Source organism: Sinohyriopsis cumingii, unplaced genomic scaffold, assembly GCF_028554795.1.
Source record: "Sinohyriopsis cumingii isolate HCF-2022 unplaced genomic scaffold, ASM2855479v2 utg001511l, whole genome shotgun sequence".
Classification (NCBI taxonomy): domain Eukaryota; kingdom Metazoa; phylum Mollusca; class Bivalvia; order Unionida; family Unionidae; genus Sinohyriopsis; species Sinohyriopsis cumingii.
Genome location: NW_028316008.1, coordinates 9,376 through 81,464, shown reverse-complemented (window position 1 = coordinate 81,464; position 72,089 = coordinate 9,376). Strand labels below are relative to the sequence as shown.

At 36.5% G+C, this 72,089-nt stretch overlaps 10 non-coding genes and 9 pseudogenes across 10 annotated transcripts; all 19 read left to right on the top strand.

Annotated features, from left to right (window-relative positions):
• Positions 1 to 428: 428 nt before the first annotated feature.
• LOC149772381 (U2 spliceosomal RNA) lies at positions 429 to 576 on the top strand (annotated as a pseudogene).
• Positions 577 to 5,646: 5,070 nt separating this feature from the next.
• Positions 5,647 to 5,832, top strand: LOC149772380 (U2 spliceosomal RNA). Its single transcript, XR_016417725.1, has one exon. It is a non-coding gene; the product is annotated as a U2 spliceosomal RNA (small nuclear RNA).
• A 1,300-nt stretch (positions 5,833 to 7,132) lies between these two features.
• Positions 7,133 to 7,240, top strand: LOC149772379 (U2 spliceosomal RNA; annotated as a pseudogene).
• A 5,255-nt stretch (positions 7,241 to 12,495) lies between these two features.
• On the top strand, positions 12,496 to 12,692 carry LOC149772378 (U2 spliceosomal RNA). The gene has a single exon (XR_016417716.1). It is a non-coding gene; the product is annotated as a U2 spliceosomal RNA (small nuclear RNA).
• A 1,301-nt stretch (positions 12,693 to 13,993) lies between these two features.
• Positions 13,994 to 14,101, top strand: LOC149772377 (U2 spliceosomal RNA; annotated as a pseudogene).
• A 5,255-nt stretch (positions 14,102 to 19,356) lies between these two features.
• Positions 19,357 to 19,553, top strand: LOC149772376 (U2 spliceosomal RNA). The gene has a single exon (XR_016417729.1). It is a non-coding gene; the product is annotated as a U2 spliceosomal RNA (small nuclear RNA).
• Positions 19,554 to 20,854: 1,301 nt separating this feature from the next.
• Positions 20,855 to 21,047, top strand: LOC149772375 (U2 spliceosomal RNA). Its single transcript, XR_016417715.1, has one exon. It is a non-coding gene; the product is annotated as a U2 spliceosomal RNA (small nuclear RNA).
• Positions 21,048 to 22,347: 1,300 nt separating this feature from the next.
• Positions 22,348 to 22,495, top strand: LOC149772374 (U2 spliceosomal RNA; annotated as a pseudogene).
• A 5,070-nt stretch (positions 22,496 to 27,565) lies between these two features.
• Positions 27,566 to 27,751, top strand: LOC149772373 (U2 spliceosomal RNA). The gene has a single exon (XR_016417724.1). It is a non-coding gene; the product is annotated as a U2 spliceosomal RNA (small nuclear RNA).
• Positions 27,752 to 29,048: 1,297 nt separating this feature from the next.
• LOC149772372 (U2 spliceosomal RNA) lies at positions 29,049 to 29,196 on the top strand (annotated as a pseudogene).
• Positions 29,197 to 34,266: 5,070 nt separating this feature from the next.
• Positions 34,267 to 34,452, top strand: LOC149772371 (U2 spliceosomal RNA). Its single transcript, XR_016417723.1, has one exon. It is a non-coding gene; the product is annotated as a U2 spliceosomal RNA (small nuclear RNA).
• A 1,299-nt stretch (positions 34,453 to 35,751) lies between these two features.
• On the top strand, positions 35,752 to 35,899 carry LOC149772370 (U2 spliceosomal RNA; annotated as a pseudogene).
• A 5,082-nt stretch (positions 35,900 to 40,981) lies between these two features.
• LOC149772369 (U2 spliceosomal RNA) lies at positions 40,982 to 41,165 on the top strand. The gene has a single exon (XR_016417728.1). It is a non-coding gene; the product is annotated as a U2 spliceosomal RNA (small nuclear RNA).
• A 1,307-nt stretch (positions 41,166 to 42,472) lies between these two features.
• LOC149772368 (U2 spliceosomal RNA) lies at positions 42,473 to 42,620 on the top strand (annotated as a pseudogene).
• Positions 42,621 to 47,692: 5,072 nt separating this feature from the next.
• Positions 47,693 to 47,878, top strand: LOC149772367 (U2 spliceosomal RNA). The gene has a single exon (XR_016417722.1). It is a non-coding gene; the product is annotated as a U2 spliceosomal RNA (small nuclear RNA).
• A 1,300-nt stretch (positions 47,879 to 49,178) lies between these two features.
• Positions 49,179 to 49,326, top strand: LOC149772366 (U2 spliceosomal RNA; annotated as a pseudogene).
• Positions 49,327 to 54,408: 5,082 nt separating this feature from the next.
• LOC149772365 (U2 spliceosomal RNA) lies at positions 54,409 to 54,592 on the top strand. Its single transcript, XR_016417727.1, has one exon. It is a non-coding gene; the product is annotated as a U2 spliceosomal RNA (small nuclear RNA).
• Positions 54,593 to 55,903: 1,311 nt separating this feature from the next.
• On the top strand, positions 55,904 to 56,096 carry LOC149772364 (U2 spliceosomal RNA). Its single transcript, XR_016417726.1, has one exon. It is a non-coding gene; the product is annotated as a U2 spliceosomal RNA (small nuclear RNA).
• Positions 56,097 to 57,397: 1,301 nt separating this feature from the next.
• LOC149772363 (U2 spliceosomal RNA) lies at positions 57,398 to 57,545 on the top strand (annotated as a pseudogene).
• The last annotated feature ends 14,544 nt before the right edge of the window (positions 57,546 to 72,089 follow it).

Below are 72,089 nucleotides of genomic sequence, written 5' to 3'. Positions count from 1 at the left end.
GTGCGTAGAAGGTCTACCTTACTTGATAGCACTGTCAAGTTACGTCTTTCTTCTTCTCTCTAACAACACCCGCTTGGGTCCATCGATCGTGAACTGTGATGACGTCATGACGCTAAACTACGTCTCAATGAATTAAGCTGAACAGTTGGAAGAGGGCCAATTTCCGAAGCCGACGTTGCACTACAGTACTCACGTTTTACATTAGAGTAACATCAAAATGTCCTAGAAATGACATCCTCCGTAGGAGTACCATACCATGATGAGGGGAGCACTATTGGAACGATGATAGCAGTGTCATTGTTGAGAATATGGCCAGGACGATAGGAACTGGTGGGCCTGAATAATTATATCGGTTGGATGATCAGAAGATAATTTAGGACTTGTTCAAAAAATGTTATATATAAAACTTTGAAAATGATCGATACTTTATCGCTTCTCGGCCTTTTGGCTAAGATCAAAGTGTAGTATCCAAAAAAGCAACGTGCAATATAGTATTTTTCTCAGTGTTTGAGTATATTTTGTTTAAATTTCATAGTTAAGATGTTTCGTCGTTTTGACATTGATCTGTCACCCTTTGTGGACGCAGATATATACAAGCGAACCTTACGAATAGAAGGAAGACTGTCCAGGGACGATGCTTTAAAGCGGCTCTCAAATGCGGGGGTAATTATAGCAGACATTGTTGGAATGTATAGGGAGGGCGAAAACTCTCCTTGGAATGCCGTCTTGCGGACTCGTGAGCTGGCTGAAAGTGTAAAGGCTGACGGGATCAAGTATCTAGCCAAACTAATTGTAGATTTGAGGGTACACTGGCTTCCTTTGTACATGAAGGATGACATTATCAGGGAGGTTCTAGCCCCTTACGGCAAAGTCATAGATGTCACAAGGGACAAGACAATACTGGACAAAGATACAGTGACGTTGAACGGTACCCGTCTGGTGAAACTTCAGACCACGGAATTTGATTCCAGACACATTCCGCACATAGTATCGTTAGGTTCATGTGGAATGCTGATTACCATGAAGGGCCGTCCGCCCATTTGTTTGAAATGTCGGCAATCTGGCCATTTACGAAAGGATTGCCCCGAAAAGTTGGCTTCTTACGCCTCTGTAGCCAGTTCACGAAGGGCACCGCCACCTCAAGAAAGAAATATTGTTCCAGAAACAGTGATTGCTCCCCCTGTGCCAGAGACACCCCAAACGGATCAGCCACCAACCCCCATTGATACACCTGTTTTAACGGCAGAAGAAGTGGAAATACTTACACAAGACGAGAATTCGACTAATGAAACTACACCTAAAGAATTGTTCGATGTCGATTCTCTAACTTGGCAAGTGGTCAACAGGAGTAAAAGGGCTCGGTCCATCCCTACGGAGGAGGATGATAACTTTATGGAGACTTCCACCCTTTAAACATATATTTAAATACAAAACATGGACTGCCCAAGGACAATGGAGGAGGTAAACGGAACAGAATTGACGACCCGGACCGAACAATGGATAATGATTATGAACAACGGACAATTTATTCCAGGATTATACCTGTTAATTTTGTATTGTATTAAGTTTGCATCTGCTTTTTTTGTAAACTCCTTAATCTTTCAATTTCTTTCTATCGTATCTCTTTTGTTTTCTTTATTTATTGTTTACATGTATCACTTATTTGCTCATACACCGTCACTTTATATTGTATTATTCTATAAGTCAGTTCTGATTTTTGAATTTTCGCTCATCATTAGTTCAGGCCAGCTCACTTCGTGCATCGTGATAGTACGGAGGAATTGCGTCTTATTAATATGCATGCGCATGAATGACTTTCTAATTGTTTTGGACATACCTCACCTTAACTAGTAATCATGGATCAAATCAATATCCTTACACTAAATAGCAATGGCCTTAGAGCCAACACAAATCAAAAACTTTATGAGATCAAAAACTTGGTATCTTCTCATCGCGTAGATCTTTTATTTCTACAAGAAACCCATGTAGAAAATAAAGCCCTTGCTTTGAAAATTCAAGAAAATCTGCAATGTTTTAATGCAGTATGGAGTTTTGGCTCGAGTCGTTCTTGTGGTGTCGCAATTTTAAATTTTAATAATAATATTCAGTTTTCTAAATTTGATACTGATTTGGATGGAAGGTTAGTTTACGTAGATTTTACTTTGAACCATATACCATACCGTGCGTTTAACATTTATACCCCTACCCCTGATTCAGATAAATGTGAATTTTTCAACTCACTGTACCCATACTTAACGGGACAACACAATATTATTTTAGCCGGTGATTTTAATTGTGTGTTAAATCATAAATTAGATAGAATTGGTGATTTAAATAATTATAGTGATAATTCTATTCAAACTTTAAAGTCATTGATATCAAACTTCAATCTAATTGACTCTTTCCGTAAGTTAAATCCTACAATTAAACTATATACATGGTATAGGAATACACAAGATCCGACTTTACCTATACAAGCCAGTAGATTAGATAGATTTTATGTTTCAAAGAACATAGTGAATTTCCTAATTAACACTCAAATTGTTCACTTTACCCAATCAGATCACGAGGCAGTACTTTTATCTATAGTAGGTAACTCTTCATTATCATATGGTAAAGGTTACTGGAAATGTAACAACTCACAATTAAACCATACCATATTAAAAACTTTCATTACAGATCTTATTAATAGAGAATTAAAATACCACGAATTTTCATTAGAATTTTGGGATATTTTAAAAACAAAAATTAAAGATGAAATTATTAACTACTCTAAGCAACTATCCAAGCTTAAGTTTTCCGAGATGCGATCATTGAAAAAAGACTATCATCTGTTACGACAGAGATATGACACTACCAATACAGAGGAACTCTTCCTCCAGTTACAGGAATTACGTTTAACCATTAAAGAATTACAATATAACATGTACCAAGGTTCAGTAATTAGAAGTAAAGCTAGCACTTTAGACAACAACGAACGCCCTAGCCAATTCTTTTTTCAACTGGAAAATAAAAATGGTTCTAAGAAACTCATTAAAGAAATTGAGCATAATAACGTGACATACAACTCTAGTTCCGATATTTTACGCTGTTTTGAAACCTTCTATTCTGACTTATTTACTGCTGAAGAAATTGATGAGAATTTATTCGATGAATTTCTAACTGGTTTACCTCAATTGACCACAGACGATAACCACTTTCTTATTGGACCAATTACAAAAGAGGAAATTCGGAAATCCATCACTATGATGGATACCAACAAATCACCAGGACCTGATGGATTGACTAAAGAGTTTTATGCCACTTTTTTTGATGTTTTAGGTGATACACTAGTGCGATTATACAATTTGATATTTGAATCAAACACTTTGTCTGATTCGCAAAAGGTATCTTTTATTATGCTATTATGTAAGGACCCCCAAAATTCAAAAAACATGAAAAATTGGAGACCTATTTCTTTGTTAAATTTAGACTATAAAATCTTATCAAAGATTATTACCAATAGACTAGGTCATGTTATGTCCAAAATTATACACATGGATCAAACATGTGGAGTGAAAGGTCGTTCAATTGTTGATAATGGTCATTTAATTCGAAATATTAGTGACTATATTGAACAAAAAGATCTACCATGCGCATTTATAAGTCTAGACCAAGAAAAGGCATTTGATAGAGTTAATTATAAATTCATGAAGAAAACTCTAGAATCTTTCGGATTTCACCCTGATTTTATTAAATGGGTGTTTATTTTTTATCATGACATAAGTTCTTCAGTTTTAGTGAACAATTTTATTTCAAAACCTTTCTCCATTTTAAGAGGAGTCCGTCAGGGTTGCAGTCTTTCTCCCCTTCTATATGTAATAGTGTATGAACCTTTTGCTATAAAAATTCGTAATGATTCGGAAATTATTGGTATTCAAGCTCCAGGTGCAACGGAGTCCTGTAAAATCTCGCTTTTCGCTGATGATAGTACAGGTTTCTGTTGCACGGACAAATCAATTCAGCAATACCTGTTTTGGTCACACATGTATGAGCGTGCCTCTGGTGCGAAGATAAATTATAGTAAATCAAACGGTATGTTCATGGGAAAATGGCGTACCCGCAGTGATCACCCTTTTGGCATTTCGTGGATAGACAGACAAAAAATAGTAGGTTTCCTTTTTGGCCATAAATTGAACAATGATGATCACTGGCATACAATTTTGAATAAACTTACAAAAACACTATTACTATGGAAAAGCCGACGATTATCTCTTGTATCGAAGTCTAACATTATTAATATTTTGGCCTGTAGCCAACTTTGGTACACTGCAACCGTGATTGACATTCCTAAACATTATCTTACCTTAATTAATAGAAGTATATTCCAATTCTTGTGGAATTCCAAATTCGAGCCTCTTGCCAGGGCTGTTTGTGTCAACGCCTTTGAAGATGGTGGTCTAAATATTACACAGTTGGAATGTAAGCTGAGAGCCTTACGTATTCAACATATACAGAAACTACTTGATGACGAATATTCAGCCAAATGGAAACTTTTTGCAAGGTATTGGATTGGTTTGCAATTAAGAGCTTTCAACCCCAGGTTAGGCCTAAATGTATATACTCACACCTTATATACACCGCCATTTTATAAAAAGTGCATAACAAATTTTAAAACCTTTCATGAGAATAATCCCGCGATTATTTTTGGCCAAGTGCCCACTAAAATCATTTATCAACGCGAACTTCAAACTTGTCTTTTACAACCTAAAGTCCTAAAACTATATGATTTCTATTTTCCCAACATTTGGAAACATTTACATAATAAATTTTTAGATCCAATCACCAGAGATGTGTGTTTCAAAACCATTCATGACATCCTGCCCGTTAATTATAATATGTATTTGAAACGAATTTCTCAATCAAAATTATGCACTTTTTGCGGAGGTATCGAAACTGTAGATCATTTGTTTTTTGAATGTAAAATTGTTTATCCATTACAACGTTTAGTTGTGAAATGGTTGAAGCAACTAACCGGAAACTCTTTAAATACCTTTTACACCTTCCTTAAATTCGGTCTTTTTCCGAAGGAGGCTTCGTTCCCGGAACCTGAATTCGAGGACATGTGCCTCCTATTATGTGCTGAATACAAGTATGCCATATGGATAAAACGTATACGTGCGTACTATTATAAAGAAGCGGTAACTAGTAACACACTGTTATCCTTCTTTCTATCTCGACTCAAATGTAGAATCAGAGCTGACTTTTCCAGATTAAATATTGTTCATTTTATTGATAAATGGTGTTTGGCAGGATTATTTTGTTCCCTGTATAATTTTGAGTTGGTTATTGATATCAGTCTGTAATAAGAAAGATAATGTATATTTCATATGTACAATGAATATCATCACCGCATTAAAAAGTTTGTTGAATAGCACCTATAAGTTTACACATAATTGATGTTTTGTGTTTATATGAATTTCGTTTATATCTTGAGTTAATTTTTCATACGTTACAATGTTCTTTTCAGGATTGTTCCTGGTCGTTAAAATTTATGCACATTTATAATTATCAACACATGTTTTGTACATTGCATCAGTATGTTCACACATTTTGTTATACTGTTCGTGCTGGTTTGCAGCTTTTAACATGTATATATATACACAAATAAACTTTTATGAAAAAAAAAAAAAAAAGTATCTGTTCTTATCAGCTTAATATCTGATACGTTCCCCATTGGGGGACTTCGATATTAAACTGATTTTTGGAACTGGGTGAGATGTCAGGGGCTTGCTCCGCTCTCGCCACGGGTTGGCCCGGTATTGCAGTACCTCCGGGATTGGCCCACTCCCCATGGGGAGTAATGAAAACAACTAACAATAATAAATCCATCTACACCTAAGTTGCTATTTAAGATTCCAAACTTTCAGGCATTTACTTTTTGTAATTTGTAGGGGTTTATTATTATCATTATTAATCTTAATTTTAATAAAAATAATAATAATATTATTATTATTATTATTATCATTATTATTATTATTATTGTGAAGGGACTCAGGACCAATTGACACCAGCTGAAGGCTAGATGATATCTTAATGTCTTGTAACCTAAACTCGTATGCGGAGGCCAATTTCTCATGGTCTGATCTTTCTCCATTTCAGATTCCACTAATTTAGAACGGAGGACTGACAATTCACTTGTGACTATGCTACACTCGACGATTTCTAGTTCAACAAATGAACACCGTAAGTACACGGACGACACTGTCCCTTCCTAACTCCGGCAATTTCTTCCAATGCATCGCTAGCTAGCTCATTCAGCTGTGTTCCTTGCAATATTCACTTAAAAGGGGCGATGTTTTCATGTCATTTCCAATGGAATACAAGCGCTTTGATTCAGGTGGATTTTTCATCGACAGTGGCCTTGATAGGAGTCAGAGAGGATGCTTACGACTGGCTACCATGGCCCGCGCATGAGCAGATGGGTGAAAATTGGACTGTTTTTTTTTTTTTTTTTTTTTTTTTTTGGCCATTGGATTTAAATTTTTGAGGGCATTAGTTAATCAGTCGTTGGTCAAGTTAGGTGAGGTCTGCTATACAACAACAATCAGGTCGTGTTTAATCCGGACAAAATGTGCGAACCTGCAAACGCCGATTTGTTGAGTAAGGAAAATCGGGACTCCCAATTGCCTTGTATTGCGGCCTTTCTCTGATGTATTTTCTAATGTGCGTAGAAGGTCTACCTTACTTGATAGCACTGTCAAGTTACGTCTTTCTTCTTCTCTCTAACAACACCCGCTTGGGTCCATCGATCGTGAACTGTGATGACGTCATGACGCTAAACTACGTCTCAATGATTAAGCTGAACAGTTGGAAGAGGGCCAATTTCCGAAGCCGACGTTGCACTACAGTACTCACGTTTTACATTAGAGTAACATCAAAATGTCCTAGAAATGACATCCTCCGTAGGAGTACCATACCATGATGAGGGGAGCACTATTGGAACGATGATAGCAGTGTCATTGTTGAGAATATGGCCAGGACGATAGGAACTGGTGGGCCTAAATAATTATATCGGTTGGATGATCAGAAGATAATTTAGGACTTGTTCAAAAAATGTTATATATAAAACTTTGAAAATGATCGATACTTTATCGCTTCTCGGCCTTTTGGCTAAGATCAAAGTGTAGTATCTGTTCTTATCAGCGATCTACCACGACTGTGTGTTATTCTTTTGGATTTTAATTGTGCATTATCCTTTTGGATTTCGAAATGTATCGCCATTTGGAAGTAAACCTGGAAAAATACATCGAGCCAGACATCTTCTTTCGGACCGTTAGGGTCGACGGCCGACTTCAAAGAGAAGACGCCATGAGGAAGCTTGAAGCAGCTGGTATCAATCACAACGACATCAAAGGAATGTATAGAGAGGGGGAGAATGCTCCATGGTGCGTAGTTCTCACCAGCAAGGAAAAAGCTAGAAATTGTAAAGGCGACGGTATCCGGTATATCGCACGCCAAATTGTCGAGTTACGTATCCACTGGCTGCCATTATATATATCTGACAATATAATCCATGACGTTTTGAAAGAATTTGGAACAATTTTAGATATACAGAGAGAAAACACCTTACTCGCCAAGGAATGCCTAGTGGAGAATGGAACCCGATTGGTGAAATTGGAAACCACAGAAATCGACATCAAACATATACCGCACATCATTTCACTAGGCACCATAGGCATGCTTATTACCATGAAGGGCCGTCCCCCCCTATGCCTGAAATGCCGACAATGCGGCCACTTGAGAAAAGATTGTCCCCAAAAGGGACCATCGTACGCTACTGCAGCCTCCTTAAACACCAATAAACCGCAAGCATCCAAAACCACAACACCCGCTGCAACAGGTAACACACCGACACCAGCACCTCCATCGACAACATCGACAACACCTGCTACCACCAGTACATCAACTTCAACACCCCCTGCCATTCCTACGCCTTCAGTAGCGCCCCCATCGACAACACCACCTGAAGAAATGGAGACTCCAATTGAAGAAAACCCACCTACATCAACTAATGACAAACGAGAACTGTTTGACCTCGAAGAATATAAGTGGACGGTCGTAACGAATAAAAAAGCGAGAACACAATCAAACCAGAGTGAAGAGAGTGAAATGTTTTCCTAACACCCCCATTGAACACACCGTCAACGCTTAACCGACCTAGGACTGTACAAGGACTTTTGAATGCGCCCCCATGGATCAGTACAAGACCAAGACTGCCTTATGGACTATGATTTTGAACTGTGGACTCTCATATTCAGGCTACGGCCTGTTAACCTTTCACTCAAGTTTGTTTTTTCTTATTTCGCAAATGCTTTGGAATTGTGTAATTCGGATTCATGTGCTTCACGGTATGGTCTCACTACATTTTCCCCATCACTACTCCCTATCAATCGATCTTTCATTTTCATTCATTGTTATACCTCCATGTTATTTTCTCTCCTTCCTTTTCGATTTCTACATTTTCCCTATCAACCACACCCTACTCCTCATTTCCACCCACATTAGGAATATTTCTAATATGTATATCATGGTCGCCATATTCTCATCTGTAGAAGCCCTCATCATACTTAACCATGTACGCACCAATATTATTATACAACACAATGGCTCAGAACATTAATATTATTAGTCTTAATTGCAATGGGCTCCGTCTAAATACTTGTAGCAAATTACATGAAATTGATCTTTTAATAAAATTATACCATATCGATATTCTAATCCTGCAAGAAACTCACATTGATAACCAATCCTCAGCCAAAGATATTCAAACTAAATTAAGATGCCACAATGCCATTTGGAGCTTTGGCACAAATAGATCATGCGGAGTAGTTTTACTAAATTTTAACATTCAAATAGACTTTTCTAAATTTGACACAGACTTTGATGGTCGATTCATTTGCCTTGATCTAATATTTAATACTACTCCATATCGTATTATTAATATATATGCCCCGAATTCCGACTCTACGAAAAACGAGTTCTTTAATACACTGTACCCCTTTTTGGCCGGGCAACATAACCTTATATTAGCTGGAGATTTCAACTGTGTCACAAATTCCAAATTAGATAGAATCGGAAGTTTAGACGAATATAACGACCTTGCAATTCGAAATCTGAAAACCATAATTTCTGAATTCCACCTAACTGATGCTTTTCGCCACCTCCATCCGTCTCATAAAACATATACATGGTATAAATTCTCTAAAGACCCATCCCTTGCTACCTTAGCCAGTAGGATTGATCGGTTTTATGTTTCAAACAGAATCAAAGATTATATTTTACACGCACAAATTGTTCCATTTTCCCAATCCGACCATGACGCGGTTTTTCTATCCCTGTCTTGTAATTCTTCTATCAACTTCGGTAAAGGCTACTGGAAATGCAACAATTCACTCCTAAGGCACACCGCTTTACGAACTCTCATCACTGGATTGTGTGAAAGAGAGTTCAGGTTTCATACTTTTACTTTAACATTTTGGGATGAACTGAAAACAAAAATTAAAGAGGAACTTATTCGTTATTCCAAAGACTATTCAAAACTCAAGTATTCAGAGTTAAAACGATTGAAGAAAACGTATTACTGTCTGAGAAATGAATATAATACGAACAGTAACCCTGACTATCTCAACGAATTACTTGAACTGTCTATGAAAATGAAAGAAATCCATAATGAATATTACCAAGGCTCTATTATTCGAAGCAAAGCCAAAATACTCGACAATAATGAAAAACCTAGTAAATTCTTTTATCAAACTGAAAATAAACGAGGTGAGAAAAAATGTATTAACGAGATTCAACACAACAATATTTCTTATAAGTCTAGTTCAGACATTCTATCATGTTTTCAACAGTTCTATTCTGATTTATTTACCAACGAACCAATCGATGAAACTCTGTTTGAAGAATTTCTTCGTGATCTACCACACATAACTGAAGCTGAAAATGAATTCCTTGTAGGACCCATCACTAAAGACGAAATATGGCTATCTATTAACGGCATGAAGAATGATAAATCTCCCGGACCAGACGGTCTGTCAAAAGAGTTTTATGTCACCTTTTTTGACATTCTTGGCGAAAAACTTACCAAACTTTATAACATGATATTTGATGCCAGTACCTTAACAGATTCTCAAAAGCTCTCGTATATCACTCTTCTTTGTAAAGACCCTCAAAACCCGACCAATATGAAAAACTGGAGACCTATCTCACTACTTAACGTAGACTATAAAATCCTTTCCAAGATTATCAGCAATCGCCTCAGTAAAGTAATGTCAACAATTATTCATTTGGACCAAACCTGCGGAATCAAAGGTCGCTCTATATTTGACAACGGCCATCTAATCCGAAATATCTATGATTATATAGACCAAAAACAACTACAATGTGCCTTTATTTGCCTAGACCAAGAAAAAGCCTTTGACGGGGTGAACTACTCCTTTATGATGAAAACCTTAGAATCTTTTGGATTTCACGCTGATTTTATCAAATGGATTTCTATACTTTACACTGACATATCCTCCTCCGTCATCGTTAACAATCACATTTCAGAACCTTTCTCTATTTTACGAGGGGTTAGACAAGGCTGTAGTCTCTCCCCCCTTCTATATGTGCTAACTTATGAACCTTTTGCAGTCAAAATAAGGTCGGATACTGAAATTATTGGAATAAATATACCTGGTACTACGGAGACCTGCAAAATCTCCCTTTACGCAGATGACAGCACAGGATTTTGTTGCACCGACAAATCCATTGAGAAGTATCTCTTCTGGGCAGAAACATATTCAAAAACCTCTGGCGCCAAAATAAACTTTAGTAAATCAAATGGGATGTTTTTAGGAAAATGGAAATCTCGCAGTGATCATCCTTTCGGTATATCCTGGATTTACAAACAAAAAATAGTTGGTTTTCTTTTTGGACACAATTTAACACATGACGACTACTGGCATACCAGCTCAGCTCACCTCCAAAATACCTTGCACCTTTATAAAAGCCGAAAATTATCCCTTATTTCAAAGTCTAATATTGTCAATCTTCTCTCTTGCAGTAAAATTTGGTACACTGCCACTGTTATAGATTTGTCCAAACATTATATTACACTCATGAATAGAAATATATTCACTTATTTATGGGACTCTACTTTCGAACCCCTGGCCCGTGCTGTCTGTTATAATCCTTTTAAAAAGGGTGGTTTAAACATCACAAATATCGAATGTAAATTAAGAGCACTAAGACTACAGCACATGCAAAAATTACTTGATGACAACTACAACGCCAAGTGGAAGTTTTTCCCAAGATATTGGATCGGATTGCAATTAAGGACGTATAACCCCAAATTAAGTTTAAATATATACACACACACTCTATACGCTCCCCAATTTTACAAAAATTGTTTAAATATCCTTAAAGATTTCACAGAAAAGAACCCCAGTTTTGCTTTTGGCACTGCCCCCACCAAAACCTTTTATCAATTAAACCTGAAAAATTTCGTTCTAGAACCAAAAATCCACAAACTTTACACTATCGATTTCACTATGGTATGGAAAAATTTACACAATCAATTCCTCGACCCAATCACCAGAGATGTGTGTTTTAAAACCATTCACGATATTTTACCAGTAAATTACAACATGTTCCTCAAGAATATTTCCAAGTCCAAGCTGTGCACGTTTTGCGGCGACATCGAAACAACAGATCACTTATTTTTTGAATGTGAGTTGGTATACCCGCTACAACGCCTTGTAATTAAATGGATCAAACAACTGTCACGAAATTCATTCAACACCTTCTATTCATTCTTAAAATTCGGTGTTCTCCCTAAAGAAGCTTCGTTCCCAGAGCCAGAATTCGAAAACCTTTGCCTCCTCTTATCAGCTGAATACAAATATGTCATCTGGTGCAAACGTGTTCGTGCCTATTTTTATAAGGAATCTGTCACATCCAACACCCTTCTCAACTTCTTCCTTAACCGACTAAAGTGTAGAATACGAGCCGATTTTCATAGATATCATGTCGTAGAATTTCTTGACAGATGGTGCCTGGCAGGCCTTTTCTGTTCGCTATACAACTTTGAATTAGTTATTGATTTAAGTCTGTGACGATAATAAACCATTAAATCCAATCTCACACGAACCTTACATGTGTAAATATGTATGTACGTTAATTATTTATAATTCCTATATTTCAAGCATGCATAATTATGTTTGTATCATACTTGTAACACATATAATTGTTCATTCGTACAGATCTACATCACTTCAGATATCTACATTGTAATTTTTTTTTTTTTTTTTTTTTTCATATGCACCATCCTATTGTGTTTTTACATGTATATCAATGTGAAGGACAGTGTGTCTGGGTGTATGTAAGTGTGCAGGAGTAAGTGTTAGTCCAACGCTTACTTTTTATTTATTTATGGTGTAAGCTGATACATGTAATTATTTGTATTTTGTTATCATCTATTTGTATCAATAAACAATTATGAAAATTAAAAAAAGTATCTGTTCTTATCAGCTTAATATCTGATACGTCCCCCATTGGGGGACTTCGATATTAAACTGATTTTTGGAACTGGGTGAGATGTCAGGGGCTTGCTCCGCTCTCGCCACGGGTTGGCCCGGTATTGCAGTACCTCCGGGATTGGCCCACTCCCCATGGGGAGTAATGAAAACAACTAACAATAATAAATCCATCTACACCTAAGTTGCTATTTAAGATTCCAAACTTTCAGGCATTTACTTTTTGTAATTTGTAGGGGTTTATTATTATCATTATTAATCTTAATTTTAATAATAATAATAATATTATTATTATTATTATTATTATCATTATTATTATTATTATTGTGAAGGGACTCAGGACCAATTGACACCAGCTGAAGGCTAGATGATATCTTAATGTCTTGTAACCTAAACTCGTATGCGGAGGCCAATTTCTCATGGTCTGATCTTTCTCCATTTCAGATGCCACTAATTTAGAACGGAGGACTGACAATTCACTTGTGACTATGCTACACTCGACGATTTCTAGTTCAACAAATGAACACCGTAAGTACACGGACGACACTGTCCCTTCCTAACTCCGGCAATTTCTTCCAATGCATCGCTAGCTAGCTCATTCAGCTGTGTTCCTTGCAATATTCACTTAAAAGGGGCGATGTTTTCATGTCATTTCCAATGGAATACAAGCGCTTTGATTCAGGTGGATTTTTCATCGACAGTGGCCTTGATAGGAGTCAGAGAGGATGCTTACGACTGGCTACCATGGCCCGCGCATGAGCAGATGGGTGAAAATTGGACTGTTTTTTTTTTTTTTTTTTTTTTTTTTTTGGCCATTGGATTTAAATTTTTGAGGGCATTAGTTAATCAGTCGTTGGTCAAGTTAGGTGAGGTCTGCTATACAACAACAATCAGGTCGTGTTTAATCCGGACAAAATGTGCGAACCTGCAAACGCCGATTTGTTGAGTAAGGAAAATCGGGACTCCCAATTGCCTTGTATTGCGGCCTTTCTCTGATGTATTTTCTAATGTGCGTAGAAGGTCTACCTTACTTGATAGCACTGTCAAGTTACGTCTTTCTTCTTCTCTCTAACAACACCCGCTTGGGTCCATCGATCGTGAACTGTGATGACGTCATGACGCTAAACTACGTCTCAATGATTAAGCTGAACAGTTGGAAGAGGGCCAATTTCCGAAGCCGACGTTGCACTACAGTACTCACGTTTTACATTAGAGTAACATCAAAATGTCCTAGAAATGACATCCTCCGTAGGAGTACCATACCATGATGAGGGGAGCACTATTGGAACGATGATAGCAGTGTCATTGTTGAGAATATGGCCAGGACGATAGGAACTGGTGGGCCTAAATAATTATATCGGTTGGATGATCAGAAGATAATTTAGGACTTGTTCAAAAAATGTTATATATAAAACTTTGAAAATGATCGATACTTTATCGCTTCTCGGCCTTTTGGCTAAGATCAAAGTGTAGTATCTGTTCTTATCAGCGATCTACCACGACTGTGTGTTATTCTTTTGGATTTTAATTGTGCATTATCCTTTTGGATTTCGAAATGTATCGCCATTTGGAAGTAAACCTGGAAAAATACATCGAGCCAGACATCTTCTTTCGGACCGTTAGGGTCGACGGCCGACTTCAAAGAGAAGACGCCATGAGGAAGCTTGAAGCAGCTGGTATCAATCACAACGACATCAAAGGAATGTATAGAGAGGGGGAGAATGCTCCATGGTGCGTAGTTCTCACCAGCAAGGAAAAAGCTAGAAATTGTAAAGGCGACGGTATCCGGTATATCGCACGCCAAATTGTCGAGTTACGTATCCACTGGCTGCCATTATATATATCTGACAATATAATCCATGACGTTTTGAAAGAATTTGGAACAATTTTAGATATACAGAGAGAAAACACCTTACTCGCCAAGGAATGCCTAGTGGAGAATGGAACCCGATTGGTGAAATTGGAAACCACAGAAATCGACATCAAACATATACCGCACATCATTTCACTAGGCACCATAGGCATGCTTATTACCATGAAGGGCCGTCCCCCCCTATGCCTGAAATGCCGACAATGCGGCCACTTGAGAAAAGATTGTCCCCAAAAGGGACCATCGTACGCTACTGCAGCCTCCTTAAACACCAATAAACCGCAAGCATCCAAAACCACAACACCCGCTGCAACAGGTAACACACCGACACCAGCACCTCCATCGACAACATCGACAACACCTGCTACCACCAGTACATCAACTTCAACACCCCCTGCCATTCCTACGCCTTCAGTAGCGCCCCCATCGACAACACCACCTGAAGAAATGGAGACTCCAATTGAAGAAAACCCACCTACATCAACTAATGACAAACGAGAACTGTTTGACCTCGAAGAATATAAGTGGACGGTCGTAACGAATAAAAAAGCGAGAACACAATCAAACCAGAGTGAAGAGAGTGAAATGTTTTCCTAACACCCCCATTGAACACACCGTCAACGCTTAACCGACCTAGGACTGTACAAGGACTTTTGAATGCGCCCCCATGGATCAGTACAAGACCAAGACTGCCTTATGGACTATGATTTTGAACTGTGGACTCTCATATTCAGGCTACGGCCTGTTAACCTTTCACTCAAGTTTGTTTTTTCTTATTTCGCAAATGCTTTGGAATTGTGTAATTCGGATTCATGTGCTTCACGGTATGGTCTCACTACATTTTCCCCATCACTACTCCCTATCAATCGATCTTTCATTTTCATTCATTGTTATACCTCCATGTTATTTTCTCTCCTTCCTTTTCGATTTCTACATTTTCCCTATCAACCACACCCTACTCCTCATTTCCACCCACATTAGGAATATTTCTAATATGTATATCATGGTCGCCATATTCTCATCTGTAGAAGCCCTCATCATACTTAACCATGTACGCACCAATATTATTATACAACACAATGGCTCAGAACATTAATATTATTAGTCTTAATTGCAATGGGCTCCGTCTAAATACTTGTAGCAAATTACATGAAATTGATCTTTTAATAAAATTATACCATATCGATATTCTAATCCTGCAAGAAACTCACATTGATAACCAATCCTCAGCCAAAGATATTCAAACTAAATTAAGATGCCACAATGCCATTTGGAGCTTTGGCACAAATAGATCATGCGGAGTAGTTTTACTAAATTTTAACATTCAAATAGACTTTTCTAAATTTGACACAGACTTTGATGGTCGATTCATTTGCCTTGATCTAATATTTAATACTACTCCATATCGTATTATTAATATATATGCCCCGAATTCCGACTCTACGAAAAACGAGTTCTTTAATACACTGTACCCCTTTTTGGCCGGGCAACATAACCTTATATTAGCTGGAGATTTCAACTGTGTCACAAATTCCAAATTAGATAGAATCGGAAGTTTAGACGAATATAACGACCTTGCAATTCGAAATCTGAAAACCATAATTTCTGAATTCCACCTAACTGATGCTTTTCGCCACCTCCATCCGTCTCATAAAACATATACATGGTATAAATTCTCTAAAGACCCATCCCTTGCTACCTTAGCCAGTAGGATTGATCGGTTTTATGTTTCAAACAGAATCAAAGATTATATTTTACACGCACAAATTGTTCCATTTTCCCAATCCGACCATGACGCGGTTTTTCTATCCCTGTCTTGTAATTCTTCTATCAACTTCGGTAAAGGCTACTGGAAATGCAACAATTCACTCCTAAGGCACACCGCTTTACGAACTCTCATCACTGGATTGTGTGAAAGAGAGTTCAGGTTTCATACTTTTACTTTAACATTTTGGGATGAACTGAAAACAAAAATTAAAGAGGAACTTATTCGTTATTCCAAAGACTATTCAAAACTCAAGTATTCAGAGTTAAAACGATTGAAGAAAACGTATTACTGTCTGAGAAATGAATATAATACGAACAGTAACCCTGACTATCTCAACGAATTACTTGAACTGTCTATGAAAATGAAAGAAATCCATAATGAATATTACCAAGGCTCTATTATTCGAAGCAAAGCCAAAATACTCGACAATAATGAAAAACCTAGTAAATTCTTTTATCAAACTGAAAATAAACGAGGTGAGAAAAAATGTATTAACGAGATTCAACACAACAATATTTCTTATAAGTCTAGTTCAGACATTCTATCATGTTTTCAACAGTTCTATTCTGATTTATTTACCAACGAACCAATCGATGAAACTCTGTTTGAAGAATTTCTTCGTGATCTACCACACATAACTGAAGCTGAAAATGAATTCCTTGTAGGACCCATCACTAAAGACGAAATATGGCTATCTATTAACGGCATGAAGAATGATAAATCTCCCGGACCAGACGGTCTGTCAAAAGAGTTTTATGTCACCTTTTTTGACATTCTTGGCGAAAAACTTACCAAACTTTATAACATGATATTTGATGCCAGTACCTTAACAGATTCTCAAAAGCTCTCGTATATCACTCTTCTTTGTAAAGACCCTCAAAACCCGACCAATATGAAAAACTGGAGACCTATCTCACTACTTAACGTAGACTATAAAATCCTTTCCAAGATTATCAGCAATCGCCTCAGTAAAGTAATGTCAACAATTATTCATTTGGACCAAACCTGCGGAATCAAAGGTCGCTCTATATTTGACAACGGCCATCTAATCCGAAATATCTATGATTATATAGACCAAAAACAACTACAATGTGCCTTTATTTGCCTAGACCAAGAAAAAGCCTTTGACGGGGTGAACTACTCCTTTATGATGAAAACCTTAGAATCTTTTGGATTTCACGCTGATTTTATCAAATGGATTTCTATACTTTACACTGACATATCCTCCTCCGTCATCGTTAACAATCACATTTCAGAACCTTTCTCTATTTTACGAGGGGTTAGACAAGGCTGTAGTCTCTCCCCCCTTCTATATGTGCTAACTTATGAACCTTTTGCAGTCAAAATAAGGTCGGATACTGAAATTATTGGAATAAATATACCTGGTACTACGGAGACCTGCAAAATCTCCCTTTACGCAGATGACAGCACAGGATTTTGTTGCACCGACAAATCCATTGAGAAGTATCTCTTCTGGGCAGAAACATATTCAAAAACCTCTGGCGCCAAAATAAACTTTAGTAAATCAAATGGGATGTTTTTAGGAAAATGGAAATCTCGCAGTGATCATCCTTTCGGTATATCCTGGATTTACAAACAAAAAATAGTTGGTTTTCTTTTTGGACACAATTTAACACATGACGACTACTGGCATACCAGCTCAGCTCACCTCCAAAATACCTTGCACCTTTATAAAAGCCGAAAATTATCCCTTATTTCAAAGTCTAATATTGTCAATCTTCTCTCTTGCAGTAAAATTTGGTACACTGCCACTGTTATAGATTTGTCCAAACATTATATTACACTCATGAATAGAAATATATTCACTTATTTATGGGACTCTACTTTCGAACCCCTGGCCCGTGCTGTCTGTTATAATCCTTTTAAAAAGGGTGGTTTAAACATCACAAATATCGAATGTAAATTAAGAGCACTAAGACTACAGCACATGCAAAAATTACTTGATGACAACTACAACGCCAAGTGGAAGTTTTTCCCAAGATATTGGATCGGATTGCAATTAAGGACGTATAACCCCAAATTAAGTTTAAATATATACACACACACTCTATACGCTCCCCAATTTTACAAAAATTGTTTAAATATCCTTAAAGATTTCACAGAAAAGAACCCCAGTTTTGCTTTTGGCACTGCCCCCACCAAAACCTTTTATCAATTAAACCTGAAAAATTTCGTTCTAGAACCAAAAATCCACAAACTTTACACTATCGATTTCACTATGGTATGGAAAAATTTACACAATCAATTCCTCGACCCAATCACCAGAGATGTGTGTTTTAAAACCATTCACGATATTTTACCAGTAAATTACAACATGTTCCTCAAGAATATTTCCAAGTCCAAGCTGTGCACGTTTTGCGGCGACATCGAAACAACAGATCACTTATTTTTTGAATGTGAGTTGGTATACCCGCTACAACGCCTTGTAATTAAATGGATCAAACAACTGTCACGAAATTCATTCAACACCTTCTATTCATTCTTAAAATTCGGTGTTCTCCCTAAAGAAGCTTCGTTCCCAGAGCCAGAATTCGAAAACCTTTGCCTCCTCTTATCAGCTGAATACAAATATGTCATCTGGTGCAAACGTGTTCGTGCCTATTTTTATAAGGAATCTGTCACATCCAACACCCTTCTCAACTTCTTCCTTAACCGACTAAAGTGTAGAATACGAGCCGATTTTCATAGATATCATGTCGTAGAATTTCTTGACAGATGGTGCCTGGCAGGCCTTTTCTGTTCGCTATACAACTTTGAATTAGTTATTGATTTAAGTCTGTGACGATAATAAACCATTAAATCCAATCTCACACGAACCTTACATGTGTAAATATGTATGTACGTTAATTATTTATAATTCCTATATTTCAAGCATGCATAATTATGTTTGTATCATACTTGTAACACATATAATTGTTCATTCGTACAGATCTACATCACTTCAGATATCTACATTGTAATTTTTTTTTTTTTTTTTTCTTTCATATGCACCATCCTATTGTGTTTTTACATGTATATCAATGTGAAGGACAGTGTGTCTGGGTGTATGTAAGTGTGCAGGAGTAAGTGTTAGTCCAACGCTTACTTTTTATTTATTTATGGTGTAAGCTGATACATGTAATTATTTGTATTTTGTTATCATCTATTTGTATCAATAAACAATTATGAAAATTAAAAAAAGTATCTGTTCTTATCAGCTTAATATCTGATACGTCCCCCATTGGGGGACTTCGATATTAAACTGATTTTTGGAACTGGGTGAGATGTCAGGGGCTTGCTCCGCTCTCGCCACGGGTTGGCCCGGTATTGCAGTACCTCCGGGATTGGCCCACTCCCCATGGGGAGTAATGAAAACAACTAACAATAATAAATCCATCTACACCTAAGTTGCTATTTAAGATTCCAAACTTTCAGGCATTTACTTTTTGTAATTTGTAGGGGTTTATTATTATCATTATTAATCTTAATTTTAATAATAATAATATTATTATTATTATTATTATTATTATCATTATTATTATTATTATTGTGAAGGGACTCAGGACCAATTGACACCAGCTGAAGGCTAGATGATATCTTAATGTCTTGTAACCTAAACTCGTATGCGGAGGCCAATTTCTCATGGTCTGATCTTTCTCCATTTCAGATGCCACTAATTTAGAACGGAGGACTGACAATTCACTTGTGACTATGCTACACTCGACGATTTCTAGTTCAACAAATGAACACCGTAAGTACACGGACGACACTGTCCCTTCCTAACTCCGGCAATTTCTTCCAATGCATCGCTAGCTAGCTCATTCAGCTGTGTTCCTTGCAATATTCACTTAAAAGGGGCGATGTTTTCATGTCATTTCCAATGGAATACAAGCGCTTTGATTCAGGTGGATTTTTCATCGACAGTGGCCTTGATAGGAGTCAGAGAGGATGCTTACGACTGGCTACCATGGCCCGCGCATGAGCAGATGGGTGAAAATTGGACTGTTTTTTTTTTTTTTTTTTTTTTTTTTTTGGCCATTGGATTTAAATTTTTGAGGGCATTAGTTAATCAGTCGTTGGTCAAGTTAGGTGAGGTCTGCTATACAACAACAATCAGGTCGTGTTTAATCCGGACAAAATGTGCGAACCTGCAAACGCCGATTTGTTGAGTAAGGAAAATCGGGACTCCCAATTGCCTTGTATTGCGGCCTTTCTCTGATGTATTTTCTAATGTGCGTAGAAGGTCTACCTTACTTGATAGCACTGTCAAGTTACGTCTTTCTTCTTCTCTCTAACAACACCCGCTTGGGTCCATCGATCGTGAACTGTGATGACGTCATGACGCTAAACTACGTCTCAATGATTAAGCTGAACAGTTGGAAGAGGGCCAATTTCCGAAGCCGACGTTGCACTACAGTACTCACGTTTTACATTAGAGTAACATCAAAATGTCCTAGAAATGACATCCTCCGTAGGAGTACCATACCATGATGAGGGGAGCACTATTGGAACGATGATAGCAGTGTCATTGTTGAGAATATGGCCAGGACGATAGGAACTGGTGGGCCTAAATAATTATATCGGTTGGATGATCAGAAGATAATTTAGGACTTGTTCAAAAAATGTTATATATAAAACTTTGAAAATGATCGATACTTTATCGCTTCTCGGCCTTTTGGCTAAGATCAAAGTGTAGTATCTGTTCTTATCAGCTTAATATCTGATACGTTCCCCATTGGGGGACTTCGATATTAAACTGATTTTTGGAACTGGGTGAGATGTCAGGGGCTTGCTCCGCTCTCACCACGGGTTGGCCCGGTATTGCAGTACCTCCGGGATTGGCCCACTCCCCATGGGGAGTAATGAAAACAGCTAACAATAATAAATCCATCTACACCTAAGTTGCTATTTAAGATTCCAAACTTTCAGGCATTTACTTTTTGTAATTTGTAGGGGTTTATTATTATCATTATTAATCTTAATTTTAATAATAATAATAATAATATTATTATTATTATTATTATCATTATTATTATTATTATTGTGAAGGGACTCAGGACCAATTGACACCAGCTGAAGGCTAGATGATATCTTAATGTCTTGTAACCTAAACTCGTATGCGGAGGCCAATTTCTCATGGTCTGATCTTTCTCCATTTCAGATTCCACTAATTTAGAACGGAGGACTGACAATTCACTTGTGACTATGCTACACTCGACGATTTCTAGTTCAACAAATGAACACCGTAAGTACACGGACGACACTGTCCCTTCCTAACTCCGGCAATTTCTTCCAATGCATCGCTAGCTAGCTCATTCAGCTGTGTTCCTTGCAATATTCACTTAAAAGGGGCGATGTTTTCATGTCATTTCCAATGGAATACAAGCGCTTTGATTCAGGTGGATTTTTCATCGACAGTGGCCTTGATAGGAGTCAGAGAGGATGCTTAGGACTGGCTACCATGGCCCGCGCATGAGCAGATGGGTGAAAATTGGACTTGTTTTTTTTTTTTTTTTTTTTTTTTTGGCCATTGGATTTAAATGTTTGAGGGCATTAGTTAATCAGTCGTTGGTCAAGTTAGGTGAGGTCTGCTATACAACAACAATCAGGTCGTGTTTAATCCGGACAAAATGTGCGAACCTGCAAACGCCGATTTGTTGAGTAAGGAAAATCGGGACTCCCAATTGCCTTGTATTGCGGCCTTTCTCTGATGTATTTTCTAATGTGCGTAGAAGGTCTACCTTACTTGATAGCACTGTCAAGTTACGTCTTTCTTCTTCTCTCTAACAACACCCGCTTGGGTCCATCGATCGTGAACTGTGATGACGTCATGACGCTAAACTACGTCTCAATGAATTAAGCTGAACAGTTGGAAGAGGGCCAATTTCCGAAGCCGACGTTGCACTACAGTACTCACGTTTTACATTAGAGTAACATCAAAATGTCCTAGAAATGACATCCTCCGTAGGAGTACCATACCATGATGAGGGGAGCACTATTGGAACGATGATAGCAGTGTCATTGTTGAGAATATGGCCAGGACGATAGGAACTGGTGGGCCTGAATAATTATATCGGTTGGATGATCAGAAGATAATTTAGGACTTGTTCAAAAAATGTTATATATAAAACTTTGAAAATGATCGATACTTTATCGCTTCTCGGCCTTTTGGCTAAGATCAAAGTGTAGTATCCAAAAAAGCAACGTGCAATATAGTATTTTTCTCAGTGTTTGAGTATATTTTGTTTAAATTTCATAGTTAAGATGTTTCGTCGTTTTGACATTGATCTGTCACCCTTTGTGGACGCAGATATATACAAGCGAACCTTACGAATAGAAGGAAGACTGTCCAGGGACGATGCTTTAAAGCGGCTCTCAAATGCGGGGGTAATTATAGCAGACATTGTTGGAATGTATAGGGAGGGCGAAAACTCTCCTTGGAATGCCGTCTTGCGGACTCGTGAGCTGGCTGAAAGTGTAAAGGCTGACGGGATCAAGTATCTAGCCAAACTAATTGTAGATTTGAGGGTACACTGGCTTCCTTTGTACATGAAGGATGACATTATCAGGGAGGTTCTAGCCCCTTACGGCAAAGTCATAGATGTCACAAGGGACAAGACAATACTGGACAAAGATACAGTGACGTTGAACGGTACCCGTCTGGTGAAACTTCAGACCACGGAATTTGATTCCAGACACATTCCGCACATAGTATCGTTAGGTTCATGTGGAATGCTGATTACCATGAAGGGCCGTCCGCCCATTTGTTTGAAATGTCGGCAATCTGGCCATTTACGAAAGGATTGCCCCGAAAAGTTGGCTTCTTACGCCTCTGTAGCCAGTTCACGAAGGGCACCGCCACCTCAAGAAAGAAATATTGTTCCAGAAACAGTGATTGCTCCCCCTGTGCCAGAGACACCCCAAACGGATCAGCCACCAACCCCCATTGATACACCTGTTTTAACGGCAGAAGAAGTGGAAATACTTACACAAGACGAGAATTCGACTAATGAAACTACACCTAAAGAATTGTTCGATGTCGATTCTCTAACTTGGCAAGTGGTCAACAGGAGTAAAAGGGCTCGGTCCATCCCTACGGAGGAGGATGATAACTTTATGGAGACTTCCACCCTTTAAACATATATTTAAATACAAAACATGGACTGCCCAAGGACAATGGAGGAGGTAAACGGAACAGAATTGACGACCCGGACCAAACAATGGATAATGATTATGAACAACGGACAATTTATTCCAGGATTATACCTGTTAATTTTGTATTGTATTAAGTTTGCATCTGCTTTTTTTGTAAACTCCTTAATCTTTCAATTTCTTTCTATCGTATCTCTTTTGTTTTCTTTATTTATTGTTTACATGTATCACTTATTTGCTCATACACCGTCACTTTATATTGTATTATTCTATAAGTCAGTTCTGATTTTTGAATTTTCGCTCATCATTAGTTCAGGCCAGCTCACTTCGTGCATCGTGATAGTACGGAGGAATTGCGTCTTATTAATATGCATGCGCATGAATGACTTTCTAATTGTTTTGGACATACCTCACCTTAACTAGTAATCATGGATCAAATCAATATCCTTACACTAAATAGCAATGGCCTTAGAGCCAACACAAATCAAAAACTTTATGAGATCAAAAACTTGGTATCTTCTCATCGCGTAGATCTTTTATTTCTACAAGAAACCCATGTAGAAAATAAAGCCCTTGCTTTGAAAATTCAAGAAAATCTGCAATGTTTTAATGCAGTATGGAGTTTTGGCTCGAGTCGTTCTTGTGGTGTCGCAATTTTAAATTTTAATAATAATATTCAGTTTTCTAAATTTGATACTGATTTGGATGGAAGGTTAGTTTACGTAGATTTTACTTTGAACCATATACCATACCGTGCGTTTAACATTTATACCCCTACCCCTGATTCAGATAAATGTGAATTTTTCAACTCACTGTACCCATACTTAACGGGACAACACAATATTATTTTAGCCGGTGATTTTAATTGTGTGTTAAATCATAAATTAGATAGAATTGGTGATTTAAATAATTATAGTGATAATTCTATTCAAACTTTAAAGTCATTGATATCAAACTTCAATCTAATTGACTCTTTCCGTAAGTTAAATCCTACAATTAAACTATATACATGGTATAGGAATACACAAGATCCGACTTTACCTATACAAGCCAGTAGATTAGATAGATTTTATGTTTCAAAGAACATAGTGAATTTCCTAATTAACACTCAAATTGTTCACTTTACCCAATCAGATCACGAGGCAGTACTTTTATCTATAGTAGGTAACTCTTCATTATCATATGGTAAAGGTTACTGGAAATGTAACAACTCACAATTAAACCATACCATATTAAAAACTTTCATTACAGATCTTATTAATAGAGAATTAAAATACCACGAATTTTCATTAGAATTTTGGGATATTTTAAAAACAAAAATTAAAGATGAAATTATTAACTACTCTAAGCAACTATCCAAGCTTAAGTTTTCCGAGATGCGATCATTGAAAAAAGACTATCATCTGTTACGACAGAGATATGACACTACCAATACAGAGGAACTCTTCCTCCAGTTACAGGAATTACGTTTAACCATTAAAGAATTACAATATAACATGTACCAAGGTTCAGTAATTAGAAGTAAAGCTAGCACTTTAGACAACAACGAACGCCCTAGCCAATTCTTTTTTCAACTGGAAAATAAAAATGGTTCTAAGAAACTCATTAAAGAAATTGAGCATAATAACGTGACATACAACTCTAGTTCCGATATTTTACGCTGTTTTGAAACCTTCTATTCTGACTTATTTACTGCTGAAGAAATTGATGAGAATTTATTCGATGAATTTCTAACTGGTTTACCTCAATTGACCACAGACGATAACCACTTTCTTATTGGACCAATTACAAAAGAGGAAATTCGGAAATCCATCACTATGATGGATACCAACAAATCACCAGGACCTGATGGATTGACTAAAGAGTTTTATGCCACTTTTTTTGATGTTTTAGGTGATACACTAGTGCGATTATACAATTTGATATTTGAATCAAACACTTTGTCTGATTCGCAAAAGGTATCTTTTATTATGCTATTATGTAAGGACCCCCAAAATTCAAAAAACATGAAAAATTGGAGACCTATTTCTTTGTTAAATTTAGACTATAAAATCTTATCAAAGATTATTACCAATAGACTAGGTCATGTTATGTCCAAAATTATACACATGGATCAAACATGTGGAGTGAAAGGTCGTTCAATTGTTGATAATGGTCATTTAATTCGAAATATTAGTGACTATATTGAACAAAAAGATCTACCATGCGCATTTATAAGTCTAGACCAAGAAAAGGCATTTGATAGAGTTAATTATAAATTCATGAAGAAAACTCTAGAATCTTTCGGATTTCACCCTGATTTTATTAAATGGGTGTTTATTTTTTATCATGACATAAGTTCTTCAGTTTTAGTGAACAATTTTATTTCAAAACCTTTCTCCATTTTAAGAGGAGTCCGTCAGGGTTGCAGTCTTTCTCCCCTTCTATATGTAATAGTGTATGAACCTTTTGCTATAAAAATTCGTAATGATTCGGAAATTATTGGTATTCAAGCTCCAGGTGCAACGGAGTCCTGTAAAATCTCGCTTTTCGCTGATGATAGTACAGGTTTCTGTTGCACGGACAAATCAATTCAGCAATACCTGTTTTGGTCACACATGTATGAGCGTGCCTCTGGTGCGAAGATAAATTATAGTAAATCAAACGGTATGTTCATGGGAAAATGGCGTACCCGCAGTGATCACCCTTTTGGCATTTCGTGGATAGACAGACAAAAAATAGTAGGTTTCCTTTTTGGCCATAAATTGAACAATGATGATCACTGGCATACAATTTTGAATAAACTTACAAAAACACTATTACTATGGAAAAGCCGACGATTATCTCTTGTATCGAAGTCTAACATTATTAATATTTTGGCCTGTAGCCAACTTTGGTACACTGCAACCGTGATTGACATTCCTAAACATTATCTTACCTTAATTAATAGAAGTATATTCCAATTCTTGTGGAATTCCAAATTCGAGCCTCTTGCCAGGGCTGTTTGTGTCAACGCCTTTGAAGATGGTGGTCTAAATATTACACAGTTGGAATGTAAGCTGAGAGCCTTACGTATTCAACATATACAGAAACTACTTGATGACGAATATTCAGCCAAATGGAAACTTTTTGCAAGGTATTGGATTGGTTTGCAATTAAGAGCTTTCAACCCCAGGTTAGGCCTAAATGTATATACTCACACCTTATATACACCGCCATTTTATAAAAAGTGCATAACAAATTTTAAAACCTTTCATGAGAATAATCCCGCGATTATTTTTGGCCAAGTGCCCACTAAAATCATTTATCAACGCGAACTTCAAACTTGTCTTTTACAACCTAAAGTCCTAAAACTATATGATTTCTATTTTCCCAACATTTGGAAACATTTACATAATAAATTTTTAGATCCAATCACCAGAGATGTGTGTTTCAAAACCATTCATGACATCCTGCCCGTTAATTATAATATGTATTTGAAACGAATTTCTCAATCAAAATTATGCACTTTTTGCGGAGGTATCGAAACTGTAGATCATTTGTTTTTTGAATGTAAAATTGTTTATCCATTACAACGTTTAGTTGTGAAATGGTTGAAGCAACTAACAGGAAACTCTTTAAATACCTTTTACACCTTCCTTAAATTCGGTCTTTTTCCGAAGGAGGCTTCGTTCCCGGAACCTGAATTCGAGGACATGTGCCTCCTATTATGTGCTGAATACAAGTATGCCATATGGATAAAACGTATACGTGCGTACTATTATAAAGAAGCGGTAACTAGTAACACACTGTTATCCTTCTTTCTATCTCGACTCAAATGTAGAATCAGAGCTGACTTTTCCAGATTAAATATTGTTCATTTTATTGATAAATGGTGTTTGGCAGGATTATTTTGTTCCCTGTATAATTTTGAGTTGGTTATTGATATCAGTCTGTAATAAGAAAGATAATGTATATTTCATATGTACAATGAATATCATCACCGCATTAAAAAGTTTGTTGAATAGCACCTATAAGTTTACACATAATTGATGTTTTGTGTTTATATGAATTTCGTTTATATCTTGAGTTAATTTTTCATACGTTACAATGTTCTTTTCAGGATTGTTCCTGGTCGTTAAAATTTATGCACATTTATAATTATCAACACATGTTTTGTACATTGCATCAGTATGTTCACACATTTTGTTATACTGTTCGTGCTGGTTTGCAGCTTTTAACATGTATATATATACACAAATAAACTTTTATGAAAAAAAAAAAAAAAAGTATCTGTTCTTATCAGCTTAATATCTGATACGTTCCCCATTGGGGGACTTCGATATTAAACTGATTTTTGGAACTGGGTGAGATGTCAGGGGCTTGCTCCGCTCTCGCCACGGGTTGGCCCGGTATTGCAGTACCTCCGGGATTGGCCCACTCCCCATGGGGAGTAATGAAAACAACTAACAATAATAAATCCATCTACACCTAAGTTGCTATTTAAGATTCCAAACTTTCAGGCATTTACTTTTTGTAATTTGTAGGGGTTTATTATTATCATTATTAATCTTAATTTTAATAAAAATAATAATAATATTATTATTATTATTATTATCATTATTATTATTATTATTGTGAAGGGACTCAGGACCAATTGACACCAGCTGAAGGCTAGATGATATCTTAATGTCTTGTAACCTAAACTCGTATGCGGAGGCCAATTTCTCATGGTCTGATCTTTCTCCATTTCAGATTCCACTAATTTAGAACGGAGGACTGACAATTCACTTGTGACTATGCTACACTCGACGATTTCTAGTTCAACAAATGAACACCGTAAGTACACGGACGACACTGTCCCTTCCTAACTCCGGCAATTTCTTCCAATGCATCGCTAGCTAGCTCATTCAGCTGTGTTCCTTGCAATATTCACTTAAAAGGGGCGATGTTTTCATGTCATTTCCAATGGAATACAAGCGCTTTGATTCAGGTGGATTTTTCATCGACAGTGGCCTTGATAGGAGTCAGAGAGGATGCTTACGACTGGCTACCATGGCCCGCGCATGAGCAGATGGGTGAAAATTGGACTTTTTTTTTTTTTTTTTTTTTTTTTTGGCCATTGGATTTAAATTTTTGAGGGCATTAGTTAATCAGTCGTTGGTCAAGTTAGGTGAGGTCTGCTATACAACAACAATCAGGTCGTGTTTAATCCGGACAAAATGTGCGAACCTGCAAACGCCGATTTGTTGAGTAAGGAAAATCGGGACTCCCAATTGCCTTGTATTGCGGCCTTTCTCTGATGTATTTTCTAATGTGCGTAGAAGGTCTACCTTACTTGATAGCACTGTCAAGTTACGTCTTTCTTCTTCTCTCTAACAACACCCGCTTGGGTCCATCGATCGTGAACTGTGATGACGTCATGACGCTAAACTACGTCTCAATGATTAAGCTGAACAGTTGGAAGAGGGCCAATTTCCGAAGCCGACGTTGCACTACAGTACTCACGTTTTACATTAGAGTAACATCAAAATGTCCTAGAAATGACATCCTCCGTAGGAGTACCATACCATGATGAGGGGAGCACTATTGGAACGATGATAGCAGTGTCATTGTTGAGAATATGGCCAGGACGATAGGAACTGGTGGGCCTAAATAATTATATCGGTTGGATGATCAGAAGATAATTTAGGACTTGTTCAAAAAATGTTATATATAAAACTTTGAAAATGATCGATACTTTATCGCTTCTCGGCCTTTTGGCTAAGATCAAAGTGTAGTATCCAAAAAAGCAACGTGCAATATAGTATTTTTCTCAGTGTTTGAGTATATTTTGTTTAAATTTCATAGTTAAGATGTTTCGTCGTTTTGACATTGATCTGTCACCCTTTGTGGACGCAGATATATACAAGCGAACCTTACGAATAGAAGGAAGACTGTCCAGGGACGATGCTTTAAAGCGGCTCTCAAATGCGGGGGTAATTATAGCAGACATTGTTGGAATGTATAGGGAGGGCGAAAACTCTCCTTGGAATGCCGTCTTGCGGACTCGTGAGCTGGCTGAAAGTGTAAAGGCTGACGGGATCAAGTATCTAGCCAAACTAATTGTAGATTTGAGGGTACACTGGCTTCCTTTGTACATGAAGGATGACATTATCAGGGAGGTTCTAGCCCCTTACGGCAAAGTCATAGATGTCACAAGGGACAAGACAATACTGGACAAAGATACAGTGACGTTGAACGGTACCCGTCTGGTGAAACTTCAGACCACGGAATTTGATTCCAGACACATTCCGCACATAGTATCGTTAGGTTCATGTGGAATGCTGATTACCATGAAGGGCCGTCCGCCCATTTGTTTGAAATGTCGGCAATCTGGCCATTTACGAAAGGATTGCCCCGAAAAGTTGGCTTCTTACGCCTCTGTAGCCAGTTCACGAAGGGCACCGCCACCTCAAGAAAGAAATATTGTTCCAGAAACAGTGATTGCTCCCCCTGTGCCAGAGACACCCCAAACGGATCAGCCACCAACCCCCATTGATACACCTGTTTTAACGGCAGAAGAAGTGGAAATACTTACACAAGACGAGAATTCGACTAATGAAACTACACCTAAAGAATTGTTCGATGTCGATTCTCTAACTTGGCAAGTGGTCAACAGGAGTAAAAGGGCTCGGTCCATCCCTACGGAGGAGGATGATAACTTTATGGAGACTTCCACCCTTTAAACATATATTTAAATACAAAACATGGACTGCCCAAGGACAATGGAGGAGGTAAACGGAACAGAATTGACGACCCGGACCGAACAATGGATAATGATTATGAACAACGGACAATTTATTCCAGGATTATACCTGTTAATTTTGTATTGTATTAAGTTTGCATCTGCTTTTTTTGTAAACTCCTTAATCTTTCAATTTCTTTCTATCGTATCTCTTTTGTTTTCTTTATTTATTGTTTACATGTATCACTTATTTGCTCATACACCGTCACTTTATATTGTATTATTCTATAAGTCAGTTCTGATTTTTGAATTTTCGCTCATCATTAGTTCAGGCCAGCTCACTTCGTGCATCGTGATAGTACGGAGGAATTGCGTCTTATTAATATGCATGCGCATGAATGACTTTCTAATTGTTTTGGACATACCTCACCTTAACTAGTAATCATGGATCAAATCAATATCCTTACACTAAATAGCAATGGCCTTAGAGCCAACACAAATCAAAAACTTTATGAGATCAAAAACTTGGTATCTTCTCATCGCGTAGATCTTTTATTTCTACAAGAAACCCATGTAGAAAATAAAGCCCTTGCTTTGAAAATTCAAGAAAATCTGCAATGTTTTAATGCAGTATGGAGTTTTGGCTCGAGTCGTTCTTGTGGTGTCGCAATTTTAAATTTTAATAATAATATTCAGTTTTCTAAATTTGATACTGATTTGGATGGAAGGTTAGTTTACGTAGATTTTACTTTGAACCATATACCATACCGTGCGTTTAACATTTATACCCCTACCCCTGATTCAGATAAATGTGAATTTTTCAACTCACTGTACCCATACTTAACGGGACAACACAATATTATTTTAGCCGGTGATTTTAATTGTGTGTTAAATCATAAATTAGATAGAATTGGTGATTTAAATAATTATAGTGATAATTCTATTCAAACTTTAAAGTCATTGATATCAAACTTCAATCTAATTGACTCTTTCCGTAAGTTAAATCCTACAATTAAACTATATACATGGTATAGGAATACACAAGATCCGACTTTACCTATACAAGCCAGTAGATTAGATAGATTTTATGTTTCAAAGAACATAGTGAATTTCCTAATTAACACTCAAATTGTTCACTTTACCCAATCAGATCACGAGGCAGTACTTTTATCTATAGTAGGTAACTCTTCATTATCATATGGTAAAGGTTACTGGAAATGTAACAACTCACATTTAAACCATACCATATTAAAAACTTTCATTACAGATCTTATTAATAGAGAATTAAAATACCACGAATTTTCATTAGAATTTTGGGATATTTTAAAAACAAAAATTAAAGATGAAATTATTAACTACTCTAAGCAACTATCCAAGCTTAAGTTTTCCGAGATGCGATCATTGAAAAAAGACTATCATCTGTTACGACAGAGATATGACACTACCAATACAGAGGAACTCTTCCTCCAGTTACAGGAATTACGTTTAACCATTAAAGAATTACAATATAACATGTACCAAGGTTCAGTAATTAGAAGTAAAGCTAGCACTTTAGACAACAACGAACGCCCTAGCCAATTCTTTTTTCAACTGGAAAATAAAAATGGTTCTAAGAAACTCATTAAAGAAATTGAGCATAATAACGTGACATACAACTCTAGTTCCGATATTTTACGCTGTTTTGAAACCTTCTATTCTGACTTATTTACTGCTGAAGAAATTGATGAGAATTTATTCGATGAATTTCTAACTGGTTTACCTCAATTGACCACAGACGATAACCACTTTCTTATTGGACCAATTACAAAAGAGGAAATTCGGAAATCCATCACTATGATGGATACCAACAAATCACCAGGACCTGATGGATTGACTAAAGAGTTTTATGCCACTTTTTTTGATGTTTTAGGTGATACACTAGTGCGATTATACAATTTGATATTTGAATCAAACACTTTGTCTGATTCGCAAAAGGTATCTTTTATTATGCTATTATGTAAGGACCCCCAAAATTCAAAAAACATGAAAAATTGGAGACCTATTTCTTTGTTAAATTTAGACTATAAAATCTTATCAAAGATTATTACCAATAGACTAGGTCATGTTATGTCCAAAATTATACACATGGATCAAACATGTGGAGTGAAAGGTCGTTCAATTGTTGATAATGGTCATTTAATTCGAAATATTAGTGACTATATTGAACAAAAAGATCTACCATGCGCATTTATAAGTCTAGACCAAGAAAAGGCATTTGATAGAGTTAATTATAAATTCATGAAGAAAACTCTAGAATCTTTCGGATTTCACCCTGATTTTATTAAATGGGTGTTTATTTTTTATCATGACATAAGTTCTTCAGTTTTAGTGAACAATTTTATTTCAAAACCTTTCTCCATTTTAAGAGGAGTCCGTCAGGGTTGCAGTCTTTCTCCCCTTCTATATGTAATAGTGTATGAACCTTTTGCTATAAAAATTCGTAATGATTCGGAAATTATTGGTATTCAAGCTCCAGGTGCAACGGAGTCCTGTAAAATCTCGCTTTTCGCTGATGATAGTACAGGTTTCTGTTGCACGGACAAATCAATTCAGCAATACCTGTTTTGGTCACACATGTATGAGCGTGCCTCTGGTGCGAAGATAAATTATAGTAAATCAAACGGTATGTTCATGGGAAAATGGCGTACCCGCAGTGATCACCCTTTTGGCATTTCGTGGATAGACAGACAAAAAATAGTAGGTTTCCTTTTTGGCCATAAATTGAACAATGATGATCACTGGCATACAATTTTGAATAAACTTACAAAAACACTATTACTATGGAAAAGCCGACGATTATCTCTTGTATCGAAGTCTAACATTATTAATATTTTGGCCTGTAGCCAACTTTGGTACACTGCAACCGTGATTGACATTCCTAAACATTATCTTACCTTAATTAATAGAAGTATATTCCAATTCTTGTGGAATTCCAAATTCGAGCCTCTTGCCAGGGCTGTTTGTGTCAACGCCTTTGAAGACGGTGGTCTAAATATTACACAGTTGGAATGTAAGCTGAGAGCCTTACGTATTCAACATATACAGAAACTACTTGATGACGAATATTCAGCCAAATGGAAACTTTTTGCAAGGTATTGGATTGGTTTGCAATTAAGAGCTTTCAACCCCAGGTTAGGCCTAAATGTATATACTCACACCTTATATACACCGCCATTTTATAAAAAGTGCATAACAAATTTTAAAACCTTTCATGAGAATAATCCCGCGATTATTTTTGGCCAAGTGCCCACTAAAATCATTTATCAACGCGAACTTCAAACTTGTCTTTTACAACCTAAAGTCCTAAAACTATATGATTTCTATTTTCCCAACATTTGGAAACATTTACATAATAAATTTTTAGATCCAATCACCAGAGATGTGTGTTTCAAAACCATTCATGACATCCTGCCCGTTAATTATAATATGTATTTGAAACGAATTTCTCAATCAAAATTATGCACTTTTTGCGGAGGTATCGAAACTGTAGATCATTTGTTTTTTGAATGTAAAATTGTTTATCCATTACAACGTTTAGTTGTGAAATGGTTGAAGCAACTAACAGGAAACTCTTTAAATACCTTTTACACCTTCCTTAAATTCGGTCTTTTTCCGAAGGAGGCTTCGTTCCCGGAACCTGAATTCGAGGACATGTGCCTCCTATTATGTGCTGAATACAAGTATGCCATATGGATAAAACGTATACGTGCGTACTATTATAAAGAAGCGGTAACTAGTAACACACTGTTATCCTTCTTTCTATCTCGACTCAAATGTAGAATCAGAGCTGACTTTTCCAGATTAAATATTGTTCATTTTATTGATAAATGGTGTTTGGCAGGATTATTTTGTTCCCTGTATAATTTTGAGTTGGTTATTGATATCAGTCTGTAATAAGAAAGATAATGTATATTTCATATGTACAATGAATATCATCACCGCATTAAAAAGTTTGTTGAATAGCACCTATAAGTTTACACATAATTGATGTTTTGTGTTTATATGAATTTCGTTTATATCTTGAGTTAATTTTTCATACGTTACAATGTTCTTTTCAGGATTGTTCCTGGTCGTTAAAATTTATGCACATTTATAATTATCAACACATGTTTTGTACATTGCATCAGTATGTTCACACATTTTGTTATACTGTTCGTGCTGGTTTGCAGCTTTTAACATGTATATATATACACAAATAAACTTTTATGAAAAAAAAAAAAAAAAGTATCTGTTCTTATCAGCTTAATATCTGATACGTTCCCCATTGGGGGACTTCGATATTAAACTGATTTTTGGAACTGGGTGAGATGTCAGGGGCTTGCTCCGCTCTCGCCACGGGTTGGCCCGGTATTGCAGTACCTCCGGGATTGGCCCACTCCCCATGGGGAGTAATGAAAACAACTAACAATAATAAATCCATCTACACCTAAGTTGCTATTTAAGATTCCAAACTTTCAGGCATTTACTTTTTGTAATTTGTAGGGGTTTATTATTATCATTATTAATCTTAATTTTAATAATAATAATAATAATATTATTATTATTATTATTATCATTATTATTATTATTATTGTGAAGGGACTCAGGACCAATTGACACCAGCTGAAGGCTAGATGATATCTTAATGTCTTGTAACCTAAACTCGTATGCGGAGGCCAATTTCTCATGGTCTGATCTTTCTCCATTTCAGATTCCACTAATTTAGAACGGAGGACTGACAATTCACTTGTGACTATGCTACACTCGACGATTTCTAGTTCAACAAATGAACACCGTAAGTACACGGACGACACTGTCCCTTCCTAACTCCGGCAATTTCTTCCAATGCATCGCTAGCTAGCTCATTCAGCTGTGTTCCTTGCAATATTCACTTAAAAGGGGCGATGTTTTCATGTCATTTCCAATGGAATACAAGCGCTTTGATTCAGGTGGATTTTTCATCGACAGTGGCCTTGATAGGAGTCAGAGAGGATGCTTACGACTGGCTACCATGGCCCGCGCATGAGCAGATGGGTGAAAATTGGACTTTTTTTTTTTTTTTTTTTTTTTTTTTGGCCATTGGATTTAAATGTTTGAGGGCATTAGTTAATCAGTCGTTGGTCAAGTTAGGTGAGGTCTGCTATACAACAACAATCAGGTCGTGTTTAATCCGGACAAAATGTGCGAACCTGCAAACGCCGATTTGTTGAGTAAGGAAAATCGGGACTCCCAATTGCCTTGTATTGCGGCCTTTCTCTGATGTATTTTCTAATGTGCGTAGAAGGTCTACCTTACTTGATAGCACTGTCAAGTTACGTCTTTCTTCTTCTCTCTAACAACACCCGCTTGGGTCCATCGATCGTGAACTGTGATGACGTCATGACGCTAAACTACGTCTCAATGAATTAAGCTGAACAGTTGGAAGAGGGCCAATTTCCGAAGCCGACGTTGCACTACAGTACTCACGTTTTACATTAGAGTAACATCAAAATGTCCTAGAAATGACATCCTCCGTAGGAGTACCATACCATGATGAGGGGAGCACTATTGGAACGATGATAGCAGTGTCATTGTTGAGAATATGGCCAGGACGATAGGAACTGGTGGGCCTGAATAATTATATCGGTTGGATGATCAGAAGATAATTTAGGACTTGTTCAAAAAATGTTATATATAAAACTTTGAAAATGATCGATACTTTATCGCTTCTCGGCCTTTTGGCTAAGATCAAAGTGTAGTATCCAAAAAAGCAACGTGCAATATAGTATTTTTCTCAGTGTTTGAGTATATTTTGTTTAAATTTCATAGTTAAGATGTTTCGTCGTTTTGACATTGATCTGTCACCCTTTGTGGACGCAGATATATACAAGCGAACCTTACGAATAGAAGGAAGACTGTCCAGGGACGATGCTTTAAAGCGGCTCTCAAATGCGGGGGTAATTATAGCAGACATTGTTGGAATGTATAGGGAGGGCGAAAACTCTCCTTGGAATGCCGTCTTGCGGACTCGTGAGCTGGCTGAAAGTGTAAAGGCTGACGGGATCAAGTATCTAGCCAAACTAATTGTAGATTTGAGGGTACACTGGCTTCCTTTGTACATGAAGGATGACATTATCAGGGAGGTTCTAGCCCCTTACGGCAAAGTCATAGATGTCACAAGGGACAAGACAATACTGGACAAAGATACAGTGACGTTGAACGGTACCCGTCTGGTGAAACTTCAGACCACGGAATTTGATTCCAGACACATTCCGCACATAGTATCGTTAGGTTCATGTGGAATGCTGATTACCATGAAGGGCCGTCCGCCCATTTGTTTGAAATGTCGGCAATCTGGCCATTTACGAAAGGATTGCCCCGAAAAGTTGGCTTCTTACGCCTCTGTAGCCAGTTCACGAAGGGCACCGCCACCTCAAGAAAGAAATATTGTTCCAGAAACAGTGATTGCTCCCCCTGTGCCAGAGACACCCCAAACGGATCAGCCACCAACCCCCATTGATACACCTGTTTTAACGGCAGAAGAAGTGGAAATACTTACACAAGACGAGAATTCGACTAATGAAACTACACCTAAAGAATTGTTCGATGTCGATTCTCTAACTTGGCAAGTGGTCAACAGGAGTAAAAGGGCTCGGTCCATCCCTACGGAGGAGGATGATAACTTTATGGAGACTTCCACCCTTTAAACATATATTTAAATACAAAACATGGACTGCCCAAGGACAATGGAGGAGGTAAACGGAACAGAATTGACGACCCGGACCGAACAATGGATAATGATTATGAACAACGGACAATTTATTCCAGGATTATACCTGTTAATTTTGTATTGTATTAAGTTTGCATCTGCTTTTTTTGTAAACTCCTTAATCTTTCAATTTCTTTCTATCGTATCTCTTTTGTTTTCTTTATTTATTGTTTACATGTATCACTTATTTGCTCATACACCGTCACTTTATATTGTATTATTCTATAAGTCAGTTCTGATTTTTGAATTTTCGCTCATCATTAGTTCAGGCCAGCTCACTTCGTGCATCGTGATAGTACGGAGGAATTGCGTCTTATTAATATGCATGCGCATGAATGACTTTCTAATTGTTTTGGACATACCTCACCTTAACTAGTAATCATGGATCAAATCAATATCCTTACACTAAATAGCAATGTCCTTAGAGCCAACACAAATCAAAAACTTTATGAGATCAAAAACTTGGTATCTTCTCATCGCGTAGATCTTTTATTTCTACAAGAAACCCATGTAGAAAATAAAGCCCTTGCTTTGAAAATTCAAGAAAATCTGCAATGTTTTAATGCAGTATGGAGTTTTGGCTCGAGTCGTTCTTGTGGTGTCGCAATTTTAAATTTTAATAATAATATTCAGTTTTCTAAATTTGATACTGATTTGGATGGAAGGTTAGTTTACGTAGATTTTACTTTGAACCATATACCATACCGTGCGTTTAACATTTATACCCCTACCCCTGATTCAGATAAATGTGAATTTTTCAACTCACTGTACCCATACTTAACGGGACAACACAATATTATTTTAGCCGGTGATTTTAATTGTGTGTTAAATCATAAATTAGATAGAATTGGTGATTTAAATAATTATAGTGATAATTCTATTCAAACTTTAAAGTCATTGATATCAAACTTCAATCTAATTGACTCTTTCCGTAAGTTAAATCCTACAATTAAACTATATACATGGTATAGGAATACACAAGATCCGACTTTACCTATACAAGCCAGTAGATTAGATAGATTTTATGTTTCAAAGAACATAGTGAATTTCCTAATTAACACTCAAATTGTTCACTTCACCCAATCAGATCACGAGGCAGTACTTTTATCTATAGTAGGTAACTCTTCATTATCATATGGTAAAGGTTACTGGAAATGTAACAACTCACATTTAAACCATACCATATTAAAAACTTTCATTACAGATCTTATTAATAGAGAATTAAAATACCACGAATTTTCATTAGAATTTTGGGATATTTTAAAAACAAAAATTAAAGATGAAATTATTAACTACTCTAAGCAACTATCCAAGCTTAAGTTTTCCGAGATGCGATCATTGAAAAAAGACTATCATCTGTTACGACAGAGATATGACACTACCAATACAGAGGAACTCTTCCTCCAGTTACAGGAATTACGTTTAACCATTAAAGAATTACAATATAACATGTACCAAGGTTCAGTAATTAGAAGTAAAGCTAGCACTTTAGACAACAACGAACGCCCTAGCCAATTCTTTTTTCAACTGGAAAATAAAAATGGTTCTAAGAAACTCATTAAAGAAATTGAGCATAATAACGTGACATACAACTCTAGTTCCGATATTTTACGCTGTTTTGAAACCTTCTATTCTGACTTATTTACTGCTGAAGAAATTGATGAGAATTTATTCGATGAATTTCTAACTGGTTTACCTCAATTGACCACAGACGATAACCACTTTCTTATTGGACCAATTACAAAAGAGGAAATTCGGAAATCCATCACTATGATGGATACCAACAAATCACCAGGACCTGATGGATTGACTAAAGAGTTTTATGCCACTTTTTTTGATGTTTTAGGTGATACACTAGTGCGATTATACAATTTGATATTTGAATCAAACACTTTGTCTGATTCGCAAAAGGTATCTTTTATTATGCTATTATGTAAGGACCCCCAAAATTCAAAAAACATGAAAAATTGGAGACCTATTTCTTTGTTAAATTTAGACTATAAAATCTTATCAAAGATTATTACCAATAGACTAGGTCATGTTATGTCCAAAATTATACACATGGATCAAACATGTGGAGTGAAAGGTCGTTCAATTGTTGATAATGGTCATTTAATTCGAAATATTAGTGACTATATTGAACAAAAAGATCTACCATGCGCATTTATAAGTCTAGACCAAGAAAAGGCATTTGATAGAGTTAATTATAAATTCATGAAGAAAACTCTAGAATCTTTCGGATTTCACCCTGATTTTATTAAATGGGTGTTTATTTTTTATCATGACATAAGTTCTTCAGTTTTAGTGAACAATTTTATTTCAAAACCTTTCTCCATTTTAAGAGGAGTCCGTCAGGGTTGCAGTCTTTCTCCCCTTCTATATGTAATAGTGTATGAACCTTTTGCTATAAAAATTCGTAATGATTCGGAAATTATTGGTATTCAAGCTCCAGGTGCAACGGAGTCCTGTAAAATCTCGCTTTTCGCTGATGATAGTACAGGTTTCTGTTGCACGGACAAATCAATTCAGCAATACCTGTTTTGGTCACACATGTATGAGCGTGCCTCTGGTGCGAAGATAAATTATAGTAAATCAAACGGTATGTTCATGGGAAAATGGCGTACCCGCAGTGATCACCCTTTTGGCATTTCGTGGATAGACAGACAAAAAATAGTAGGTTTCCTTTTTGGCCATAAATTGAACAATGATGATCACTGGCATACAATTTTGAATAAACTTACAAAAACACTATTACTATGGAAAAGCCGACGATTATCTCTTGTATCGAAGTCTAACATTATTAATATTTTGGCCTGTAGCCAACTTTGGTACACTGCAACCGTGATTGACATTCCTAAACATTATCTTACCTTAATTAATAGAAGTATATTCCAATTCTTGTGGAATTCCAAATTCGAGCCTCTTGCCAGGGCTGTTTGTGTCAACGCCTTTGAAGACGGTGGTCTAAATATTACACAGTTGGAATGTAAGCTGAGAGCCTTACGTATTCAACATATACAGAAACTACTTGATGACGAATATTCAGCCAAATGGAAACTTTTTGCAAGGTATTGGATTGGTTTGCAATTAAGAGCTTTCAACCCCAGGTTAGGCCTAAATGTATATACTCACACCTTATATACACCGCCATTTTATAAAAAGTGCATAACAAATTTTAAAACCTTTCATGAGAATAATCCCGCGATTATTTTTGGCCAGGTGCCCACTAAAATCATTTATCAACGCGAACTTCAAACTTGTCTTTTACAACCTAAAGTCCTAAAACTATATGATTTCTATTTTCCCAACATTTGGAAACATTTACATAATAAATTTTTAGATCCAATCACCAGAGATGTGTGTTTCAAAACCATTCATGACATCCTGCCCGTTAATTATAATATGTATTTGAAACGAATTTCTCAATCAAAATTATGCACTTTTTGCGGAGGTATCGAAACTGTAGATCATTTGTTTTTTGAATGTAAAATTGTTTATCCATTACAACGTTTAGTTGTGAAATGGTTGAAGCAACTAACAGGAAACTCTTTAAATACCTTTTACACCTTCCTTAAATTCGGTCTTTTTCCGAAGGAGGCTTCGTTCCCGGAACCTGAATTCGAGGACATGTGCCTCCTATTATGTGCTGAATACAAGTATGCCATATGGATTAAACGTATACGTGCGTACTATTATAAAGAAGCGGTAACTAGTAACACACTGTTATCCTTCTTTCTATCTCGACTCAAATGTAGAATCAGAGCTGACTTTTCCAGATTAAATATTGTTCATTTTATTGATAAATGGTGTTTGGCAGGATTATTTTGTTCCCTGTATAATTTTGAGTTGGTTATTGATATCAGTCTGTAATAAGAAAGATAATGTATATTTCATATGTACAATGAATATCATCACCGCATAAAAAAGTTTGTTGAATAGCACCTATAAGTTTACACATAATTGATGTTTTGTGGTTATTGTTTTGTTTATATGAATTTCGTTTATATCTTGAGTTAATTTTTCATACGTTACAATGTTCTTTTCAGGATTGTTCCTGGTCGTTAAAATTTATGCACATTTATAATTATCAACACATGTTTTGTACATTGCATTAGTATGTTCACACATTTTGTTATACTGTTCGTGCTGGTTTGCAGCTTTTAACATGTATATATATACACAAATAAACTTTTATGAAAAACAAAAAAAAGTATCTGTTCTTATCAGCTTAATATCTGATACGTCCCCCATTGGGGGACTTCGATATTAAACTGATTTTTGGAACTGGGTGAGATGTCAGGGGCTTGCTCCGCTCTCGCCACGGGTTGGCCCGGTATTGCAGTACCTCCGGGATTGGCCCACTCCCCATGGGGAGTAATGAAAACAACTAACAATAATAAATCCATCTACACCTAAGTTGCTATTTAAGATTCCAAACTTTCAGGCATTTACTTTTTGTAATTTGTAGGGGTTTATTATTATCATTATTAATCTTAATTTTAATAATAATAATAATATTATTATTATTATTATTATTATTATCATTATTATTATTATTATTATTATTGTGAAGGGACTCAGGACCAATTGACACCAGCTGAAGGCTAGATGATATCTTAATGTCTTGTAACCTAAACTCGTATGCGGAGGCCAATTTCTCATGGTCTGATCTTTCTCCATTTCAGATGCCACTAATTTAGAACGGAGGACTGACAATTCACTTGTGACTATGCTACACTCGACGATTTCTAGTTCAACAAATGAACACCGTAAGTACACGGACGACACTGTCCCTTCCTAACTCCGGCAATTTCTTCCAATGCATCGCTAGCTAGCTCATTCAGCTGTGTTCCTTGCAATATTCACTTAAAAGGGGCGATGTTTTCATGTCATTTCCAATGGAATACAAGCGCTTTGATTCAGGTGGATTTTTCATCGACAGTGGCCTTGATAGGAGTCAGAGAGGATGCTTACGACTGGCTACCATGGCCCGCGCATGAGCAGATGGGTGAAAATTGGACTTTTTTTTTTTTTTTTTTTTTTTTTTTGGCCATTGGATTTAAATTTTTGAGGGCATTAGTTAATCAGTCGTTGGTCAAGTTAGGTGAGGTCTGCTATACAACAACAATCAGGTCGTGTTTAATCCGGACAAAATGTGCGAACCTGCAAACGCCGATTTGTTGAGTAAGGAAAATCGGGACTCCCAATTGCCTTGTATTGCGGCCTTTCTCTGATGTATTTTCTAATGTGCGTAGAAGGTCTACCTTACTTGATAGCACTGTCAAGTTACGTCTTTCTTCTTCTCTCTAACAACACCCGCTTGGGTCCATCGATCGTGAACTGTGATGACGTCATGACGCTAAACTACGTCTCAATGATTAAGCTGAACAGTTGGAAGAGGGCCAATTTCCGAAGCCGACGTTGCACTACAGTACTCACGTTTTACATTAGAGTAACATCAAAATGTCCTAGAAATGACATCCTCCGTAGGAGTACCATACCATGATGAGGGGAGCACTATTGGAACGATGATAGCAGTGTCATTGTTGAGAATATGGCCAGGACGATAGGAACTGGTGGGCCTAAATAATTATATCGGTTGGATGATCAGAAGATAATTTAGGACTTGTTCAAAAAATGTTATATATAAAACTTTGAAAATGATCGATACTTTATCGCTTCTCGGCCTTTTGGCTAAGATCAAAGTGTAGTATCCAAAAAAGCAACGTGCAATATAGTATTTTTCTCAGTGTTTGAGTATATTTTGTTTAAATTTCATAGTTAAGATGTTTCGTCGTTTTGACATTGATCTGTCACCCTTTGTGGACGCAGATATATACAAGCGAACCTTACGAATAGAAGGAAGACTGTCCAGGGACGATGCTTTAAAGCGGCTCTCAAATGCGGGGGTAATTATAGCAGACATTGTTGGAATGTATAGGGAGGGCGAAAACTCTCCTTGGAATGCCGTCTTGCGGACTCGTGAGCTGGCTGAAAGTGTAAAGGCTGACGGGATCAAGTATCTAGCCAAACTAATTGTAGATTTGAGGGTACACTGGCTTCCTTTGTACATGAAGGATGACATTATCAGGGAGGTTCTAGCCCCTTACGGCAAAGTCATAGATGTCACAAGGGACAAGACAATACTGGACAAAGATACAGTGACGTTGAACGGTACCCGTCTGGTGAAACTTCAGACCACGGAATTTGATTCCAGACACATTCCGCACATAGTATCGTTAGGTTCATGTGGAATGCTGATTACCATGAAGGGCCGTCCGCCCATTTGTTTGAAATGTCGGCAATCTGGCCATTTACGAAAGGATTGCCCCGAAAAGTTGGCTTCTTACGCCTCTGTAGCCAGTTCACGAAGGGCACCGCCACCTCAAGAAAGAAATATTGTTCCAGAAACAGTGATTGCTCCCCCTGTGCCAGAGACACCCCAAACGGATCAGCCACCAACCCCCATTGATACACCTGTTTTAACGGCAGAAGAAGTGGAAATACTTACACAAGACGAGAATTCGACTAATGAAACTACACCTAAAGACTTGTTCGATGTCGATTCTCTAACTTGGCAAGTGGTCAACAGGAGTAAAAGGGCTCGGTCCATCCCTACGGAGGAGGATGATAACTTTATGGAGACTTCCACCCTTTAAACATATATTTAAATACAAAACATGGACTGCCCAAGGACAATGGAGGAGGTAAACGGAACAGAATTGACGACCCGGACCGAACAATGGATAATGATTATGAACAACGGACAATTTATTCCAGGATTATACCTGTTAATTTTGTATTGTATTAAGTTTGCATCTGCTTTTTTTGTAAACTCCTTAATCTTTCAATTTCTTTCTATCGTATCTCTTTTGTTTTCTTTATTTATTGTTTACATGTATCACTTATTTGCTCATACACCGTCACTTTATATTGTATTATTCTATAAGTCAGTTCTGATTTTTGAATTTTCGCTCATCATTAGTTCAGGCCAGCTCACTTCGTGCATCGTGATAGTACGGAGGAATTGCGTCTTATTAATATGCATGCGCATGAATGACTTTCTAATTGTTTTGGACATACCTCACCTTAACTAGTAATCATGGATCAAATCAATATCCTTACACTAAATAGCAATGGCCTTAGAGCCAACACAAATCAAAAACTTTATGAGATCAAAAACTTGGTATCTTCTCATCGCGTAGATCTTTTATTTCTACAAGAAACCCATGTAGAAAATAAAGCCCTTGCTTTGAAAATTCAAGAAAATCTGCAATGTTTTAATGCAGTATGGAGTTTTGGCTCGAGTCGTTCTTGTGGTGTCGCAATTTTAAATTTTAATAATAATATTCAGTTTTCTAAATTTGATACTGATTTGGATGGAAGGTTAGTTTACGTAGATTTTACTTTGAACCATATACCATACCGTGCGTTTAACATTTATACCCCTACCCCTGATTCAGATAAATGTGAATTTTTCAACTCACTGTACCCATACTTAACGGGACAACACAATATTATTTTAGCCGGTGATTTTAATTGTGTGTTAAATCATAAATTAGATAGAATTGGTGATTTAAATAATTATAGTGATAATTCTATTCAAACTTTAAAGTCATTGATATCAAACTTCAATCTAATTGACTCTTTCCGTAAGTTAAATCCTACAATTAAACTATATACATGGTATAGGAATACACAAGATCCGACTTTACCTATACAAGCCAGTAGATTAGATAGATTTTATGTTTCAAAGAACATAGTGAATTTCCTAATTAACACTCAAATTGTTCACTTTACCCAATCAGATCACGAGGCAGTACTTTTATCTATAGTAGGTAACTCTTCATTATCATATGGTAAAGGTTACTGGAAATGTAACAACTCACATTTAAACCATACCATATTAAAAACTTTCATTACAGATCTTATTAATAGAGAATTAAAATACCACGAATTTTCATTAGAATTTTGGGATATTTTAAAAACAAAAATTAAAGATGAAATTATTAACTACTCTAAGCAACTATCCAAGCTTAAGTTTTCCGAGATGCGATCATTGAAAAAAGACTATCATCTGTTACGACAGAGATATGACACTACCAATACAGAGGAACTCTTCCTCCAGTTACAGGAATTACGTTTAACCATTAAAGAATTACAATATAACATGTACCAAGGTTCAGTAATTAGAAGTAAAGCTAGCACTTTAGACAACAACGAACGCCCTAGCCAATTCTTTTTTCAACTGGAAAATAAAAATGGTTCTAAGAAACTCATTAAAGAAATTGAGCATAATAACGTGACATACAACTCTAGTTCCGATATTTTACGCTGTTTTGAAACCTTCTATTCTGACTTATTTACTGCTGAAGAAATTGATGAGAATTTATTCGATGAATTTCTAACTGGTTTACCTCAATTGACCACAGACGATAACCACTTTCTTATTGGACCAATTACAAAAGAGGAAATTCGGAAATCCATCACTATGATGGATACCAACAAATCACCAGGACCTGATGGATTGACTAAAGAGTTTTATGCCACTTTTTTTGATGTTTTAGGTGATACACTAGTGCGATTATACAATTTGATATTTGAATCAAACACTTTGTCTGATTCGCAAAAGGTATCTTTTATTATGCTATTATGTAAGGACCCCCAAAATTCAAAAAACATGAAAAATTGGAGACCTATTTCTTTGTTAAATTTAGACTATAAAATCTTATCAAAGATTATTACCAATAGACTAGGTCATGTTATGTCCAAAATTATACACATGGATCAAACATGTGGAGTGAAAGGTCGTTCAATTGTTGATAATGGTCATTTAATTCGAAATATTAGTGACTATATTGAACAAAAAGATCTACCATGCGCATTTATAAGTCTAGACCAAGAAAAGGCATTTGATAGAGTTAATTATAAATTCATGAAGAAAACTCTAGAATCTTTCGGATTTCACCCTGATTTTATTAAATGGGTGTTTATTTTTTATCATGACATAAGTTCTTCAGTTTTAGTGAACAATTTTATTGCAAAACCTTTCTCCATTTTAAGAGGAGTCCGTCAGGGTTGCAGTCTTTCTCCCCTTCTATATGTAATAGTGTATGAACCTTTTGCTATAAAAATTCGTAATGATTCGGAAATTATTGGTATTCAAGCTCCAGGTGCAACGGAGTCCTGTAAAATCTCGCTTTTCGCTGATGATAGTACAGGTTTCTGTTGCACGGACAAATCAATTCAGCAATACCTGTTTTGGTCACACATGTATGAGCGTGCCTCTGGTGCGAAGATAAATTATAGTAAATCAAACGGTATGTTCATGGGAAAATGGCGTACCCGCAGTGATCACCCTTTTGGCATTTCGTGGATAGACAGACAAAAAATAGTAGGTTTCCTTTTTGGCCATAAATTGAACAATGATGATCACTGGCATACAATTTTGAATAAACTTACAAAAACACTATTACTATGGAAAAGCCGACGATTATCTCTTGTATCGAAGTCTAACATTATTAATATTTTGGCCTGTAGCCAACTTTGGTACACTGCAACCGTGATTGACATTCCTAAACATTATCTTACCTTAATTAATAGAAGTATATTCCAATTCTTGTGGAATTCCAAATTCGAGCCTCTTGCCAGGGCTGTTTGTGTCAACGCCTTTGAAGACGGTGGTCTAAATATTACACAGTTGGAATGTAAGCTGACAGCCTTACGTATTCAACATATACAGAAACTACTTGATGACGAATATTCAGCCAAATGGAAACTTTTTGCAAGGTATTGGATTGGTTTGCAATTAAGAGCTTTCAACCCCAGGTTAGGCCTAAATGTATATACTCACACCTTATATACACCGCCATTTTATAAAAAGTGCATAACAAATTTTAAAACCTTTCATGAGAATAATCCCGCGATTATTTTTGGCCAAGTGCCCACTAAAATCATTTATCAACGCGAACTTCAAACTTGTCTTTTACAACCTAAAGTCCTAAAACTATATGATTTCTATTTTCCCAACATTTGGAAACATTTACATAATAAATTTTTAGATCCAATCACCAGAGATGTGTGTTTCAAAACCATTCATGACATCCTGCCCGTTAATTATAATATGTATTTGAAACGAATTTCTCAATCAAAATTATGCACTTTTTGCGGAGGTATCGAAACTGTAGATCATTTGTTTTTTGAATGTAAAATTGTTTATCCATTACAACGTTTAGTTGTGAAATGGTTGAAGCAACTAACAGGAAACTCTTTAAATACCTTTTACACCTTCCTTAAATTCGGTCTTTTTCCGAAGGAGGCTTCGTTCCCGGAACCTGAATTCGAGGACATGTGCCTCCTATTATGTGCTGAATACAAGTATGCCATATGGATAAAACGTATACGTGCGTACTATTATAAAGAAGCGGTAACTAGTAACACACTGTTATCCTTCTTTCTATCTCGACTCAAATGTAGAATCAGAGCTGACTTTTCCAGATTAAATATTGTTCATTTTATTGATAAATGGTGTTTGGCAGGATTATTTTGTTCCCTGTATAATTTTGAGTTGGTTATTGATATCAGTCTGTAATAAGAAAGATAATGTATATTTCATATGTACAATGAATATCATCACCGCATTAAAAAGTTTGTTGAATAGCACCTATAAGTTTACACATAATTGATGTTTTGTGTTTATATGAATTTCGTTTATATCTTGAGTTAATTTTTCATACGTTACAATGTTCTTTTCAGGATTGTTCCTGGTCGTTAAAATTTATGCACATTTATAATTATCAACACATGTTTTGTACATTGCATCAGTATGTTCACACATTTTGTTATACTGTTCGTGCTGGTTTGCAGCTTTTAACATGTATATATATATACACAAATAAACTTTTATGAAAAAAAAAAAAAAAAGTATCTGTTCTTATCAGCTTAATATCTGATACGTTCCCCATTGGGGGACTTCGATATTAAACTGATTTTTGGAACTGGGTGAGATGTCAGGGGCTTGCTCCGCTCTCGCCACGGGTTGGCCCGGTATTGCAGTACCTCCGGGATTGGCCCACTCCCCATGGGGAGTAATGAAAACAACTAACAATAATAAATCCATCTACACCTAAGTTGCTATTTAAGATTCCAAACTTTCAGGCATTTACTTTTTGTAATTTGTAGGGGTTTATTATTATCATTATTAATCTTAATTTTAATAATAATAATAATAATATTATTATTATTATTATTATCATTATTATTATTATTATTGTGAAGGGACTCAGGACCAATTGACACCAGCTGAAGGCTAGATGATATCTTAATGTCTTGTAACCTAAACTCGTATGCGGAGGCCAATTTCTCATGGTCTGATCTTTCTCCATTTCAGATTCCACTAATTTAGAACGGAGGACTGACAATTCACTTGTGACTATGCTACACTCGACGATTTCTAGTTCAACAAATGAACACCGTAAGTACACGGACGACACTGTCCCTTCCTAACTCCGGCAATTTCTTCCAATGCATCGCTAGCTAGCTCATTCAGCTGTGTTCCTTGCAATATTCACTTAAAAGGGGCGATGTTTTCATGTCATTTCCAATGGAATACAAGCGCTTTGATTCAGGTGGATTTTTCATCGACAGTGGCCTTGATAGGAGTCAGAGAGGATGCTTACGACTGGCTACCATGGCCCGCGCATGAGCAGATGGGTGAAAATTGGACTGTTTTTTTTTTTTTTTTTTTTTTTTTTTGGCCATTGGATTTAAATTTTTGAGGGCATTAGTTAATCAGTCGTTGGTCAAGTTAGGTGAGGTCTGCTATACAACAACAATCAGGTCGTGTTTAATCCGGACAAAATGTGCGAACCTGCAAACGCCGATTTGTTGAGTAAGGAAAATCGGGACTCCCAATTGCCTTGTATTGCGGCCTTTCTCTGATGTATTTTCTAATGTGCGTAGAAGGTCTACCTTACTTGATAGCACTGTCAAGTTACGTCTTTCTTCTTCTCTCTAACAACACCCGCTTGGGTCCATCGATCGTGAACTGTGATGACGTCATGACGCTAAACTACGTCTCAATGATTAAGCTGAACAGTTGGAAGAGGGCCAATTTCCGAAGCCGACGTTGCACTACAGTACTCACGTTTTACATTAGAGTAACATCAAAATGTCCTAGAAATGACATCCTCCGTAGGAGTACCATACCATGATGAGGGGAGCACTATTGGAACGATGATAGCAGTGTCATTGTTGAGAATATGGCCAGGACGATAGGAACTGGTGGGCCTAAATAATTATATCGGTTGGATGATCAGAAGATAATTTAGGACTTGTTCAAAAAATGTTATATATAAAACTTTGAAAATGATCGATACTTTATCGCTTCTCGGCCTTTTGGCTAAGATCAAAGTGTAGTATCCAAAAAAGCAACGTGCAATATAGTATTTTTCTCAGTGTTTGAGTATATTTTGTTTAAATTTCATAGTTAAGATGTTTCGTCGTTTTGACATTGATCTGTCACCCTTTGTGGACGCAGATATATACAAGCGAACCTTACGAATAGAAGGAAGACTGTCCAGGGACGATGCTTTAAAGCGGCTCTCAAATGCGGGGGTAATTATAGCAGACATTGTTGGAATGTATAGGGAGGGCGAAAACTCTCCTTGGAATGCCGTCTTGCGGACTCGTGAGCTGGCTGAAAGTGTAAAGGCTGACGGGATCAAGTATCTAGCCAAACTAATTGTAGATTTGAGGGTACACTGGCTTCCTTTGTACATGAAGGATGACATTATCAGGGAGGTTCTAGCCCCTTACGGCAAAGTCATAGATGTCACAAGGGACAAGACAATACTGGACAAAGATACAGTGACGTTGAACGGTACCCGTCTGGTGAAACTTCAGACCACGGAATTTGATTCCAGACACATTCCGCACATAGTATCGTTAGGTTCATGTGGAATGCTGATTACCATGAAGGGCCGTCCGCCCATTTGTTTGAAATGTCGGCAATCTGGCCATTTACGAAAGGATTGCCCCGAAAAGTTGGCTTCTTACGCCTCTGTAGCCAGTTCACGAAGGGCACCGCCACCTCAAGAAAGAAATATTGTTCCAGAAACAGTGATTGCTCCCCCTGTGCCAGAGACACCCCAAACGGATCAGCCACCAACCCCCATTGATACACCTGTTTTAACGGCAGAAGAAGTGGAAATACTTACACAAGACGAGAATTCGACTAATGAAACTACACCTAAAGACTTGTTCGATGTCGATTCTCTAACTTGGCAAGTGGTCAACAGGAGTAAAAGGGCTCGGTCCATCCCTACGGAGGAGGATGATAACTTTATGGAGACTTCCACCCTTTAAACATATATTTAAATACAAAACATGGACTGCCCAAGGACAATGGAGGAGGTAAACGGAACAGAATTGACGACCCGGACCGAACAATGGATAATGATTATGAACAACGGACAATTTATTCCAGGATTATACCTGTTAATTTTGTATTGTATTAAGTTTGCATCTGCTTTTTTTGTAAACTCCTTAATCTTTCAATTTCTTTCTATCGTATCTCTTTTGTTTTCTTTATTTATTGTTTACATGTATCACTTATTTGCTCATACACCGTCACTTTATATTGTATTATTCTATAAGTCAGTTCTGATTTTTGAATTTTCGCTCATCATTAGTTCAGGCCAGCTCACTTCGTGCATCGTGATAGTACGGAGGAATTGCGTCTTATTAATATGCATGCGCATGAATGACTTTCTAATTGTTTTGGACATACCTCACCTTAACTAGTAATCATGGATCAAATCAATATCCTTACACTAAATAGCAATGGCCTTAGAGCCAACACAAATCAAAAACTTTATGAGATCAAAAACTTGGTATCTTCTCATCGCGTAGATCTTTTATTTCTACAAGAAACCCATGTAGAAAATAAAGCCCTTGCTTTGAAAATTCAAGAAAATCTGCAATGTTTTAATGCAGTATGGAGTTTTGGCTCGAGTCGTTCTTGTGTTGTCGCAATTTTAAATTTTAATAATAATATTCAGTTTTCTAAATTTGATACTGATTTGGATGGAAGGTTAGTTTACGTAGATTTTACTTTGAACCATATACCATACCGTGCGTTTAACATTTATACCCCTACCCCTGATTCAGATAAATGTGAATTTTTCAACTCACTGTACCCATACTTAACGGGACAACACAATATTATTTTAGCCGGTGATTTTAATTGTGTGTTAAATCATAAATTAGATAGAATTGGTGATTTAAATAATTATAGTGATAATTCTATTCAAACTTTAAAGTCATTGATATCAAACTTCAATCTAATTGACTCTTTCCGTAAGTTAAATCCTACAATTAAACTATATACATGGTATAGGAATACACAAGATCCGACTTTACCTATACAAGCCAGTAGATTAGATAGATTTTATGTTTCAAAGAACATAGTGAATTTCCTAATTAACACTCAAATTGTTCACTTTACCCAATCAGATCACGAGGCAGTACTTTTATCTATAGTAGGTAACTCTTCATTATCATATGGTAAAGGTTACTGGAAATGTAACAACTCACATTTAAACCATACCATATTAAAAACTTTCATTACAGATCTTATTAATAGAGAATTAAAATACCACGAATTTTCATTAGAATTTTGGGATATTTTAAAAACAAAAATTAAAGATGAAATTATTAACTACTCTAAGCAACTATCCAAGCTTAAGTTTTCCGAGATGCGATCATTGAAAAAAGACTATCATCTGTTACGACAGAGATATGACACTACCAATACAGAGGAACTCTTCCTCCAGTTACAGGAATTACGTTTAACCATTAAAGAATTACAATATAACATGTACCAAGGTTCAGTAATTAGAAGTAAAGCTAGCACTTTAGACAACAACGAACGCCCTAGCCAATTCTTTTTTCAACTGGAAAATAAAAATGGTTCTAAGAAACTCATTAAAGAAATTGAGCATAATAACGTGACATACAACTCTAGTTCCGATATTTTACGCTGTTTTGAAACCTTCTATTCTGACTTATTTACTGCTGAAGAAATTGATGAGAATTTATTCGATGAATTTCTAACTGGTTTACCTCAATTGACCACAGACGATAGCCACTTTCTTATTGGACCAATTACAAAAGAGGAAATTCGGAAATCCATCACTATGATGGATACCAACAAATCACCAGGACCTGATGGATTGACTAAAGAGTTTTATGCCACTTTTTTTGATGTTTTAGGTGATACACTAGTGCGATTATACAATTTGATATTTGAATCAAACACTTTGTCTGATTCGCAAAAGGTATCTTTTATTATGCTATTATGTAAGGACCCCCAAAATTCAAAAAACATGAAAAATTGGAGACCTATTTCTTTGTTAAATTTAGACTATAAAATCTTATCAAAGATTATTACCAATAGACTAGGTCATGTTATGTCCAAAATTATACACATGGATCAAACATGTGGAGTGAAAGGTCGTTCAATTGTTGATAATGGTCATTTAATTCGAAATATTAGTGACTATATTGAACAAAAAGATCTACCATGCGCATTTATAAGTCTAGACCAAGAAAAGGCATTTGATAGAGTTAATTATAAATTCATGAAGAAAACTCTAGAATCTTTCGGATTTCACCCTGATTTTATTAAATGGGTGTTTATTTTTTATCATGACATAAGTTCTTCAGTTTTAGTGAACAATTTTATTTCAAAACCTTTCTCCATTTTAAGAGGAGTCCGTCAGGGTTGCAGTCTTTCTCCCCTTCTATATGTAATAGTGTATGAACCTTTTGCTATAAAAATTCGTAATGATTCGGAAATTATTGGTATTCAAGCTCCAGGTGCAACGGAGTCCTGTAAAATCTCGCTTTTCGCTGATGATAGTACAGGTTTCTGTTGCACGGACAAATCAATTCAGCAATACCTGTTTTGGTCACACATGTATGAGCGTGCCTCTGGTGCGAAGATAAATTATAGTAAATCAAACGGTATGTTCATGGGAAAATGGCGTACCCGCAGTGATCACCCTTTTGGCATTTCGTGGATAGACAGACAAAAAATAGTAGGTTTCCTTTTTGGCCATAAATTGAACAATGATGATCACTGGCATACAATTTTGAATAAACTTACAAAAACACTATTACTATGGAAAAGCCGACGATTATCTCTTGTATCGAAGTCTAACATTATTAATATTTTGGCCTGTAGCCAACTTTGGTACACTGCAACCGTGATTGACATTCCTAAACATTATCTTACCTTAATTAATAGAAGTATATTCCAATTCTTGTGGAATTCCAAATTCGAGCCTCTTGCCAGGGCTGTTTGTGTCAACGCCTTTGAAGACGGTGGTCTAAATATTACACAGTTGGAATGTAAGCTGAGAGCCTTACGTATTCAACATATACAGAAACTACTTGATGACGAATATTCAGCCAAATGGAAACTTTTTGCAAGGTATTGGATTGGTTTGCAATTAAGAGCTTTCAACCCCAGTTTAGGCCTAAATGTATATACTCACACCTTATATACACCGCCATTTTATAAAAAGTGCATAACAAATTTTAAAACCTTTCATGAGAATAATCCCGCGATTATTTTTGGCCAAGTGCCCACTAAAATCATTTATCAACGCGAACTTCAAACTTGTCTTTTACAACCTAAAGTCCTAAAACTATATGATTTCTATTTTCCCAACATTTGGAAAAATTTACATAATAAATTTTTAGATCCAATCACCAGAGATGTGTGTTTCAAAACCATTCATGACATCCTGCCCGTTAATTATAATATGTATTTGAAACGAATTTCTCAATCAAAATTATGCACTTTTTGCGGAGGTATCGAAACTGTAGATCATTTGTTTTTTGAATGTAAAATTGTTTATCCATTACAACGTTTAGTTGTGAAATGGTTGAAGCAACTAACCGGAAACTCTTTAAATACCTTTTACACCTTCCTTAAATTCGGTCTTTTTCCGAAGGAGGCTTCGTTCCCGGAACCTGAATTCGAGGACATGTGCCTCCTATTATGTGCTGAATACAAGTATGCCATATGGATAAAACGTATACGTGCGTACTATTATAAAGAAGCGGTAACTAGTAACACACTGTTATCCTTCTTTCTATCTCGACTCAAATGTAGAATCAGAGCTGACTTTTCCAGATTAAATATTGTTCATTTTATTGATAAATGGTGTTTGGCAGGATTATTTTGTTCCCTGTATAATTTTGAGTTGGTTATTGATATCAGTCTGTAATAAGAAAGATAATGTATATTTCATATGTACAATGAATATCATCACCGCATAAAAAAGTTTGTTGAATAGCACCTATAAGTTTACACATAATTGATGTTTTGTGGTTATTGTTTTGTTTATATGAATTTCGTTTATATCTTGAGTTAATTTTTCATACGTTACAATGTTCTTTTCAGGATTGTTCCTGGTCGTTAAAATTTATGCACATTTATAATTATCAACACATGTTTTGTACATTGCATTAGTATGTTCACACATTTTGTTATACTGTTCGTGCTGGTTTGCAGCTTTTAACATGTATATATATACACAAATAAACTTTTATGAAAAACAAAAAAAAGTATCTGTTCTTATCAGCTTAATATCTGATACGTCCCCCATTGGGGGACTTCGATATTAAACTGATTTTTGGAACTGGGTGAGATGTCAGGGGCTTGCTCCGCTCTCGCCACGGGTTGGCCCGGTATTGCAGTACCTCCGGGATTGGCCCACTCCCCATGGGGAGTAATGAAAACAACTAACAATAATAAATCCATCTACACCTAAGTTGCTATTTAAGATTCCAAACTTTCAGGCATTTACTTTTTGTAATTTGTAGGGGTTTATTATTATCATTATTAATCTTAATTTTAATAATAATAATAATATTATTATTATTATTATTATTATTATTATCATTATTATTATTATTATTATTATTGTGAAGGGACTCAGGACCAATTGACACCAGCTGAAGGCTAGATGATATCTTAATGTCTTGTAACCTAAACTCGTATGCGGAGGCCAATTTCTCATGGTCTGATCTTTCTCCATTTCAGATGCCACTAATTTAGAACGGAGGACTGACAATTCACTTGTGACTATGCTACACTCGACGATTTCTAGTTCAACAAATGAACACCGTAAGTACACGGACGACACTGTCCCTTCCTAACTCCGGCAATTTCTTCCAATGCATCGCTAGCTAGCTCATTCAGCTGTGTTCCTTGCAATATTCACTTAAAAGGGGCGATGTTTTCATGTCATTTCCAATGGAATACAAGCGCTTTGATTCAGGTGGATTTTTCATCGACAGTGGCCTTGATAGGAGTCAGAGAGGATGCTTACGACTGGCTACCATGGCCCGCGCATGAGCAGATGGGTGAAAATTGGACTTTTTTTTTTTTTTTTTTTTTTTTTTTTGGCCATTGGATTTAAATTTTTGAGGGCATTAGTTAATCAGTCGTTGGTCAAGTTAGGTGAGGTCTGCTATACAACAACAATCAGGTCGTGTTTAATCCGGACAAAATGTGCGAACCTGCAAACGCCGATTTGTTGAGTAAGGAAAATCGGGACTCCCAATTGCCTTGTATTGCGGCCTTTCTCTGATGTATTTTCTAATGTGCGTAGAAGGTCTACCTTACTTGATAGCACTGTCAAGTTACGTCTTTCTTCTTCTCTCTAACAACACCCGCTTGGGTCCATCGATCGTGAACTGTGATGACGTCATGACGCTAAACTACGTCTCAATGATTAAGCTGAACAGTTGGAAGAGGGCCAATTTCCGAAGCCGACGTTGCACTACAGTACTCACGTTTTACATTAGAGTAACATCAAAATGTCCTAGAAATGACATCCTCCGTAGGAGTACCATACCATGATGAGGGGAGCACTATTGGAACGATGATAGCAGTGTCATTGTTGAGAATATGGCCAGGACGATAGGAACTGGTGGGCCTAAATAATTATATCGGTTGGATGATCAGAAGATAATTTAGGACTTGTTCAAAAAATGTTATATATAAAACTTTGAAAATGATCGATACTTTATCGCTTCTCGGCCTTTTGGCTAAGATCAAAGTGTAGTATCTGTTCTTATCAGCTTAATATCTGATACGTTCCCCATTGGGGGACTTCGATATTAAACTGATTTTTGGAACTGGGTGAGATGTCAGGGGCTTGCTCCGCTCTCGCCACGGGTTGGCCCGGTATTGCAGTACCTCCGGGATTGGCCCACTCCCCATGGGGAGTAATGAAAACAACTAACAATAATAAATCCATCTACACCTAAGTTGCTATTTAAGATTCCAAACTTTCAGGCATTTACTTTTTGTAATTTGTAGGGGTTTATTATTATTATTATTAATCTTAATTTTAATAATAATAATAATAATAATAATATTATTATTATTATCATTATTATTATTATTATTATTGTGAAGGGACTCAGGACCAATTGACACCAGCTGAAGGCTAGATGATATCTTAATGTCTTGTAACCTAAACTCGTATGCGGAGGCCAATTTCTCATGGTCTGATCTTTCTCCATTTCAGATTCCACTAATTCAGAACGGAGGACTGACAATTCACTTGTGACTATGCTACACTCGACGATTTCTAGTTCAACAAATGAACACCGTAAGTACACGGACGACACTGTCCCTTCCTAACTCCGGCAATTTCTTCCAATGCATCGCTAGCTAGCTCATTCAGCTGTGTTCCTTGCAATATTCACTTAAAAGGGGCGATGTTTTCATGTCATTTCCAATGGAATAAAAGCGCTTTGATTCAGGTGGATTTTTCATCGACAGTGGCCTTGATAGGAGTCAGAGAGGATGCTTACGACTGGCTACCATGGCCCGCGCATGAGCAGATGGGTGAAAATTGGACTTTTTTTTTTTTTTTTTTTTTTTTTTGGGCCATTGGATTTAAATTTTTGAGGGCATTAGTTAATCAGTCGTTGGTCAAGTTAGGTGAGGTCTGCTATACAACAACAATCAGGTCGTGTTTAATCCGGACAAAATGTGCGAACCTGCAAACGCCGATTTGTTGAGTAAGGAAAATCGGGACTCCCAATTGCCTTGTATTGCGGCCTTTCTCTTATGTATTTTCTAATGTGCGTAGAAGGTCTACCTTACTTGATAGCACTGTCAAGTTACGTCTTTCTTCTTCTCTCTAACAACACCCGCTTGGGTCCATCGATCGTGAACTGTGATGACGTCATGACGCTAAACTACGTCTCAATGATTAAGCTGAACAGTTGGAAGAGGGCCAATTTCCGAAGCCGACGTTGCACTACAGTACTCACGTTTTACATTAGAGTAACATCAAAATGTCCTAGAAATGACATCCTCCGTAGGAGTACCATACCATGATGAGGGGAGCACTATTGGAACGATGATAGCAGTGTCATTGTTGAGAATATGGCCAGGACGATAGGAACTGGTGGGCCTAAATAATTATATCGGTTGGATGATCAGAAGATAATTTAGGACTTGTTCAAAAAATGTTATATATAAAACTTTGAAAATGATCGATACTTTATCGCTTCTCGGCCTTTTGGCTAAGATCGAAGTGTAGTATCCAAAAAAGCAACGTTCAATATAGTATTTTTCTCCGTGTTTGAGTATATTTTGTTTAAATTTCATAGTTAAGATGTTTCGTCGTTTTGACATTGATCTGTCACCCTTTGTGAACGCAGATATATACAAGCGAACCTTACGAAAAGAAGGAAGACTGTCCAGGGACGATGCTTTAAAGCGGCTCTCAAATGCGGGGGTAATTATAGCAGACATTGTTGGAATGTATAGGGAGGGCGAAAACTCTCCTTGGAATGCCGTCTTGCGGACTCGTGAGCTGGCTGAAAGTGTTAACGCTGACGGGATCAAGTATCTAGCCAAACTAATTGTAGATTTGAGGGTACACTGGCTTCCGTTGTACATGAAGGATGACATTATCAGGGAGGTTCTAGCCCCTTACGGCAGAGTCATAGATGTCACAAGGGACAAGACAATTCTGGACAAAGCTACAGTGACGTTGAACGGTACCCGTCTGGTGAAACTTCAGACCACGGAATTCGATTCCAGACACATTCCGCACATAGTGTCGATAGGTTCATGTGGAATGCTGATTACCATGAAGGGCCGTCCGCCCATTTGTTTGAAATGTCGGCAATCTGGCCATTTACGCAAGGATTGCCCCGAAAAGTTGGCTTCTTACGCCTCTGTAGCCAGTTCACGAAGGGCACCGCCACCTCAAGAAAGAAATATTGTTCCAGAAACAGTGATTGCTCCCCCTGTGCCGGAGACACCCCAAACGGATCAGCCACCAACCCCCATTGATACACCTGTTCTAACGGCAGAAGAAGTGGAAATACTTACACAGGACGAGACTTTGACTAATGAAACTACACCTAAAGAATTGTTCGATGTCGATTCTTTAACTTGGCAAGTGGTCAACAGGAGTAAAAGGGCTCGGTCCATCCCTACGGAGGAGGATGATAACTTTATGGAGACTTCCACCCTTTAAACATATATTTAAATACAAAACATGGACTGCCCAATGACAATCGAGGAGGTAAACGGAACAGATTTGACGACCCGGACCGAACAATGGATAATGATTATGAACAACGGACAATTTATTCCAGGATTATACCTGTTAATTTTGTATTGCATTAAGTTTGCATCTGCTTTTTTTGTAAACTCCTTAATCTTTCAATTTCTTTCTATCGTATCTCTTTTGTTTTCTTTATTTATTGTTTACATGTATCACTTATTTGCTCATACACCGTCACTTTATATTGTATTATTCTATAAGTCAGTTCTGATTTTTGAATTTTCGCTCATCATTAGTTCAGGCCAGCTCACTTCGTGCATTGTGATAGTACGGAGGAATTGCGTCTTATTAATATGCATGCGCATGAATGACTTTCTAATTGTTTTGGACATACCTCACCTTAACTAGTAATCATGGATCAAATCAATATCCTTACACTAAATAGCAATGGCCTTAGAGCCAACACAAATCAAAAACTTTATGAGATCAAAAACTTGGTATCTTCTCATCGCGTAGATCTTTTATTTCTATAAGAAACCCATGTAGAAAATAAAGCCCTTGCTTTGAAAATTCAAGAAAATCTGCAATGTTTTAATGCAGTATGGAGTTTTGGCTCGAGTCGTTCTTGTGGTGTCGCAATTTTAAATTTTAATAATAATATTCAGTTTTCTAAATTTGATACTGATTTGGATGGAAGGTTAGTTTACGTAGATTTTACTTTGAACCATATACCATACCGTGCGTTTAACATTTATACCCCTACCCCTGATTCAGATAAATGTGAATTTTTCAACTCACTGTACCCATACTTAACGGGACAACACAATATTATTTTAGCCGGTGATTCTAATTGTGTGTTAAATCATAAATTAGATAGAATTGGTGATTTAAATAATTATAGTGATAATTCTATTCAAACTTTAAAGTCATTGATATCAAACTTCAATCTAATTGACTCTTTCCGTAAGTTAAATCCTACAATTAAACTATATACATGGTATAGGAATACACAAGATCCGACTTTACCTATACAAGCCAGTAGATTAGATAGATTTTATGTTTCAAAGAACATAGTGAATTTCCTAATTAACACTCAAATTGTTCACTTTACCCAATCAGATCACGAGGCAGTACTTTTATCTATAGTAGGTAACTCTTCATTGTCATATGGTAAAGGTTACTGGAAATGTAACAACTCACATTTAAACCATACCATATTAAAAACTTTCATTACAGATCTTATTAATAGAGAATTAAAATACCACGAATTTTCATTAGAATTTTGGGATAATTTAAAAACAAAATTAAAGATGAAATTATTAACTACTCTAACCGACTATCTAAGCTGAAGTTTTCCGAGATTAGATCACTGAAGAAAGACTATCATCTGTTACGACGGAGATGTGACATTTCCAATACAGAGGAACTCTTCCTCCAGTTACAGGAATTACGTTTGACCATTACAGAATTACAATATAACATCTACCAAGGTTCAGTAATTAGAAGTAAAGCTAGCACTTTAGACAACAACGAACGCCCTAGCCAATTCTTTTTTCAACTGGAAAATAAAAATGGTTCTAAGAAACTCATTAAAGAAATTGAGCATAATAACGTGACATACAACTCTAGTTCCGATATTTTACGCTGTTTTGAAACCTTCTATTCTGACTTATTTACTGCTGAAGAAATTGATGAGAATTTATTCGGTAAATTTCTAACTGGTTTACCTCAATTGACCACAGACGATAACCACTTTCTTATTGGACCAATTACAAAAGAGGAAATTCGGAAATCCATCACTATGATGGATACCAACAAATCACCAGGACCTGATGGATTGACTAAAGAGTTTTATGCCACTCTTTTTGATGTTTTAGGTGATACACTAGTGCGATTATACAATTTGATATTTGAATCAAACACTTTGTCTGATTCGCAAAAGGTATCTTTTATTATGCTATTATGTAAGGACCCCCAGAATTCAAAAAAACATGAAAAATTGGAGACCTATTTCTTTGTTAAATTTAGACTATAAAATCTTAATCAAAGATTATTACCAATAGACTAGGTCATGTTATGTCCAAATTTATACACATGGATCAAACATGTGGAGTGAAAGGTCGTTCAATTGTTGATAATGGTCATTTAATTCGAAATATTAGTGACTATATTGAACAAAAAGATCTACCATGCGCATTTATAAGTCTAGACCAAGAAAAGGCATTTGATAGAGTTAATTATAAATTCATGAAGAAAACTCTAGAATCTTTCGGATTTCACCCTGATTTTATTAAATGGGTGTTTATTTTTTATCATGACATAAGTTCTTCAGTTTTAGTGAACAATTTTATTTCAAAACCTTTCTCCATTTTAAGAGGAGTCCGTCAGGGTTGCAGTCTATCTCCCCTTCTATATGTAATAGTGTATGAACCTTTTGCTATAAAAATTCGTAATGATTCGGAAATTATTGGTATTCAAGCTCCAGGTGCAACGGAGTCCTGTAAAATCTCGCTTTTCGCTGATGATAGTACAGGTTTCTGTTGCACGGACAAATCAATTCAGCAATACCTGTTTTGGTCACACATGTATGAGCGTGCCTCTGGTGCGAAGATAAATTATAGTAAATCAAACGGTATGTTCATGGGAAAATGGCGTACCCGCAGTGATCACCCTTTTGGCATTTTCTGGATAGACAGAAAAAAAATAGTAGGTTTCCTTTTTGGCCATAAATTGAACAATGATGATCACTGGCATACAATTTTGAATAAATTTACAAAAACACTATTACTATGGAAAAGCCGACGATTATCTCTTGTATCGAAGTCTAACATTATTAATATTTTGGCCTGTAGCCAACTTTGGTACACTGCAACCGTGATTGACATTCCTAAACATTATCTTATCTTAATTAATAGAAGTATATTCCAATTCTTGTGGAATTCCAAATTCGAGCCTCTTGCCAGGGCTGTTTGTGTCAACGCCTTTGAAGACGGTGGTCTAAATATTACACAGTTGGAATGTAAGCTGACAGCCTTACGTATTCAGCATATACAGAAACTACTTGATGACGAATATTCAGCCAAATGGAAACTTTTTGCAAGGTATTGGATTGGTTTGCAATTAAGAGCTTTCAACCCCAGTTTAGGCCTAAATGTATATACTCACACCTTATATACACCGCCATTTTATAAAAAGTGCATAACAAATTTTAAAACCTTTCATGAGAATAATCCCGCGATTATTTTTGGCCAAGTGCCCACTAAAATCATTTATCAACGCGAACTTCAAACTTGTCTTTTACAACCTAAAGTCCTAAAACTATATGATTTCTATTTTCCCAACATTTGGAAACATTTACATAATAAATTTTTAGATCCAATCACCAGATGTGTGTGTTTCAAAACCATTCATGACATCCTGCCCGTTAATTATAATATGTATTTGAAACGAATTTCTCAATCAAAATTATGCACTTTTTGCGGAGGTATCGAAACTGTAGATCATTTGTTTTTTGAATGTAAAATTGTTTATCCATTACAACGTTTAGTTGTGAAATGGTTGAAGCAACTAACAGGAAACTCTTTCAATACCTTTTACACCTTCCTTAAATTCGGTCTTTTACCGAAGGAGGCTTCGTTCCCGGAACCTGAATTCGAGGACATGTGCCTCCTATTATGTGCTGAATACAAGTATGCCATATGGATTAAACGTATACGTGCGTACTATTATAAAGAAGCGGTAACTAGTAACACACTGTTATCCTTCTTTCTATCTCGACTCAAATGTAGAATCAGAGCTGATTTTTCCAGATTAAATATTGTTCATTTTATTGATAAATGGTGTTTGGCAGGATTATTTTGTTCCCTGTATAATCTTGAGTTGGTTATTGATATCAGTCTATAATAAGAAAGATAATGTATATTTCATATGTACAATGAATATCATCACCACATTAAAAAGTTTGTTGAATAGCACCTATAAGTTTACACATCATTGATGTTTTGCTGTTGTTGTTTTGTTTATATGAATTTCGTTTTTTATCTCGAGTTAATGTTAAAATTTCATACGTTACAATGTTCTTTTCAGGATTGTTCCTTGTCGTTAAAATTTATGCACATTTTCAATTATCAATACATGTTTTGTACATTGCATATGTATGTTCGCACATTTTGTTATATTGTTCGTGCTGGTTTGCAGCTTTTAACATGTATGTATATATATATATATATATATATATATATATATATATATATATATATATATATATATATATATACACAAATAAACTTTTATGAAAAAAAAAGAAAAGTATCTGTTCTTATCCTGCTATCTACCACGACTGTGTGTTATTCCTTTTGGATTAGAATTGTGTATTATCCTTTTGGATTTCGAAATGTATCGCCATTTGGAAGTAAACCTGGAAAAATACATGGAGCCAGACATCTTTCGTACCGTTAGGGTCGACGGCAGACTTCAAAGAGAAGACGCCATGAAGAAGCTTGAAGCAGCTGGCATCAATCACACCGACATCAAAGGAATGTATAGAGAGGGGGAGAATGCTCCATGGTGCGTGGTTCTCACCAGCAAGGAAAAAGCAAAAAATTGTAAAGGCGACGGTATCCGGTATATCGCGCGCCAAAATTGTCGAATTGCGTATTCACTGGCTGCCATTATACATATCTGACAATATAATCCAAGACGTTTTGAAAGAATTTGGAACAATTTTAGATATACAGAGAGAAAACACCTTACTCGCCAAGGAGTGTCTAGTGGAGAATGGAACCCGATTGGTGAAATTGGAAAGCACAGAAATTGACATCAAACATATACCGCACATCATTTCACTAGGCACAATAGGCATGCTTATTACCATGAAGGGCCGTCCCCCCCCCCCCCATGCCTGAAATGCCGACAATGCGGCCACTTGAGAAAAGATTGTCCCCAAAAGGGACCATCATACGCTACTGCAGCCTCTTTAAACACCAATAAACCGCAAACATCCAAAACCTCAACACCCGCTGCAACAGGTAACACATCGACACCAACACCTCCATCGACAACATCGACAACACCTGCTACCACCAGTACATCAACTTCAACAGCCTCTGCCATTTCTACGCCTTCAGTAGCGCCTCCATCGTCAACACCACCTGAACAAATGGAGACTCCACTTGAAGAAAACCCACCTACATCAACTAATAACAAACGAGAACTGTTCGACCTCGAAGAATACAAGTGGACGGTAGTAACAAATAAAAAAGCGAGAACACAATCAAATCAGAGTGAAGAAAGTGAAATGGTTTCCTAACACCCCATTGAACACACCGTCAACTCTTAACCGACCTAGGATTGTACAAGGACTTTGAATACGCCCCATGGATCCATACAAGACCAAGACTGCCTTACGGACTATGATTTTGAACTGTGGACTCTCATATTCAGGCTACAACCTGTTAACCTTTCACTCAAGTTTGTTTTTTCTTAATTCGCAAATGCTTTGGAATTATGTAATTCGGATTCATGTGCTTCACGGTATGGTCTCACTACATTTTCCCCATCACTACTCCCTATCAATCGATCTTTCATTTTCATTCATTGTTATACCTCCATGTTATTTTCTCTCCTTCCTTTTCGATTTCTACATTTTCCTTATTAATCACACCCTACTCCTCATTTCCACTCACATTAGGAATATTTCTAATATGTATATCATGGTTGCCATATTCCCATCTGTAGAAGCCCTCATCATACTTAACCCTGTATGCACCAATATTATTATACAACACAATGGCTCAAAACATTAATATTATCAGTCTTAATTGCAATGGGCTCCATCTAAATACTTGTAGTAAATTACATGAAATTGATCTTTTAATAAAATTGTACCATCTCGATATTCTAATCCTGCAAGAAACTCACATTGATAACCAATCCTCAGCCAAGGATATTCAAACCAAATTAAGATGCCACAATGCCATTTGGAGTTTTGGCACAAATAGATCATGCGGAGTAGTTTTACTAAATTTTAACATTCAAATAGACTTTTCTAAATTTGACACAGACTTTGATGGTCGATTCATTTGCCTTGATCTAATATTTAATACTACTCCATATCGTATTATTAATATATATGCCCCGAATTCCGACTCTACGAAAAACGAGTTCTTTAATACACTGTACCCCTTTTTAGCCGGGCAACATAACCTTATATTAGCTGGAGATTTCAACTGTGTCACAAATTCCAAATTAGATAGAATAGGAAGTTTAGACGAATATAACGACCTTGCAATTCGGAATCTGAAAACCATCATTTCTGAATTCTACCTAACTGATACTTTTCGCCACCTCCATCCGTCGCATAAAACATATACATGGTATAAATTCTCTAAAGACCCATCCCTTGCTACCTTAGCCAGTAGGATTGATCGGTTTTATGTTTCAAACAGAATCAAAGATTATATTTTAGACGCACAAATTATTCCATTTTCCCAATCCGACCATGACGCGGTTTTTCTATCCCTGTCTTGTAATTCTTCAATCAACTTCGGAAAAGGTTACTGGAAATGCAACAATTCACTCCTAAGGCACACTGCTTTACGAACTCTCATCACTGGATTGTGTGAAAGAGAGTTCAGATGTCATACTTTTACTTTAACATTTTGGGATGAACTGAAAACAAAAATTAAAGATGAACTTATTCGTTATTCCAAAGACTATTCAAAACTCAAGTATTCAGAGTTAAAACGATTGAAGAAAACGTATTACTGTCTGAGAAATGAATATAATACGAACAGTAACCCTGACTGTCTCAACGAATTACTTGAACTGTCTATGAAAATGAAAGAAATCCATAATGAATATTACCAAGGCTCTATTATTCGAAGCAAAGCCAAAATACTCGACAATAATGAAAAACCTAGTAAATTCTTTTATCAAACTGAAAATAAACGAGGTGAGAAAAAATGTATTAACGAGATTCAACACAACAATATTTCTTATAAGTCTAGTTCAGACATTCTATCATGTTTTCAACAGTTCTATTCTGATTTATTTACCAACGAACCAATCGATGAAACTCTGTTTGAAGAATTTCTTCGTGATCTACCACACATAACTGAAGCTGAAAATGAATTCCTTGTAGGACCCATCACTAAAGACGAAATATGGCTATCTATTAACGGCATGAAGAATGATAAATCTCCCGGACCAGACGGTCTGTCAAAAGAGTTTTATGTCACCTTTTTTGACATTCTTGGCGAAAAACTTACCAAACTTTATAACATGATATTTGATGCCAGTACCTTAACAGATTCTCAAAAGCTCTCGTATATCACTCTTCTTTGTAAAGACCCTCAAAACCCGACCAATATGAAAAACTGGAGACCTATCTCACTACTTAACGTAGACTATAAAATCCTTTCCAAGATTATCAGCAATCGCCTCAGTAAAGTAATGTCAACAATTATTCATTTGGACCAAACCTGCGGAATCAAAGGTCGCTCTATATTTGACAACGGCCATCTGATCCGAAATATCTATGATTATATAGACCAAAAACAAATACAATGTGCCTTTATTTGCCTAGACCAAGAGAAAGCCTTTGACAGGGTGAACTACTCTTTTATGATGAAAACCTTAGAATCTTTTGGATTTCATGCTGATTTTATCAAATGGATTTCTATATTTTACACTGACATATCCTCCTCCGTCATCGTTAACAATCACATTTCAGAACCTTTCTCTATTTTACGAGGGGTTAGACAAGGCTGTAGTCTCTCCCCCCTTCTATATGTGCTAACTTATGAACCTTTTGCAGTCAAAATAAGGTCGGATACTGAAATTATTGGAATAAATATACCTGGTACTACGGAGACCTGCAAAATCTCCCTTTACGCAGATGACAGCACAGGATTTTGTTGCACCGACAAATCCATTGAGAAGTATCTCTTCTGGGCAGAAACATATTCAAAAGCCTCCGGCGCCAAAATAAACTTTAGTAAATCAAATGGAATGATTTTAGGAAAATGGAAATCCCGCAGTGATCACCCTTTCGGTATGATCCTGGATTTACAAACAAAAAATAGTTGGTTTTCCTTTTGGACACAATTTAACACATGATGATTACTGGCATACCAGCTCAACTCACCTCCAAAATACCTTGCACCTTTATAAAAGCCGAAAATTATCCCTTGTTTCAAAGTCGAATATTGTCAATCTTCTCTCTTGCAGTTAAATTAGGTACACTGCCACTGTTATAGATTTGTCCAAACATTATATTACACTCATGAATAGAAATATATTCACTTATTTATGGGACTCTACTTTCGAACCCCTGGCCCGTGCTGTCTGTTATAATCCTTTTAAAAAGGGTGTTTTAAACATCACAAATACCGAATGTAAATTAAGAGCTCTAAGACTACAGCACATGCAAAAATTACTTGATGACAACTACAACGCCAAGTGGAAGTTTTTCCCAAGATATTGGATCGGATTACAATTAAGGGCGTATAACCCCAAATTAAGTTTAAATATATACACACACACTCTATACGTTTCCCAATTTTACAAAAATTGTTTAAATATCCTTAAAGACTTTACAGAAAAGAACCCCAGTTTTACTTTTGGCACTGCCCCCACCAAAACCTTTTATCAATCAAACCTGAAAAACTTCGTTCTAGAACCAAAAATCCACAAACTTTACACTATCGATTTCACTATGGTATGAAAATATTTACACAATAAATTCCTCGACCCAATCACCAAAGATGTGTGTTTTTAAACCATCCACGATATTTTACCAGTAAATTACAACATGTTCCTCAAGAACATTTCCAAGTCCAAACTGTGCACGTTTTGTGGCGACATCGAAACAACAGATCACTTATTTTTTAATGTGAATTAGTATTCCCGCTACAACGCCATGTAATCAAATGGATCAAACAACTGTCACGAAATTCATTCAACACCTTTTGCTCATTCTTAAAATTCGGTATTCTCCCTAAAGAGGCTTCGTTGCCAGAGCCAGAATTCGAGAATCTTTGCCTCCTTTTATCAGCTGAATACAAATATGCCATCTGGTGCAAACGTGTTCGTGCCTGTTTTTATAAGAAAACTGTCACTTCCAACACCCTTCTCAACTTCTTCCTTAACCGACTAAAGTGTAGAATACGAGCCGATAGATATCATGTCGTCGAATTTCTTGACAGATGGTGTCTGGCAGGCCTTTTCTGTTCGCTATACAATTTGAATTAGTTATTAATTTAAGTCTGTAATGAAAGTAAACCACTAAATCCCATGTCACACGAATCTTTACATGTGTAAATTTATCTGTATGTTAATTACTTATAATTCCTATATTCCACAAGTATGTATAATTATGTTTGTATCATACTTCAAACACATATAATTGTTCATTCGTACGGGATGTACATATCTTCAAATATCTACATTGTAATTTTTTTTTCATATGTACCATCCTATTGTGTTTTTACATGTATACGAATGCGAAGGAAAGTGTGTCTGGGTGTATGTACGTGTGCAGGAGTAAGTGTTAGTCCAACGCTTACTTTTTATTTATTTATAGTGTAAGCTGATACATGTAATTATGTGTATTTTGTTATCATCTATTTGTATCAATAAACAATTATGAAAATTAAAAAAGTATCTGTTCCGGAAGCTGAATTCGAGGACTTGTTCCTTTTATTATGCGCTGAATATAAATATGCTATATGGATTAAACGTATACGAGCATATTATTATATAGAAGTGGTAACCAGCAACACCCTGTTATCCTTCTTTCTCTCCCGATTAAAATGCAGAATCAGAACCGACTTTTCCAGGCTTAACTTGGTTTATTTGATAGATAAATCGTGTTTAGCTGGATTATTCTGTTCTCTCTTCAATTTTGAATTAGTAATAGACATAAGTCTAGAATAATACTACATTCCTTCCGTTTTAGATCAATCCAATTATATATAATTTTAGGATTTATCCTTAGCTCTCACTACACAGTCCTTTTGTCACCATGTTTTAATCCACGTCTACCGGTCTACACGTTAATTTAAGAATATTTCAAGCCGCACGTGCTAACATTCTCCGTTTTATTGCACGAGCTTTTACTGCACTTCACTGGTCTATCAAATTTACATGAGATATAGTATTTGCATCACGTTAAATACATTTGCATTTCCAATAATACAGTTTCTCTAATATTACAAATTTATAATTGCAATATTTAAACTTCTGTATGAGATTAGTATATGTTTCGCAAACTAAATGTCTAAATTTTACAATAGAAATTGCATACAATCGTATTATGTATAACTTTTACGCCTGGGAGCTATGCGCTCTACCACTATGTACATTTATGTGTATACAAGAGCTTTTAAAAGCATGCATGGAGAGTGAGTGTGCACATCTACGTGTATTTATGAGTATGTGTGCTAAGGCGTGTATGAGGTGAAGATGGGAGTATCGCTTTCACTTGCAGTGGCGTCGCTAGGGGGGTGCGGACCGCACCGGGTGACACCATCTCAGAGGGGTGACACCAAAATGAACAATTGCAAATTTTACAGAGCACACACTGCTCGGTCTAGTCGGATTTCATAAGCAGATAACCGATCATAGTTAAATACATGACTAGCAGGCACAGCAGTGGCGTCGCTAGGGGGATGCGGGGGGTGTGGACTGCACTGGGTGACACCATCAGAGGGGGTGACACCAAAATGACATTACTAAGGATTCTGTATGGTCTGTTACGGAAGGAGGACCATGGGGGTGACACCATGAGCTACCGCACTGGGTGACACCAACCCGAGTGACGCCACTGTTCGCTTGTACATTTTAACATGAAAATATTTAATAAAGATTTTATGAAAAATAAATAAAAAAGTATCTGTTCTTATCCAAAAGCGAGTTGCAATATAGTGAATTCTCTGTTTTGAGTTTTAAATTTCATTTTTTGTAAGATGTTCCGCCGATTTGAAATTGATCTTTCACCCTTTGTGGACGCTGATATTTGTAAACGAACCTTGCGCGTGGAAGGAAGACTGTCCCGGGATGATGCTTTGAAGCGGCTGTCAAATGCAGGGATATCACTATCTGACATAGTTGGTATGTATAGGGAGGGGGGAAATTCGCCGTGGAATACCGTCCTGTGTACACATGAACAGGCAGCTAGTATCAGCGGAGATGGGATCAAATACTTAGCTAAATTAATTGTAGATTTGAGAGTACACTGGCTCCCTTTATATATGAACGATGACATAATTAGGGAGGTTCTTGCCCCTTACGGCAAAGTGATTGACATCACAAGAGACAAAACAATACTGGATAAGGATACAGTGACTCTAAATGGTACCCGTCTAGTGAAGCTGCAGACGACAAAATATGACTCTCGACATATTCCCCACATTGTGTCTCTGGGTTCGTGTGGAATGTTAATTACAATGAAGGGCCGTCCTCCCATCTGCCTCAAATGTCGCCAATCTGGGCATTTACGAAAGGATTGCCCTGAAAAGTCGGCTTCATACGCCCCCGTAGCAAATTCAAGAAAGGGCACCGCCACCTCAACAACTAAAGTCAATTCCATAAGCAGAAGTTGTAACTCCCCCAGTAATAAGAACTCCACAAACTGAGCAACCACCAACCCCCATAGATGAGATTACACCGGTTTTGACACAAGAAGAAGTAGAAATAATTAGACGTGATGAAACAGCAACAAATGAAAACCCATCAAAAGATAGGGAATTGTTCGACGTAGATTCCCTAACATGGCAAGTTGTCAACAGGAGCAAGAGGGCTAGGTCGATTCCTACGGAAGAGGACGACAATTTGATGGAGACATCCACCCTTAACTTATAATTTCAACACAATACATGGACTGCCCAAGGACAATGGAGGAGATACACGGAATAGATTTGACGACCCGGACAGAACAATGGACAATGTGTTTGAACAACAGACAGTTCATTCCAGGATTATACCTGTTAATTATTTATTGTATTAAGCTTGCATCTTCTTTTTTTCAAAACTCTTTAATCTTTCAATGTCTTTCTATCCTATCCCTTTTGTTTTCTTTCTTTATTGTTTACATTAATCATTTAAGTATTATGTATCACCTATTTGCTTATACACCCTCCCCTTATATTGTATTATTCTAAGTCAGTTCTGATTCTTAAATGTTCGCTCATCAGGAGTTCAGGCCAGCTCACTTCGTGTATTGTGATAGCACGCAGGAATTGCGCCTTATTAATATGCATGCGCATGAATGACATTATAATTATTTTGGACATGCCTCACCTTAACTAGTAATCATGGATCAAATCAATATCCTTACACTAAATAGCAATGGCCTTAGAGCCAACACAAATCAAAAACTTTATGAGATCAAAAAATTGGTATCTTCTCATCGCGTAGATCTTTTATTTCTACAAGAAACTCATGTAGAAAATAAAGCCCTTGCTTTGAAAATTCAAAACAATCTGCAGTGTTTTAATGCAGTATGGAGTTTTGGCTCGACTCGTTCTTGTGGTGTCGCAATTTTAAATTTTAATAATAATATTCAGTTTTCTAAATTTGATACTGATTTGGATGGAAGGCTAGTTTACGTAGATTTTACTTTTAACCATATACCATACCGTGCGTTTAATATTTATACCCCTACCCCTGATTCAGATAAAAGTGAATTTTTCAACTCACTGTACCCATACTTAACGGGACAACACAATATTATTTTAGCCGGTGATTTTAATTGTGTTTTAAATCATAAATTAGATAGAATTGGTGATTTAAATCATTATAGTGATAATTCTATTCAAACTTTAAAATCATTGATATCAAACTTCAATCTAGTTGAGTCTTTCCGTAAGTTAAATCCTACACTTAAACTATATACATGGTATAGGAATACACAAGATCCTACTTTACCTATACAAGCCAGTAGATTAGATAGATTTTATGCTCCAAATTGTTCACTTTACCCAATCAGATCACGAGGCAGTACTTTTATCTATAGTAGGCAACTCTTCATTATCATATGGTAAAGGTTACTGGAAATGTAACAACTCACATTTAAACCATACCATATTAAAAACTTTCATTACAGATCTTATTAATAGAGAATTAAAATACCACGAATTTTCATTAGAATTTTGGGATAATTTAAAAACAAAAATTAAAGATGAAATTATTAACTACTCTAACCGACTATCTAAGCTGAAGTTTTCCGAGATTAGATCACTGAAGAAAGACTATCATCTGTTACGACGGAGATGTGACATTTCCAATACAGAGGAACTCTTTCTCCAGTTACAGGAATTACGTTTGACCATTAAAGAATTACAATATAACATGTACCAAGGTTCAGTAATTAGAAGTAAAGCTAGCACTTTAGATAACAACGAACGCCCTAGCCAATTCTTTTTTCAACTGGAAAATAAAAATGGTTCTAAGAAACTTATTAACGAAATTGAGCATAATAACGTGACATACAACTCTAGTTCCGATATTTTACACTGTTTTGAAACCTTCTATTCTGACTTATTTACTGCTGAAGAAATTGATGAGAATTTATTCGATGAATTTCTAACTGGTTTACCTCAATTGACCACAGACGATAACCACTTTCTTATTAGACCAATTACAAAAGAGGAAATTCGGAAATCCATCACTATGATG